Raw genomic sequence first — 72,089 nt, forward strand, 5'->3', positions numbered from 1 at the left:
GAAATACGGTACCAAATACAAACACCATGTGACTTGGTTGCTGGTCGCGTGTTGGTGACCTTGGCATGAGGATTATGCAACGCCTCTGTACAGGTAAGGTGCCTACTTCCTAGCCGTTCGTGTTTACATGAGAATGGGATCTAGAGTACCTTCGTACTGCAACGTTTTGTAGTAATAGGCCTACCACGATTTGTGGGTATGTCGTGTTTAATTTCAACAACAAAGTAAGAAACGCTTCAACCAGGAAAGTCAATCGGTAAATTCAAGGCACACGCCTTCTACAATAATGTCTCCGTAACGGATCTCGCAATCTTCGCTCTGTGATATGTTGTGTTCATCGTCCACGTCTGTAATGAACATTAATAGTCCGTGACTTGTTAACAACAAAAGTCATTGGTCCAAGACGTACCAGAGCATGTGACGATAACTGTTATGGCAAGCGACCTGACGTTGCTGACCACAATATCGTCCACGCATTCGGCTTCCCACGACGTACTGTGAAATTATCATGTGTATGCTAATATAGTTTGCAAAGTGACTACCTAATTTAGGAGACGTTATCCCTGTTACTATACAGAACATGAATGTTCACGATTTCCGTGCGCATATGAGTCAAACGTCAGTGAACTATCAATGGTCCACATGGTCAGTTTAACGTGGGTGTTTGGCGATAGCGCATTCTATATTTTTTTCGCCCCTGTATTCTAGGAGTTGACGTATAACTTCCGATATGCGGGTATTGGTGGGGTGGGAGATATGCAATAATTTACTCAGAACGCACGTATGTCTTGAAGTAATCACGTGGTAAGTTATCGGCGCGATATACTCCGTTTAAGGTAATATGCCGCGGATGTTCGGTTTGTCACTACCGCAATGTGTCTATCACCGTATGATCATTAAATGGCCCTACCCACACATATACCTGCCCTAAATCACGTGCGTTGACAGGTCACTCGACTAATTTGATTTGATGCGCACTGATTCACCTAAATGTCGATCACACACTACTAAGGACTACTTGAAAATCCAAAATGCATTCACGGGCCGCGCGCTTGATACTGTAACAGTTACTTTAGACGATTGGAGTCGATTGTAGACTGCTACATTATTGTAAGGCTGCTCAGCGGTCTTGATGCTAACACGTCCCTCTTGGCATCTTTGTATCAGTCATTAAACGGTTTATGATATTTATTGGAAACGGTTAACAATAATTTAACTCGCTCTAAACGAAAAGAATATAAACAAATTAAAACACGATCCTTCGGGAACCACAAATTTCCTGGGCCCGACACCGAAAACATGTGCGGGGAAAACCCCGGCACGTGACTGCAGTTATTCACCCGTTACATTCTCCCCCTCAGATGTGCATATCGCAGAACATCGGGTCTAAACAATAGTATGGGTGAATACAATTTCAAACACTTGACTTTTTACTAAACAAAACTTGGCAATGGGACGGCTCAATAGTCCATGGGAAGTCCTTCAAGTTCTTAGCCATCTGCACATATCCTTGCAGGAACAATGTTCAGATATACACCACGGGAACGATTTCGTTTCTCATTAAAATTTGTACTTGCAATCTTGGCATTTGAAACTGGATTTGTTTCCTCCCTTTTTCTTTCAGTTTTGTTCTTCTGATTGATGTAGATGCAGAAGGGTATGATGTCTTTTACCACAATCGGCTTCTTCACACCTAGATTGACTTTTACATACTTTTGCAATATGTCCTCGTATTAAGCAATTACAGCATAACCCTGCGTTCTTCACAATCGCAACACGTTCTGCAGTCGGTTTGTCGATGAATATCTTGCATCTAGCTATTATATGATCACCTGAGCATGATGGACATGTACTGTAGTTTCTTGTTCTTAGCACATTCCTATAAGGAGAGGTTTCTTGTTCTTTGTCGGTAATGACCGCATGGGTAGCATGTGAGTATACTTTCTTGTGGATATGTTGTTTACCCGTGTCATCATTCTTTTTAGATTGCATTGCCTGATGCATTGACGAATTGGCAATCTTGGCTATTTTTGTCACAAATCTTAGCAAATCAAGAAATGTAACATCTTTCTGATTAGCTTCACATTCAGCTGCCACATCTTCCCAATTGCTGTGATATTTTGTTGGCAGTCGACATGATAACTTCACAATATTATCAAAGGTATTCAAATCTTGAACCCGACATAAGTGTAGTGAAACGAGATAACACTCTTTCATCTTGTTCGCAAGGTCATTTAATGCACCAGCATCATCATATTTAATAGGAGGTGCTCTGATTAATTCATCAAGAAATTTTCGTGAAATAATAATCGGGTTACCATATTGTTCGTCCAAAATTTCCATCGCTTTAGCGTAGCCTTCAGTTGGTGGGTACATGGAACAATGCTGAATCAATTCTTTTGGTTTTCCGTCACAGTATTGTTGCAACAATGCTAGACGTTTTCCATTGTCAAATATCTTCTCTACAACATTTACTTGAAATGACTCTCTGAACTGCGCATATTGGGTGATGGAACCACTGAATTTCATAATTTCAATTTTTGGAACATTCATAGCAGAGGCTATTGCATTTGCCAAGTCAGTAGCAAAACTTGTATTATTTACTGACATTGAAACTTGTGGTGGTACTGCAGGAGCAGATAGAATAGGGATATCGTATTCTTTCGAGGCACATGCTTTGGACGGTGAACTGTTCATGATATAATTTCCAACTTCATGGTCCTCCTTTTGAGGAATTAAGCTCATAGGATCGATTGGTGGAATGTCACTACTCATTGGAATGAAGGAATGTTTGATGTTACCTTCAGCTGTACTCTTGGATTTCGCAGTGGTATTCATCGGCATCGGCACTCCCTTAGTTTCTCTACTAATATATTCTTCATCAGCGTTTTCCCATATCTCTGCCTGCAAACATGCTGCTTCATATTTGTGCTGTAATTCCATAGCCCTTTGTTCGGCTTCTAATTCTCTTTGCTTGGTTTCTAATTCTCTTCGCCTGGTTTCTAGTTCAACCTTTTTTCGTAATTGGGATAATTCCAATTTTGCAAGTTCTCTCAAGGCAATAGCTTCTATCCGTCTTGTTGCAGTAGATGAATAACATAGTGATGAAAGACTAGATCCGTGTGATCTGTCAGATCTTTTGATATTAGTTGATCTCTTACACCATTCCTGAACGTCATCCTTCATATCTTCATACATCCAATCATTGATATGTAATTTGGCTTCTTGAAATGCCTTGACTTCATTTTCATACTCAAGTTTGATCTTCACTGTCTGATCTCCATCTTCATGGAGAAGACTTACACAAATGTTCTTTGTACATGAATACTCATCAAAGACTTTGTCAATTATTCTTGATTTCGATATCACCAAGCTTCTATTTTCTTTGTTAAGCATGAGATTCTCCACTTCTAAATATAGCTGCTGTAGGTTCTTGACCATCATTTGCAGCTTCATGATATTTGCATTGACATCTTGAGTCATCATGTGTTCTTGTTGCAAATTCATTGCACTTGTATTGGCAGCATGTGCCATCATGGTTTCTTGTTGCAAATTCACTGCACTTGTATTGGCAGCATGTGCCATCATGAGTTCTTGTTGCAAATTCATTGCACTTGCATTGACATCATGTGCCATCATGGGTTGTTGTTGCAAATTCATTGCACTTGCATTGACATCATGTGCCATCATGGGTTCTTGTTGCAAATTCATTGCACTTGTATTGGCAGCATGTGCCATCATGAGTTCTTGTTGCAAATTCATTGCACTTGCATTGACATCATGTGCCATCATGGGTTGTTGTTGCAAATTCATTGCACTTATATTGGCAGCATGTGTCATCATGTATTCTTTTTGGTCGAAAGTTGTTATTGTTAACTTTAATGTAACAGTTACTTTAGACCAGTGGTTCTTAACCTTTTTTCCTCCAGCGCCCCCTTTCAAAAATTATCGTGCTCCAGCGCCCCCCAACCTCATATTGTAAGGAATGTAATAAATACAATGAGTAAGAGGGAGGGCCGTAACAGCACTTCGTCAACCCCCCCCCCTAAAACGATTGCCTTGCGCCCCCAAGAACCCCATAGCGTGATTTCGATGGTCAGCAGAGTTTGTGTGGCCTGGTCGCCCTAGGTACCAAAATTTTCTATAATGCATGAATGAATAGGTGGTATATTTACATATATAAGTCGCTATAAACTCTTTATCCTCTCAGCCCACGTAATCAGATTTACCAGTAGCGCTTAGTGAGCTTTTGTATGGGAAAATAAAGGGCACGTAATTAATAATTAAACATATTCGGGCGTGCCCGTAGGTACAATTAATTCGTTTCCAGGGCGGTAACAGCACTTCGTCAGCCCCCCCCAAAAACGTTGGTCTTGGGCCCCCCATCGGGTGATAAACCAAACTTCCGAGGCGCTTTGCCCCCAGACCCCATTCGGCTATCCGCTATTTGCTGATACTAGTCATCTACATTAGGTGTCCATTTACTGAGGCAGCTATTCTCGCCTAGACGCGCGAAAAATTTCAGTAATTAATCATTGAATTAGTCAATATGATCGGTAATTGCATGTATATTGAGATCAATTTTTATCCTCTCTCTGCTCACGTAAACAGATTTACCGGTAAAGCTGAGCGATGTGTGATTGAAAAGGTAGGACCCCTCAATAATAATTATACATCTTGGCGTATACCCGTTGGCAGGAACGAAACGGCACTTCGTCAGGCCCCGTAAAAAACCTGGGTCTTGGACTCCCATTGGGTGATAAACCGACCGCCCCCCATCACGTTGTTCGCTTTTGCACGGAATCAGCTGTACGTTTTGGGAGCCAGTGCGAAGCGCGAAAACTTTCGATAATTCATGATAAAATTGGTCAGTAGGATCGGGAATTGCATATATATTGCCATCAATTTCTTGTCCTCTCTGCTCACGTTACCAGATTTACCGGTAGAGCTGAGTGAGGTGCAATGTTTCCTCTAAGCTGTGCACGTACGCAGTGCTGACACGGTCTCTGCGCACAGAAAATCTACGTTGCGCACAACAAATCCGAAGTTATGGCCTTTTTTTAGTCGTTACGCACTGTTGTCCAAGGGTCAGCGCAGTGAGCTGTATAAAGCGAACATTGTGAGGTGTCTTGGTAACTGCAGGGCCCGTAACTAATAAATAAACATATTTGGGCGGGCGAACCCGTTGGTATGACTTCGTTGCATGATGTTATTTCCAGAGGTGGTCACAGTAGTCAACAAAGCTACTCAAGTAGAAGTAGAAGTAGCGACGGAAAAATCTACTCAAGTACAAGTAGAAGTACTTCTTCCATAAGCTACCTGAAACTACTTGAAGTAGAAGTAGAATTGACTGACTTTAAATCTACTCAAGTAAGTAAGTAGTTGTGAAAACGATCGTAATTCGTTCGCATTGATTGTCAAAAACTGCAAATTGAGCTATGCGAAAGGTGCAGAGCTTGATTCATATTGATGCATACCAGGAGGCATCCAATTTTTGACAGCCCAAGCGTGTTCGTCCGCATAATGGGATGAAAATTATAGCATAGATATGGGAATCCGATACTAATCCTCTGTTCACTCGAACAGCACGTTTTAGAAAATATCATGGTATGGCACCCTCCCCCATATTATAAGGCCCGTAGCTTAGTTGAAGAGCGATTCGGCGAAGTTGTATCGGATACGGTGTAAGTAAACACTTTGCGCGGTTAGTAAACGTTAATAAAAAATATGGTTGATTAGAAAAATGCGATATTGTGTAGCTTTATTTCGGGAAATTAAAGGCATTGCCCCACTTGCGTTTATATTTAATCGTGTACGTTCTTCAGACAAAAAACTGATACTAATTAGAACTCAAAATATGATACTGGGAATTGAAAGTGAAATATATACTACTTCTGAAAGTGGAAAATCTACTTCATGTCTTTAGTCCAGAAAGTTTCAAAGGCTGTATGCAAAAGCAGGTATAAAGCTAAAAAAAAGTCAGAGCCCACTGTTCCAGATCAGGACACTTCATGGAGTGCTAGACTACGATATAATAAATGCTAGATTGCGAAACATCAGTTTCAAACGCTATGATGGACCAATGGACCATATATACCGTGATGAAATATTTCATATGGGCGACAATGTGGTGTCAACGGAACCACGCAACCCGCTACCTAAATTATATTCACCGATATACTTTCGTGAAATCATATTGGTCGCTCCATATCCACCGTGCGCGAAGCGCGACAAAAATTCTGGGCTTACTCAACTTTTCTAAAAATTAAATTTTGATACTCCATGAAAACAGCCCAGAAATTCCTCAGGCTATCTTCCTGATTGGAATATTAAACTACTTCTACTTTACAAACTGAAAAGTAATAGGTAACAAAATATTATGAAGTAGAAGTAGAAGTAGCGAAAATTAGTTCTACTTGAGTAAGTACCAGAAGTAGAGGAAAACTACTTGAGTACTTCAAAAAAGTAAAAGTACTTCGTTACTGACCACCTCTGGTTATTTCGTGACCTCCTGTCTGCTATATCAAAAAATATAGAATCGTCCAACAGGAATATCTAGTTTTAGATATCCCTGTCGCCCAATCGTACTAAACTAAAAGACGCACACGGTTTCAAATTGGTATTTCTTCACTGGCATATAATTTTTCCCTGCCAGATGGAATTCGTCTTCTGGGGTTCAGATTGCCAAGACAGGAACATTCGATGCCAGTCATTTAGGCGCCCATGGACAATTAATCCGATATGTATTTTGTAGGCTATACCTAACGAAGGTTTCGGTGTTAATTTGCTCTGAATACTCGTTAAGGATATGTCCTACCACCACATCATCTACTCTTTCTACTGCGAAGCCATTTTTATCCAGCGCCCCCCATACCGCCCCCCTGAGCCCAACGCCCCCCATATCGCCCCCTGAGCGTTTCCGCCCCCTTCAAAATCGTCAGCGCCCCCTGGGGGGCGCTTGGGGCAAGGTTAAGAACCACTGCTTTAGACGATTGGAGTCGATTGTAGACTGCTACATTATTGTAAGGCTGCTCAGCGGTCTTGATGCTAACACGTCCCTCTTGGCATCTTTGTATCAGTCATTAAACGGTTTATGATATTTATTGGAAACGGTTAACAATAATTTAACTCGCTCTAAACCAGGGGTGGGCAACATACGGCCCGCGAAGGGATTTTCTCCGGCCCGCGGACAGTTTTCCGTCTTATATGATGGTGTGGCCCGCGGCCCAAGTCATCATCCGAGATTCCCCACTACTTGCTTACATACGTCAAATGTTAGTGACTGTATGTCATTATATATATGTATGCGCATTGCGCACTTGCGCAGCGAGCGAGGGTGGAGCTTATGCGTAAATCCGTCGAAGCGAGAGGACTTGTTGCATTATCAGCATTTACGATGTACTCAGCCCTAATGTAATTTGTGGTAATTATGATGGTGTTTGTCGACTAAAATGCTCATTTACACGAGGCCGATATTTCTTATTTTTGATTCCATAACCGTCGACTTGTAGCACGGCACACTTCTAGGCTGTTGTAAGACACCGCTTATGCCAAGAGTAGCCAACTCAAAACGGGTCTGGGGCCACTTCTAAATTTCGTGGAAGCCGCGGGCCGCAAGAATTCAATATCGAGATAAAATAGGCCACATAGCTGAACAGTGAACAACCACGCTATGTAATGACTAAGGACTTGATATCTTGGTAAACTTGGGGAATACCGGGCTTATCGAACGCCTTGAAATCTTAATTAAGAATTGCACCGTGTGTTGATTGATCAGGGAGAAGCAGTTATTATAGTGGTGCCTGTATGACAATGCTGTTCTCAAATCCATATTTTCTTCGACATTACTGGCGAGAAATGGCTTTGAAGTTACATTGCTGTCGTTAAAATACATTCATTAAATACGATTTATTCCTTGTATATGTGGATAAATGGGCGAATAATGTATCGATTCAGCAATCCGGCCCGCCAAGTTCTTAATTTTCCTATATCCGGCCCGCCGACTGGAGAAGTTGCCCACCCCTGCTCTAAACGAAAAGAATATAAACAAATTAAAACACGATCCTTCGGGAACCACACATTTCCTGGGCCCGACACCGAAAACATGTGCGGGGAAAACCCCGGCACGTGACTGCAGTTATTCACCCGTTACAGATGCATCTGAGCTACACATGTGCAATGTGCATGTGTTGTGCATACAGTATCTATACATGGTCGCGACCCACCATTTTATGAATCGCGTGTGACGATTGCCGAGTATCTGCGCAATTACACCGTCACCCGCGGGTCGCGCGCCCATAAACGCCGTGCGACCAGACCTGTCTTGGTAGGGCTGAAATTCGTGTCCGTTCTGAACGCCGTGTACTTTTTTCAAGATGCCCTTATGTATACCCCGTTCCGCAGCCTGGAAGACTTGTTCCACGACGCGTACGCCACCTTGCCGTCGGAACTGCGTATGTTTTCGTTTGCTATATGCAACAGGTCAGAGTTCTGGTCACAGGTCAGAGTTCTGGTCCAACAGGGCTAACATTCTTGAAGTGTGCAGCGTTCGCGGGGATAGGGCCCACTTTGCGGAGACTTTCGTTTCTTGCTTTGCCAGTTATTTCCAGGTGTGGAACGGCTACGTCAATGGAACTTTCACGAACGCCGAACTCGAGAATCCACCGGAGGACGCGTCAAGTCGTATTCCTTTGTCGCCGATGCAATCGGTATTCGTTGAGCAGGTTGTGGCGGCCGTGCGCCGTAGGACATCTGACGACGTCGAGACTGTGCCCCCTGCAAACGCGGAACGGAGACCGTACCACTTGTTGTGTGGCCCGCACGGTACGGGAAAGTCGTTGTGCCTTACCCGCTTTGTGGTCCTTTCTCAGGAGGAAGGTGCTCGTGTGCTAGTCGTTGCGCCGACCGGACTACTCGTTTCTACCTACAAGGCAAAACTGGGACGCGACGTTACGTGCGAGACCGTACACGCCGCGTTTCTCATAAACGTCGGAGAAGAGGGTTCGCGTGTCACAAAGGTCAACTGGAGGTTGCGTGAGTACGACCTCATCGTAATCGATGAAATCTCTATGATTTCGGTGCGTAACTCCAATCATGTTGACTTGTGTCTGCGCAACGCTGCTCCCGAAGCCGTAGTCGCCTTCTTTGGGGACCAGCGTCAACTTCAGCCTGTCGAAGACGATGGCGCTACGGGAAGCATGTTCAGCAACAGGTCCCTGATGTCACAGTGTGAGCGAATAACTCTGTTGCATCAGTACAGGACGTCTGACGCGGCCTTGGAACGGTTTCTCGGTCTTTGCCGTCACGGTCGACCGTCCGAGATGCAGCTAGCGGCCTTTGCTGAAGGTAAGGTACTCCTCGATACCGACTACGCGACCGACGAGGGCCTTTCGTCGGTTCGCACGTCTCGCCCGGACCATCTCGTGATCGCGTTCACCAACGCTTCTGTGCGCAGATATAACGTCCTGGCCAGGGATGAACTGTTTGCAGACGAGTTGCCCGAACTAAATGGACGTTATCCGACGTGCGACGGTGTGCCTGAGCCGATTTACGTGGGTATGCAGGTCTTCCTGACGGAAAACAGGCAGAAGGCACGGTCGTACGTTAACGGTGTCGTCAAGGCTACTGTCGGCAAGACCGTTTTTGTTCAAATCCCTTCTGGAACGATGATTCGCGTATACCCCGTGCGATCCCCCAAGGGTGTGTACTATCCGTTTGCTTTAGCGTACGCCTCGACTATCCACAAGGTTCAAGGACAGACTCTGGACAAAGTCGAGGTGTGGTTCGATCGGATACGTGTTCCGCCGGGCTGCGCGTACGTGGCTCTGTCTCGGGTGAGGCGTTCCGGGGACATCCTTTTTATGGTTACTCCGCTCACCTGCCACTTCGACAACGTCCGTTTCGACACTTAATTGGCGTCGCCTGTTCCGTGCTCATTCCATGTTTATGTTATCTTTCCTTAGTTAGGTGATTCTCAATGCGTTTATGGTACGTGCACGAGCCTCCCCGTGGCAGAATCGGTAACGCGTACTTGCGGCTAATACGTGCTGAAACCTATTCCGTTGTTGCTCTGTCGCTTACGTGAACCTTTGCTTTTCAGACGGAGATGGATTAACGACGGTGCGTCGATCCGTTCGTTACTTACTGTCATATCTCTCTCTCGTTTCTCGTGCGGTATCTTTGATTCAAATATAAACTCGTAATACCGTTTCATACGTTTGTCTTTGGCCTCGTTGTCGACAGAGTTGTCATGAAAGGTAGTCAGGTCGTGCCGGGTCTCGGATGCAATCGTCATCGTTTAGAACATGTCAAAGTTTCCAACAGAACTTGGTAAAAAAATAGCCCCGGCGAGCCGCCGAAGTGACCCCCCCCCCCCCCGAGACCTCAAACGAACCCGCACATGTCCGACCGTCACGGTCTTGTTGCAGTTCGAAAAATTTTATAAAAAAAAAATGGGCGAGCCGCCGAAGCGACTCGCCTTGAACAAATGGAACAATAAGAAAAAACCAACATAAACAATCACCCGCGTTTGCGTCACACTGTGTCAGTATGAGTCATTTATCGGTTGGCCCGTCGAAGTTGTCAGCCTCCGACTTTCCGCTTGTGGAACCGATTTCACTGCCGGAGCTTTCGGTTGATTCGCTGTCGACCGTGCTGACTATCAGCATCTTTCTCGGTTTGTTAGACCCCGGCTTAACCGAAACGATTGCGATATCGCTGTCGCTACTCATGTTGTAGCCCGGTTCATCGGCATTGAGCAGCATGATCAATTGATCATTCTTTCTCGTTTTGCTTTTTCTTGCAGTTTTATTCTTTCCATTTTCTTCGCCATTTGGCGATCTCGCCGTTCCGCGGACTCTTTGTCAAAGCCGCACATGGTGCAGAACCATCTATGATCATAATTATCCATTATTTCTGCGAAAAACAAGATCTCATGTTATTCGTCAGGTTTTCGATCGCCTCTCAGACAGGGGCCGGGTCGACGCCCGCTCATGCGATCCCCTAGCATATTAGTAATTTTTCAGAAACCCTGGTGACTTTTTTCGGCTCGGCCGACTTCGAAAAAAAGCGACGGCACACCGCCTCGAGCGCATTACAGGCCCGGATGCGATATATCGTGCTTTGAGCGTCGCTCGGTCTGGCCGTGAGGCCGAGACGTCCAACTGAGTTTTTCGGACATTGATCGATTTCAAAAAAAAATTGCGAAAAAAAATGGCCCCGACGAGCCACCGAAGCGACCCGTCGAGACCCCAACTGAAACCGTCACCTTCACCTTCACCGTCACCGATATGTCAAATCCGAACTATTGCGCCGAACTATTGCGATAACGCAAAGTCGATATCTGTAATGTGGTCCCCCACGACTCGCCTGGCAAAATCTCGAATTCTCGCGAGGAGTTCTCGCATTGCAAGTCGTTTACGCATTTCGGAGTTATCCCTTCGCAGTCACAGTTCGTCGATGTGGAGCTGACTTCTCTCATAATCACAATCAGACGCCTCTTCCTCGGCCGGATCACGTGCGCTCGTGCGCGGCATCCCACACTGGGAGCATACCCATTCGTGCTTACATTTAGGATTAGCGCTCATTTTAATTCTGTAAACGCAAAGTCATAGCGTTATGCGAGGCTGAACGATATCATCGAGCCGGGGTGAAGGCCGGGTAATCAACCCGCTCATGCGGCCCCCCACCACTTTAGTCCTTCTTCAGAAACCCTGCTGACTTTTTTCAGCTCGAACAAGTTCGAAAAAAGCGACAACACGCCGTCTCGAACGCCTTAGACGCCCGCCTCCGACATATCGTGCTTGGGACTCGCTCGGTCTGCCCTTCAGGCCGAGGCGTCCGGGCGACTTGTCGGACTTGGTCCGATTTCGAAAAAAAACTTGGCGAAAAAAAGAGACCCGATCGGCCGCCGAAGCTCGACTTCGACCTCGAAGTCCGACTTTTCGAAAAAAAAAACTGGCCGAAGCGATCAGCCGAGACTCGATCAACATTTTTTGGTCAAAGTTCACGGACCACCTGCTCCCCGCAAATAGCCGTTCCGTGCCAAGAGAAGTCGGCCATCCCACTACTAAGGGTGCGGTGGGTGTGGTTTAACGGAAACGGCGGGAACAATCGAAAATTCTGGAAGCTTCGTAAATACTCATAAAATGTATGTAGTATGGTGTTTTAATCTGTTCGGAGGAGTTTTATGTTGCAACTTTTCTCTATACTTTTCATGCAGCTTTTTTTCTGCAACTTGCGCAAAATATGCTATAAAACTATGATAAAGAATAAATTGATGGATTTCAAGTGACAATGCGGCCCACCATAGGCGCCGGACGCAGGTATACTGGGTATGCCGTGTTTACCTAGCAATGTTTTCGGGTATGCGGCATACCAATTTTTCTGTTAGTCATGAAACTCCTGAAGTTACTGGTAAATTGTGCGATTCGGAAATAAGCCATAGCGTTGCCGTGCTATTGCTTACGTGAGCAAATTATTAACACATTGATGAAACGTGAGTATAATTAGAAGACACGACGCGGCACGACACGACAAGACCGGGAGCTTGATAAAGCTTGATAGAAAATATGTTGATTTCTACACGCGCGAAATGTTGTAATTGTGGAAATGACCCGACCAAACATCAGTAGGCTACAGAAAAGTGTATGCCAAATTGTTAAATTGCCAAGCAACTTCATGCCCTGTGGAGCGAAGTTTCAGCATACTACGCAAACTGTTGGCAAACGATCGTAATTTCTCCGCCGACAATGCCTGGAAATATTTATATATTTCTAGATACTATATGTAAATAGATCGCTTGATCGTTAAAATTTCAGGTGTTTTCCTATTTCTCGGACGCCCAATCGATGCGATCGAAAATGATATTTAAACTGGGTCACCTTTTCCAGGAAGCCTTGGATTATGTTTGCAGACCTAGGGAGGTGGTTTGGTGATGTGATTTCGGGGGAGTATCGCTTATTTCGATATCTTCTTGCTGCTTTCATGTAGGTTTCAAACCCCATGTAAATAAAAACGAGCAGATTTTAAACTACTGGAACCTTTCGAGTATCTCATACCCTCATGATTTCAAATAATTGTGTAAATGCAACTTCTGCAACTTTCGTTGAAATTAAAAAATAAATGCAGCTTTCTCGGGTTTTCAGTGCAACAAAAACTTGCCCTAGTGATAGCCTGGTGGCTTACGAACAATATCGCAGGCGAGCGAAGACACATTCGGCAAAAACCTATATCGAATTTATTGATATTTCGGGATGTAACCTCAGAAACCGATGCATTGAGAGACGTCATCGCAGTCGGGTATGTCCACCGGGTGTCCGGTAAAGATGTATGGATCATGGTCTTTTGGGATCCTGTTCCAATCCTGATCCTGTTTCTATCGCAGATTTCAGTATCCGAGTCCAAAAATAATCCTATTTACGGAAATTGCTTCATGATCCATGTTACTATGAGTAGCGGTAAAATTTATATTACCATAGGCCTAGGAGATCTGAAAAAAATAACATCAACAGAAGTTGAGGGCAGGATGAACTTCAAAATAATAGTTTACCTGACTACAAACGATGAACAGTTGATTACTGAAATTGTATTCAAGAACTGCAGCATGGTAATCGTTAAGATACATAGTACATACATACTGAAAAAATCCTGACACAATCAGACTGATCTCACTTGAAAATATCCTCACCCGCACTTTTCAATACAACTAAACCATCTAAACTATCAGCTGAGAGTAATGATCTTTTTTTGTCAATAGCATTCCCACACAAACTGAACGCCCTTTTACTGGATGCACTTGATGCAGGAATACTGATTAGCCCAACATCATGTCTACTGAGATTTGGATGTCTGGCAATTGTGCTTGAATTTGTCCAATACTTCAGTATGCCGATGCCATCCCCTATCTCTGAGTCACTCAAAGGACTCTTAATATAGTCTTCGAGCTCATCAGTTGAACTTTGAGATGATACTTCCTGCCAATGGAGAAATTCGTCATCAAAACTGTGTAGTTTTTTCTTGAAAGGTGGCTGTTCATACGCATGGTCTTCATGAACAGTATTTGATGAGCTGCCTGATGCACAAGCTTGATCATGATCATAATCGATAGACGATTCTAGTTCCTTTAGGAGTCTACGCGCCAAACTGTGTATCTGATCCTGCTTATAGAAGCTGAAAAGGGTATCAGTGACTTGTAAATGTGATTAAGAAAGAGGGCAAGCAAATGTATATTACAGATCTCAAATTTTGCTTCAAGACATCGTAGCCCACGTTCTTTTAGAAACTTCAAAATTTGGCTGTCAGTGATTGAAGGAGCCATTGACACCTGAAGAGCATGGGAGCATTGGTATTCTCGGTGTATGGTGGGGGTTATAGTCACCCTCCAGACGCTTTGTTGCATCATAGAATGGTTGTAAAAAGACAATTAGTGTCCCCAACAACACCCAATCAATAGACAACAGCTTAGATTCATAAGGTGAACTCGGCAGCACAGTGGTCAAATCGTTCTGAGTACCACTGAATGATTGTAACATAGTGAATGTAGAATTCCATCTGGTTTCAACACTTCGTTTCAGGCTGCTAGGTAGACTGTTGTTCAACCCAGTACGCTTGATGTAACCAGTTATTGAGTTCACTGATGATACTAGCTCTTGAATGCGATTTACATGACTCATCTCAGTACTCTCTGGTGTTACGACATCAACAGTCTTGCTCAAATGATGCAATGCAATGCAATGGGTAATGCAATGCAATGGGTGACTCAATACAGTTGCAAGCATGTGGCACGCACACGGTATACGATTGAAATCAGCCAACGCAACCTTTGTATTGCTGCGATTGTCTGACACGAAAAATATCTTTGAGATGACACTATGCAGTGAAAGAGACAACAGGTGGCATGTGTTAATTATACTTCGCTTGATATTCCCACCACTCTTTTTGCCTTCGAATTCATACACTGTCAAAGTTCTACTTTTTTCAGTTTACCACCTGCCACATAATGGACCGTGAGAGACACAAAATGACGGCATTTGATGTCAGTCCACATATCTGTAGTTATTCCAATAAAACCATTTCTGCAAATTGCATTTCTCACTTCTGACACCACTCTTTTCCTAACTTCGCCAGCCGTTTGAACTACTTTCCTCTTCGGAGTATTCCTATCAGGAATAACAGTTTTGGCATCAACTTTACCATGCTTTGCTCCCACTTCAATTAATGCATATGCCAACATCATAAAACCTTTCCCCTCAACTGCTTTTAGAGGTCGGATGTCTATAGCAGTTAATGCCACTGCCGCATCAGTGACCTTTTCTTTGACAGCTTTGGGGACATCAAGTTTTTTTTAAATATCCTGTCAATTTTGTGCTAGCTCGCATTTTGGAATTTCCACTGCATGCCAGCAAATGGTTGCGGAGATGTGTCGTCCCACTGAGGGATTTATCGTACTTAACTGGCTCGTTACATTGGCAGCACAAAACATATCCAGCATATTTCCTATCTTGCTTGTGTACCTAGTGCCGGAATCGTCTCCAAACATCACTTTTCGTTTTTGTGACGGTATTTTCATCAGCTGCAACAACGTCATTGCTAGCTATCAATTCTTAAATCTCTGACATTCTGAATTAGACAATAACCCCAAATGATATCAAGATCTGACATCTGACGAAAGAGCAGCCCAAGACACTTCTGCCGTAACGACTTGAAATTTCCTAAGCGGAAAATATATGATAATAATCGACTTTTACATGTAAGAAATAGACTTTATAAACTCCGAGAATATAAGTTATACCTCTGAATCAAATATACTTGTCATGATTCTGATCAGGTTTTCGTCAAAATAAAAATAAATAAAAATAATGTCCTGATCCGGATCCGGCAAAGCGGGGAAATTTGGAATCCGGATCCAATCCTGTTGCCAAAACATCACCCGGAATCCTGACCAGTTAGAATCCAAAATCCCGATCCTGTACATCTCTAGTGTCTGGTACATCTGAAACCTGTCGAATATAACATAGTTGTTTCCGCGTCTACGAGTCGTGTTGAGTGTTACGGTCACAACTGATAGATATGTGCCGGTATTATTGATTACACACTAAGTCATATCATACCATATAGTAATACACCATATATCAATAAACATAACATAATCATAATGTGATAGCATATACACAGAAGCCGAATCGTTAATGGCTTGAGCTTATCAAGGCAGGACGTAAATATAATATAATACACAGGTATTGAGGGTGGCATTACGTAGTGGCCAATAGGGTGTTGGTTTTACGTATTTTCTCATATGAACAAAGGTGTCTCCCATCGCTTCTCTAATCAATGATACGTACAGGTCGTCGGGCGCGAACATTTGAAGTCGGACCGATGTCAGGTCTTGTTACACGGGAACACTGTGTAATATAATTTTCGAACTTATAACATCCGTGGTCATGTCGAACGACTAGAACACACGAACACGGATGTTATAATTTTCGAACTTATAACATCCGTGGTCATGTCGAACGACTAGAACACACGAACACTTACTAAATTATTTCTTAGATCTGTAACAGTAATTAGAAATTATAACACGCGCTCGCGCTTGGTTGTGCCTAATACGCACCAGTTGTGTAAACCACATATATTCGCCCTAATTGATTTCCAACTCATTGTGGGGATAAATATTTCGCGTATTAGTGTTATGATAAGAATTCAACGATTTGTACCTGCATCAATATGAAACATTATGCAACCATGTAGGCTACCATAAACCACGTATATTCGCATCATTTGATTTCCAAACTCATTGTGCGGTGTAATATCTCGCGTATTAGTGTTATGATGATAATCCAACGATTTGTTCCTGCATCAATATGAAACATTACGCAACCAACCATCGATTTGAGTAATGCAATTGATACTCACGTCCGGTACCGGTTCGGTACGAGACGTGCTCGCAGTCGGATGCGACACCCGTGCTCGCAGTCGCATTTGAAACATGTGAAACGTAACATTCTCGAGTTCGCGTAGCTACGCTTGTTCGGTATTGATGTTGCAACTTATACTGATGTAGCGGGATCATTGATCACATTACAGCATGAATATAAGCAACCGTTTATAGCATCTGTAAAGAGGCGGGCGCTTCGATGTTTTGTGCTAATCCTATCCGAAGTACAAGTGCGCACAAGTACGAACAGTCGCATCTACCTGGTTTTACGTAATTTTGCAAACGTGCACGGCATTCTTCCTCGCTCTCCGAATCAATGATAGGCACTGGTCGTCTATCGCGAACATTTGTATACGTACCGATGTTAGTTGGTGTGATGCGGGAAGGATAGGGAAAATTATAAAATACGTTTCTAATGTAGAGAGAAAACACGAATAAACCGTTACCCGAATAGTAAGGATATTATACATCGCACGGTCGTGACTGTGTGTACCGACTACGCACCGAGTCCCAAAACATTTTACATATGCATGATATTCCCAACTCGTTGTGCGCATGAACTGTCACGTTGTGCGCATGAACTGTCACATATACTAGTTATATGCATATAATACGGGTGAATATTTGATGGCACATGTGGTGATCTAACCTCGGTTAACCATCAGTCGCTCACAATTCGCAAAGTCTCTTCAGTCTTCATCTATCATGTTGGTGAGGCAGGCATGGAAATTGTCGGCGCATAAGTCTTATTCTCGACCCGCACTGCCGACGCGGACGAGGTCGGCTACGAGTATGTCTAGTATTAACTCGCACGTTGTGCTAGAAGTCGGCCTCAGATTGTAACGCAGGACAAACTCTCCAACACTAGAAAACGCCTTTCCCAAGCCTCGCGATGTTCTCCACACTCTACCAGTAATGCGAATGGATGAAGCAGGCTCATTGGTGGTGACTACGACCAAGGTTGCACCGTTGGCTTGTTTCGATCCGTGGGGTTTGGTCGACCATGACGCATGGAACGTTTGCTAAACGGCTGACATCATGCCGGAATGGCCACAAAAAGATAGAACTGCGATCGTGTGAGTCGATATGTAGAACTGCAACCGTGTGAGTCGATATGTAATTGACCCACACCCGAGGCGTGGTGTGGAACTAGACTAGAAATACGCGGCAGGAATAAAATATCGCATAACAAGGTCTTTCCCGCTTCCGGCGTCCCCTTGAAAATGATATGTGGCGCGGAAGTTGAGCCGTTTCCGCGAGCCTCTATAACCGCGCACAAAAGACACGCCATTGTCTGTTCCCTAGTTCAGTATACGTAGCGCTCACAACCCGATATAATATCGTTTGCCATTTGGACGCCTTCGTCAACCGTTGTAGTGGCCGCACGAAGGCGCTTGCGCCAATCCAACAGAGCGCGATGGTGACGAACGCCAACAGTCTGCGGCCACTGATTGAAACTCCAACTCATGAGACTGGGCGAAACCGTGTAGGCCATGTTGTCCGTGAGATAGAACTCCCATTCGCCAAACGGTGGCTTCTCTTCAAATTCCATATAACCTTGAATGACGGCATGGAGTTGTGCGGTCCACGGTGCCGCGATTGGCTCCTACTACACGCGCCAGTCTAGATGGTTGCGCGTCAGTTCGACAGAACCTGTAAATATAGTACCTCGTTGATAGTGACGCAGCAATAACCACCATACAATTAATACTCACATAAGGTTAATGTGCGCCACAACGTCCATGGTCTGCGCTATTTCATTATTTATGAAGTATGCACCGGCGCGGGTCACTATGCTTCATTCATCCAGATCAGCAAATCAAAAGTTTTTTGCACAACTTTTTCCATTTTAGAAGAAAGTGTTTTCATTTTCCGGCATTCCGACCGCAGAGGTTTATATTAGATGACATCATTTATGCGGAAATTTCGTTTCATTTCGAGAAAAGCAGCTATCTTACGCCTTAAAGCTTTATCGCAAGACGCATTTCACCATGGCACAGGTTTTCAGTTCAACAAATGAAACTTCTGAATTGATGAATTGTTTAATTCGGGTATCTTCCGATAAACTCCCAGGCAGTTCCACTGGTAAAAATGGATGGCTTTAGCGTCCATGTGGACTAGGTACTGAAGCCAACACTTTAACATGCGTTTCATATCATACTATTTCGAGGGCGATACTTTCACCAGTCAGACTTGGACTACTAGATAATTCTAGTTGTCAAATTCCACTAAATTAGAGCAAAGTTCCAGTAATCTAATTCTAATCTAATCTGGAAAAGCTGCAAATTTTCTAGTTGTCCAAGTATATATGCTTGGATAACTAGATAATTCTAGTTGTCCCATTTCATTAAATTAGAGCGAAATACCAGTTATCTAATTCTAATCTAATTTGTAACAGCTGAAAATTTTCTAGTTGTCCAAGTCTGACCATTTAATGCTTCCATAGTGAATTGTTCAATCTGCACGAGCAGACTCAATAACTGCGGAGTGTCCGAATGACTTGTGTTAGTTAGATTGGAGAAAAGATGAGGACACAATATTATTAGAAGGAAGTTCCTTTCCATCGATTGGGTCAAGTGCTGAAAATCACAATAGTTTTGAGCTGGAGCAGAGATGTGATTTTTAGCATGGAGCTTGGATTGAGACTTTCGATGGGTTATGTTCCGGAGTTTTAGCAGACTCCGGAGAAGGTTTGCCAATTGATTCACGAAGCACTTGACTAACATCCTGCTTGGCTATTCGGGGATCAAGGTGTTGTTGTTTGTGAAACTATAGCTAAGAATTTGTATCGCGTCTGTATAGCTTTAACTTTGTTGCGCTCCTTGATTATCCGAAGTTTTGCTTCGGTTTTGTACACTTTGCAGCTACCGTAGGCAGCACTATGTGGCATTTTACAGTTGACACAAAATTTGTCTTTCAAAATTTGTCTTTGGTGCAGGAAGAATACTCATGCTTAGAACTACCACATAAACTGCAACATGCTTTACCTCTACAGGAATCTTCATGCTGGTCATACTGTTCCAGTGATGGCATCTTAGCGGCGGTTGATTATGTAGTCTTGCCCGGAACCGGAGGTAAGAGGAAGTGACACTGTCAATGACCTTATCGCAGCGGAAGCACACGATAACTGATGAACACAATTCGTAGCCCGCAACAGCTTTTTCCTTTGGGGAGTTTGACGCAAAAGTTGTCGGAGTTCCGCGTCAGGAATGTCAATTAGGACCCCGGAAAAAACCGCTCTGCAGTGTCAGACTTAGGATGGTATAGAAAGGTTTTGTCTTGAATTGTCTTGCATAAGACTTTATCTGTCAGGCATTCGAGTCGGACTGTTGAGGAACCTGGATATTAGGGTTGTTCAAAATTTGGAAAATGTTTGGAATTCTGCGTGTCCATCGCTTATTCTGTAGATTATTGTTAAAAAACAATAATGGGCTTGAAAGAAGCTCGCAGGAAAGCCGGTAATATTTGTCTAAATGCGTTTGAAAGTAGCCGTCGGCGAGTGGGCGGGGAATGGAGGAAGTGGGCGGGCAAAGAGAAGCCATTAATCCTGATTGGTTGAAGTCGGTAATAATAAGCTAATGATTGGCCGAAAGACCGACTTTGTGAACACTGCTGGTAACGATTTTTGCGTGCTGTTGTGCAGTCGTTTCTGTTGGTGGCATTACAGACATGATATATTGCCTTGGTTAATGTTGTCATCAAGAGTCCATAGTACAACATAGCAACCGCCTAAGTTAATATCTACCTGCAGAAAGTGCTATGTATTGCACAGGTGCTCTCGCTAGTTGAGATACGAATAAACTAGATGCATGCATATTGCTACCTTCAACCTTTCCAAAAGTTACTGACAGTGAGTGAAACTCAAAAATTTACCACCAGGAGTCAACATCTCAGTAGTACTTGTTATGACTGGTCGACGTCTCACCCATAAACAAACGCATATTACACTTTTTATTCACAATTGAATGAAGGCGAAAAGCACTATTTACAAAAGACATTAAAAAAGTACGTTGCAGATCAGTGTTGCATTGTCAAGTTGCAGATTACAGGCTTTTGATTAGAGTTGACTTCCTGCTGTCTCCAACTGTCTTCCTATGCTGTTCAACAGCTTGAAGCAGACTGTCTCTTTGTTGTTCATTGTCAGTCAAGATTGCAGCATAGTCTGTGCTTAGCTTTACACCTCGTTCTGCGGCATCATTAACGACTTTGACAGAGCTGATGTAGGAGCTCATTCTGGTGTAGGAATCTGATAAGCGCCAAACATCAACCGGTTGAGCTAGCCACGCCCCAGAGCATTCAAAAACATCAAATATGTACCACGACTGTGGCCCAATAAAATCAGACAAAGTAGTGTCCTTGTTGATGTGTACAGTTGCATTCAACGAGGGCGGGCCTCTCCTGAAACTTGAAGTTCGCTCTACCTGCAGGAGCGTCTTTGCCATATTTTTTCGGGTTTCATTGCTTTCACTCGGCGAAAACAAGGCATATACAGCGGTTTCCTCCAAGATATACCAGTCATGCTTTAAAAGCTTTTGTGAAGCAGCTTTGGAAACTTGTTCATCATGTTCCTTGTAACTCAACATGTCCTGGATGAATCTCAAGTCATTACCGGCTGCATCACGACCGATGCTGGAAGCAACCCAGGCAGGGACGTAAAAGAGAACTAAAAATAAATTGAAGCGATGCAGCAGTTCCACTTCTTCAGATTTGTAATGTAACTGATCAGCCCACATGAACATCTTCTGAGCATACAGAATTGTGCCCATCTACATTGTATGGTGTTTTGCACCAGGTTTGTGATGATGTATCTCCATCTGCCCCGGGAAGATCAAGAGCATTAGTCACACATTGTTTGTAGTCATCCCGTGAGAAGAAATCTTTTCTGGCGAGTAGTAGCTTGAAGTTCTGAACTGTCATTGCTGCTCGTTCTTTAAAGCATATAGGAATAGTCAGAGTCTTGAATTGCTGTTTTCTGTCAAGACTGCTCCAGCTCTTCTTAAGGTGGGCAAACCATGTGTTCTCTGGTCCGGTTGTTGCTTTTCCAAATAAACATTTCCAGACGTCTTTGACTACTAGCTCATACACATGGTGCCGACACGCATGGTAAAAAACCTTCTTTCCTAGAAGGTCCTCAAGGATCTTCGCTGCACCCTTCTTCCAGCCGCTGTTGCTTGCTGTGGTGTCAAAAACCAAAGCTGTTACAGCATCTTGTATATCTCACTTTTTAATTATGTCGAAAGTAGTTTCAGCTTAATTATGTCGAAAGTAGTTTCAGCTTGTGTCTGACCTGCCGCATTTTGTATCTTCTGAATTCCAAGTAGTTTTCCTTCCGAGTATTGAGGTTGACAAGATAGAACAATCGACAAAGCTTCATATCGATTTCCTAATCTATCTATCCTCTGTGAGCTTTCCATCCCAATGAATGGCAACATGCTGTGGTCTATTTTCGGCAAATTTTTCCAAAATGTCCTGAGATATTTCCAGGCGATTTGTTTCCCTGGCTCTCTTCGTTGAAGATCTTGACAGGGAGAACATGGCTATATCTCCTCCACAAGCCTTAATAAATGCTCCCATCAGCATCGTTGCATCGTTGTCAGTTACTTGCAATCGATCCAGAGCTTGGGAAACATGCGTATTTTTCATAATATTTTTAGGTGCCATCAGTTTAATGGATTGGGTCGAGGTGCCAAGTCCAACATCGGCATCAAACTGTCACCCTCTTTTGAAGAGGACGATGATGCTAAAACAACATAGTCACAACTTGAGTCGTGTGAAACGTTTTCAACAGTTTGATCTGCAATGGCTGCTGTTTTCTTTTTGAGGTCTTTAGCCAGAATTTTGTCTCTTCCCAACATTATTGACTGGCGAGATTGCCGTTGATCTTCATAAAATGCAATGTCTTCAAGCTTTCTTTCATGTGATAGATAAATGTCATTTTGTATTGTTGTTATGGCATCTCTACTTCCAATATCCCACAGCTTGTCCAAATCATCAGTGAATTTTCTCCTCTTACCCTTGGGATCACTTTCCTGTTTCGGATTCTTCTTCAGATCACGCCATCTTTCGTGCAGGTTTTGAAGTGATCGCACCACATGTGATTTCTGCATTGTCGCAATTCTCGCCATTGTCCACACTGTCATTACATCATCCACCACCACAGTACATAGTTCATGAGTAGGGGTTGACTGAGGACAATGCTCTTTCAGATGCAGCAAGTAACTCATTACTTCTCGTATAGTAGGTAATCTCAGCCACAGATGTAATCGCAAGTATATCCGACCAGGTACTGCTCAGATTTGGATCTTGTTCTTCGCTGCGGCATGTGTGCAATCTTTCGCCGTTTTGCCTCTGCCATGACTGCGCTATTGTTGCTCCAAAGCATAAACTACTGCTATCGACTCTGAAGCATTCAAAGAACACGTGTTACAGTACTACTAATGACTCATCAACCCACAACGCGCTTGTACAGAACCACAGCCGCTACTAACAGATTCTACCTCAGCAAAACAGACTTTCAATTTAGTAAAGCGAAGCTCCCGAATCCGAGTCAGCTGTTGCAGTAATCAGTGAAGCTTAGCCGATTACCCAATCAAGAACCGTTGTTTCGTGATTGCCCGCCTCTGCTGTCGGTTGCCCGCCCACTCTAACGACTTTCAAACGCATTTAGACAAATGTTAGCGGCTTTGCTGGGAGCTTCTTTCAAGCCCATTATTGTTTTTTAACAATAATCTACAGAATAAGCGATGGACACGCAGAATTCCAAACATTTTCCAAATTTTGAACAACCCTACTGGATATGCTTATGATTCCGCAAGTTACTAGGAGGTTTCCCGGCCTTGAAGGACGAGGCCCTCCATATTTGCCAAGTAACGCAAAGAGTGGACTACAGTCGGGCGAAGACGTACCATTGAAACATTATCACTCGATACAAAGACTTTCATTCCACTGCTGTGTTCGGCCTTTCCATTATTGGATAACTTCGCTGACGTGGATTGCTGAGTAGAAGGATGCGTCGACGGCTGAATAGTAAAGAAGTATTTGCCGACACTCTAGCCTGAGCTCCCGTCCATCGCTATCGCCATCACTGCCTAGAGAATATATAGGAATGAGTGCCAGTTACGCTTTCTGGACGTCGATGTTCCCATCAAACCCTAGCCCTCGATCAATAGAGTCTGGTAATTTACCAATTGAGCAGGTGAAAAACACGTACGTGACGAGAGCAGCTGAAAAACAAGTACGTGGCGACGTCTCGAACCGAAAAAATGATGTCCATCGGTGATGCTGCGAGCAATGCACCAGGCGGTCAGTAATGAATCACATAGTTTTCCAGGGAGCTCGCATAGACTTGCCTAATAGCGTTATTTACTCAAGTGGTTATAATCTAATACTCACACTTCTGCTTGGGGTTTTCAGTTTGTTTGTCAAACCTAGGCCTAGAATATTAATCTTTTACTTTAGGGTTACCATACGTCGTCCTTTAGGAGGGACTGTCCCACTTTTTCGGGTTTTTGAAAATGTCGTTCGAGGACGCCTAAATAATGTCCCCCTTTTTGAGATTTTGGGTTAAACAAGAGCAACATTCGACCGAGATACCATAAAATAGCACTGAACCGACGCTCAGGCGGGAATGACGAGTATTTAGGGGCTATGCGGACGTTGACCTTATTTTTCAGTCAAGTGACTGCGAAGTGAGAAAAATTGACTAATTTTTCAGGATTTTCCACCGGTATTCTAAGTTTGAAAATTTTGACGAAGTGTTGATTCTAAACATGGTAACCCTAGGTTACTTGAAATTCGCTACTTTACCGATTCCGAAACTTGGTAACCCTGGGTTACTTGAAATTCGCTAGTTGTACTTTGGGAGTATATATTTGAAGCAGAAATATACGACGGGCATTCGAACACAAACAAGTTTATGATACCCATTGTATAAAATTTCATTCGACATTTTACGTCCAGCGAAAGTTAGGCCTATAAGCAGGGTTGCCATCGACATGGACCCAAAAATAAGGACAGTCGGAAAACTAGATTAGCATTAAAAGGGTTTTTGTACATAGGCTATACGTTGTATTTATACGAGCCGTGGCATATCACATTCCAGAAACAACCTGCTCCAGCAACTACTTGTTTAGTAGGCCTATATATAAAGTGCATTATGGACCTCACGACAGCTCAGGTTTAGGTTTACCTTTACTCAGGGCCGAAACAGCACTTCGTCAGCCCCCCTCCAAAAAAAAACACGTTGGTCTTGCCACCCATGTGGTGATAAACCCAACCTCTTCACGTCGTTGTGATTAGAGGTGTCAACCAAGATGGAATAAGGCTGTACATCAGGTTTAGAAAAAAATAATTTTTGATCGTGGAGCAAGAACTCCAGTAACAATGCTTGTAGTCTAGGTTCTGGCCGAAGTAAACTTCTTTGCGATGTTGGAATGGGGGTAGATTGCTTTGAATAATTTCGATGTGCAATCGTTGGTGCGGGAAGATTGCTGGTGTTTGCAGTACAGAATACCCAGATACCCTCAGAAACAGCAGCCTTGTAGTATGTAGTCGTCGGTACTGATCGACCGGTGAAAATATTATTCATCGACTGACTCAAATTAATCAACATGACACTTCTTGTGTTTCGGGGTATCAATATGAGTTGGAATGCCGGTCTTTACTATGGTCTTCAGCTCGAGCGAGATAGTGTAATGGTTATGCGTCCGGCTTCTCGAGCGGTAGGTCGTGGGTTCGATCCCCGGCCGGGTCATACCCAAGACTCGAAAAATGGTATCCGCAGCTATCCTGCTAGGCGCTCAGCAATCACGGATAGCATGGAGGAGAAAAAAACGGGGGCGCAGACTAGATGACCTCATGGGGCCGTATCGCAACTCCGTCGCCAAAGCATCTCGATGGTGCAGGCGAGAAAGAATATCATATCTCTCTCTCTCTCCAGGTTAATGTCGCAATTGCAGATATTGCAATGTGCGAAGCAATCGCCCTTCAAGCTTCGTTTGATACCTTTAAATTGTATGTAACTTATCAATGATCAATGTGCTTTACTTTTTAACCCAAGTGTCGACGCCTTTTTTCAGTACTAAACATCAGAAACCTGGTAGGTCTACTGCTAAAATGACGTTTGCTGCGATAGGTTGGTACATCCGAAACTGTCACACCACTCATTGCCCTAGCTAAGCTATTGCACCACTTCGAAGTCAAATCAAGTGGTGCGTACGCCACGGGAGTTCCTTTCATTCATAATGTCATAAAATCTCAACGCAAAAGCATAATTCTAGAATATTATGCAACACAGATACCAGTGGGAAATGATCGAAGTTCTGTAGTTGTTGAAAATAGTACAAAATAAGGACGCAAGTCGAAAATAAGGATATTTCTTAGAAATAAGGACAGTTGAGTTTTCTAAGACGTGGCCCTTCAAAATAAGGACAAATCTTAGAAATAAGGACGGTATGGCAACCCTGCCTATAAGTTAAATAAAGTTGATGCAAAATAAAATACAGTTTCTCCTGGTTACGCCAATGCGTCGGAACTGGTGTTTTTAGTCATCATCAAATTCGCAGTCAGCTCAATCAATTTGGTTGGCCTGGCAATTTTCACTGACGGTATAGGCTAACTAATTATCTCGCGGGCCACACAACTCCACGGGACACGGGATTGCCGCCCCTGGTGCAACGGGACCCTACCTTAGTGATTTACGGTGTGGTCAAATGTGTAGGCAGGCAAGTGTGTGGTCGTTGTGTAACCAATTGATAGTGTGGTGACATCATGCGGCACCACCACTTTGGTCATCGAAGCGTACAGCACTTTCTCATTATCATGTCGCTTTATATACAAAGTCGTTTGATTGTGCTTAGCTCAGTCTGCTCGAGTGATTCTTACAGCGAGCTTGTTACCCGCTCAACTTGGTGACCCCACGAGCCGGAGATTTATGGATAGTGCACGCAGCAAGATGAATACAGATAATCAGTCTGGTTCAGATAGTCTACACCAGCGTTAGGGACGCAGTGGCTACCAAGCTTCCTTTTTTGCCGCCCATCCGCGCACCTGTTTTTTTTCAGGTCGAGGCCCAATTCCAGATTCGAGGAATCACAATAGACAGTACAAAGTTCGCGCACCTGTTTTTTTTTTCAGGTCGAGGCACAATTCCAGATTCGAGGAATCACAATAGAGAGTACAAAGTTATACTACGCGATCTCCGCATTAGACCGAGAAACAGCATGTCGACTTGTGGCCATTTTAGAGCAGCCTGTACACGAGAACAAAGATAATGCAATAAAACAACGCCTTCTTGACACTTTCGACATTCCACGACCGGAGCTCGCAGCGCGACTAATCAGCAGGCCGCGTTCGAGCAATCGGAAACCTTCCGCATTCACGGACTGGATGCTCTCTTTACTAGGTGATCATCAACCATGTTTACCATGTCTTTACCATTCGAACACCTCTTCTTGCAGCATCCGCAAGTCCCGGTAACACCCGCTGACACTCCCAAAACCACGTTTATTACACCTTTTGTACTATTTTCGAGTTCTGCGCCTGCCATTTCGGTCTGGAGAACGCAGCAACCCAGACGTTTCAATGACTAATGGACACATTGGACACACACCGTCTGTCAATATTTCCCAATCTTGTACGTTTATCTTGATGACATCTGTCAATATTTCCCAATCGTGTACGTTTATCTTCATGTGATATCACAATGTCAACAAATCATGTGTGTGCACAATGCATCAATCATGTTGAACATCAAATCATGTACCTCGTCAGGGGATACCATTCGCAAGTCCCGGTAGCACCCGCTGACACTCCCGAAACCGCGTTTATCACACCTTTACAAACCGCGCTTATCACACCTTTTGTACTATTTTCGAGTTCTTCGCCTGCAATTTCGGTCCGCAGAACGTAGCCCAGACGTTTCAACGACTAATGGACACACACCGTCTGTCAATACCCAATCGTGTACGTTTATCTCCATGACATCTTGGTCTTGGTAGGTAGCCAAAACTTCGAGATGATAGCTCAAACTTCGAGACGCATCTCGAGCATCTTCACACTCTTTCGGCTATGAACAAAAAGAAATGGGAAGGACAAGCTTATGTTCTCTTGAGTAACATAATGGACCACCGAGGAATCGAGCCCTTGCCCACAGACGTGGACGCAATCACGCAATTTCTGCCGCCGAAAACCTTCGAGGCTCCGCACGAATTTATTGGGATGATCAATAGTTTGGGATGATCAATTTCTATTACGAATTCGTCCCTGCAATTTGCAGATATCATGAGACCGCGTTATCGCGCGCTGGCCGGCAAGACACGAAAATTAGTGTGGGGCCCTGAGCTAGAAAATCTTTCAATGCAGCGAAGGAAGCGTTAGTCAGCGCAACAATGTTGCACCATGAAGCGTTAGTCAGCGCAACAATGTTGCACCATCCAAGATGCGCTGTTGAAACCGCGCTCACTGTCGACGCCTCACAAACGGCAGGTGGGGAGTCCTCGAACAACTGGTCGAGGGGAAATGGTGTGTACTGGCCTTGTTCAGTCGGCAGTTACATAAGCCGGAGACAAAATACAGACCGAGAACTTTTGAGGCGCTACATTTGTGCATCAGGCATTTCCGATATTTCGTAGAGAGACGCCTTTTAACAGCTTTCACCGACCACAAGCCACTCACCTATGCATTCAGCAAACCTTCAGAGCACTGGTCAGAATGACAACATCGTCACCTTTTCGATTTCCGAATATACCACTGTCAAATATAAGGAAAAAGCAACACGGTCGCGCCCAACGATCTCTACTGCCCTCCGGCAGCCGACGCTTTTAGACCTAAACCTTGAAAACTTTGTTAAAGCCCAAGAAACCGAAACCGACGTAAAAAAACGACCAAGTGCGGGCTTATCGCACTGGGGTTTGCAAACCTACAGCTCAGACATTCCTATCGGAAACCCTGCAGTGCCGCTGCTATGCGATATTACTGGCGGACAACCCCGTCCTGTGGTTCCAAAACCTTGAAGGGAAAAACCTTGAAGGGAAGTTTTCGAAACAATTTACGGTTCGTCACAACCGCCCATTCGCATAATAGAAAAACTAGACCGTCCATTGGCATAACGGAAAAATTAGCGAGCTCGAAATTCGTTTGAGATGGTATGTTCGTGGGCCAAAAGCAATGCCTGGCATGTCAGAGTTGCAGCATGTCTCGTCGCCGGTTCAAGATTACCCAACACCCACAGCGCGCTTAGGCCTTATCCACATTGATATGATGGGCCCCCTGCCTCAATGCCAAAGCAAAACCTACTCCATTAGAATAATTTGAACTCTTATTGGATTAAAAACGTGTAAAACTAATGTCTAATGTAACTTTTATTGGATTGAAAACGTGTAAAACTAATTCGCATTCATTGTAAGAGCAAGGTAACGACTTACTGCCTACAGAGAAGGGCAAAAGGGATAAACTTGAATATATAGAACAAAACATCCGTCAGTATTCGTGAATCAACGGATGGTTAATGATTTCTTTGAATAACATTCATGGTATAAGGTCCATATATGAATCGGACATATCGTACCCACGACTATGGCGATGGTCGCATCTGATAATGTCTTCCGGACTTTGAAACGGGACCGTACCTTTTCCATGATGCGCAACAACACTCGTAGGCACCATAGATCGAGGCGAGGTCCGTTGTAGGTCCGTGTCTGAGATAGCGAATCAATTGATTATTATACGATTATTATACGATTCAATGTCATTGAAGTTTTTAATTGAAGGCATTGAAGTTTTTAATTGAAGGCTGCGATAAAATATTACTAACGTTGGCGCGTGGCGTCTTCACAAAATATGGAGGACATGATAACAAATGGATTCCTGGGTTGTGTGATGTATCAAATTAGCTTTTTTTGACGTATTAAAATTTAACATAGTCCACTGTTTATATCAGTGTGGCTTGGTGATAAATCGTCGGCGACGTGCCTGAAACCTCGTACCGCGAATCCTTTTCTGGCTTGATATCACGAAAGTCGACCCCGGCTTCGTGACAGTGTGAAACTGCCAGAGCGACCTGATGGAAGACGCATCGCGCGGTATCCTCTGAGAACGCGCCGTAGTTGCGCTGCGACTGCCGAATATCAACAGCATGGTTCGGTCTTTCCAATCGCGAGCACCAATTCGGCTTTTTCCTCGAACCACTAATCATACCGATGATTCCTGCAAAATTAAACGATATGATTCGATCTGTAAGCAGCAAGTGAAGTTATTGCTAGGATCTCTGGGTAGAATCGAGTACCTCTATTGTAATTTGAGTCGAGAGCATTGAAAAGAGACAATACGCAGGAGTTGGTCAGTAGACAGAATGGAGAACCGTTATTCTATAAAGTACTCGTACTCAAGTAGGTTATTTATTACGACTAAGTAGGTTATTTGTTACGACTAAACTCGAGCTGTACTTCTGCGTCACAGTTGAGTTTTTCAGTAAATCTAGGCCGATAAAAACTACCCTTTCTCATTACTTGCAAATCGCTTCTTTTACCTTTTTAATTTAGTAGCAATTTCATAAATTACTTCTACTTGAGTAACAACAACGTTGCTTTGACCACCTTCCTACAAGACGGCGATAAAGATATTAGTTGCAAAAATGCACAATCTCGTTTAGGTCGGTAGCAAAACATTCGGCACGGATCCAAGCGATAAAAATATAGTATAGCAACATACATTTAATACGCTGTCTAGCGATAAAAATATAGTAACATACATTTAATACGCTGTCTAGTAGAGATCATAAATTTTATATTGCACCATACGTTCACAAATCTAGCGGCAAGTCATCACAATCATCACATGGCACGCGATCAAATTAAAATCCGCAAGATACCTATTACTGCCCACTGAAGGCGATCACATCTCCCGGATCATGGTGGCTTGGAAGCCGCTTCCTCGCCTATTATGTGCAAATACTTTGTTTGCGAAAATCTAAGCGGCAGAGATGGCTGGTAGCATAGCATTTCTATTTTCTCAGAGGACTGTTGTATCTTCCTTAACATCTATTATTTGCAAATACATTACACATAAACGTGTGAAACGACTAAAATGCACAGCAGTTAACTGAGTATCACCGTACTTTTTCACACTTTCTTTCCATACGCTTCGCAACTAAACGTATACGTGGTTGCGAAGCGCCTGCAGCACTGGTAACGGAATTTAATTTAGATCACTTGATACATTTTGGCGTTAATACACATGGCGTTCATACACATTCATTTTAAGTCGCGAAAGACATTGTTGAATTTTCGTTTTCTGCTCCCACTTGAAGTAGGTTTGAACGTGTCTCTGAAATCGATTGGTCTAATCGTGATTGAGTAAAAGTTACAGCCGTACTTCTATTAGAGCGTACTGTAACATTACTGCAAAGTTCTGACAAGGGCTACATTATTCTGAATGGGACTATATGACATAACATCATGATCCATTCCATCACTGTTGTCTTTGTCAACATCGCACCGGCACGATTCTGCCTAATGATATTTCATCGAGTGCATTAAAGTACTCAGTATTAGTAGATAGTGGAACATGGCACCTGGAATATCACATTGCTTTGCTTGTTAGTTGAGGAACCGAAGCAAACAGCTTAGCGAAAATGTGTAGACCAGGCTATGATGTAATGTTACGTGCCAACAAGTCAAATATACTTACGTCCAGTGGTGTTAAGTTGACCGGCTTTGTCGTATCTTGTGATACATTGGTGTTCGCCTGTGATTATCAATAAGCTTGATAATGTTATATCTCAACAAAGTGCCAATCACAACTAGCAATAAACCTCACATACATTGTGTATGTAGCTGGAGTTTATGGACTTGATAGTGATAGCTGTTTATCCCAAAATGTTGGGGCTTGCAACATGCTCTGTTTGAATTTAGTTGGATGTACCTGGTATGTTATACATAATGAATGTACATAACAATTGTACATACTTTTTTATCTGTTCCGCGGTCAACCCTCTTTGTTTGGCTCGTTTCAGCCGGCTGTAATTAACAAGATAAATTATCATACTGGTCATGCACAGCTTTTAATATGCACGGTTGCTAACCTGTTCCAGTATCCTCTTGATTGACCCATGTGCGTTGACAGTAGGTAACTGTAATGTTGAAGGTTATCGTCATATGTTGGAGTATGCATGACATAAAAATCAAACCTGATCGGAAGCATTGTTCACTGTGTCGCCATATGCAACACGCTCTCCTGCAGGTGTATCAGGTGGGATGATCGCCGTTGCACTTAGACATTCATAATAGTCACGAACGACATTCAGCATTGGCTGACGGCATGCAGCCTCAATATTTGATGAATGGTCTGACTGGAAGAAGTCCACGACTAATTTGTCAAGTAGATTCTCACACGGACTATAATTAGTACTGCTTTGCTTGCTTTGCGTCCAGTATTTGAGTTGAATTGTTCGCTGAACTCCATAACCAGAAAGCGTCGTTCCCACGCGTTGATATTTTGTCTCTGGCATCCTTCAGTATTTCAAACGTGTGGTCCAAATTGGTCGTGATTACCGCAATTGTAGCTGCATTTTTTTGTTTAGATCCGCGTGATTTGGCTGACCACGGGCCGTGAAACATCTGTTTCATTGCAGCCATAATTCCAATGTTTTCCAAAACGAAAGGCCGGCGTCGTCAACTTGTAAGATTCGACTATTTGTCGACATGACTAGCTGTCCAACACCACATGCATCCTGTGGCATACTTGTTGATATGCGTTCCGGAAAAAAAAGACTAGTAAGCAGCGTTTTGCCCGCTCCAGCCTCACCATTAATCAGGATATGTGGTGATTCCGCCACGTCTTTGCCTCGAGCCTCAATCGCAGCACAGATCAGACAAAGCAGCGTCTCGCTATCGTTCAATACATGCCCCTGCAACGTTGCCTTCGTGACAGATGTAGTCAATATTCTGTTGACTATCTCGAGCGCATGGGACAGCTTCATGCTGTTACGTGCCCGCTGCTTCGACCACAACTCAATTGCACGGATGCGATTAATTGATACCATTTGTGGCCATTGTTGGTAACTGCGACTGATCAACGTCGCAGGGGCCATGAATCCAAGTTTGTCAGTGACATAATACTCCCATTCCGAGAACGGAGGTTTCTCCACGAATATACAATAGCCAATGCAAGCAACGTCCATGAATTGATAGTGTCGAGATCCTCGGAGGTCTTCCGTGTTCTTATTAAACCTTGAAGAAAATATTTATGCAGTCTTGTACACAGCAATATGTGTCATTAATAACATTAAGTTAATGTGCGCGACTACGTCCGTCGTCTGCACTAGGCTGTTCTCCCGTATGACAACTTGCCCCCTTGCTAGGATGTCTGAGATCGCATCTCGCGAATAGTTCTTTATGTCGCTATCAACCTGGAAATATACGACTTGTATCAATTATGACGGTTTACAGTTACAATTTGCTGTAATTTCTTGATCCATTCGCGTGACGGCGAACTAATAACATCAACTGTTATGTTTACAATTATCGCTTGGTTACACACCATTAACTCACATAACCACCGAGTGTGGAGATGCTACTGATTTTGTATCTCAGCCTTATAAGCGGTTAGTTTACACATTTATCTGTTCACCACGGTGCACATTTATCTGTTCACCACAATACTGTATGTGATATAAAAAATGTACTTGGATCAGGCACCCGCCTCGTAATAGCCGATATGAATAGGATGCATGCATGCACAATTGCTGAATATTAATCGAAACAACATAGCAACGGCATAGTATCAAGTACTGGAGGAGTGCGTCATGAAACGCATCTTGGATAGGTCACTCGTGGACCTGTAATGTTAATGACAGCCATTGTTTTAAAGGGGCACTGCGCTCTAAAAATGATGTGGTCTTAAATTGAAGAAAAAAAATAAAGAAACATTTTGGCCGCAACCATTTTCTTTAGAACGCCAACGTAAAGGAGCTTCAATTTACTGAAATTTCCACAGGACCAGAACGCTCCAGCGGTCGCGGCTGCGCGTCATTTCTTAACCCGTTACATGGCACTAGCGAATGTAAACATTACATTACATTCGATAAGGGCACGATGATTCACCGAGGCACTTGCTCTACGCGATTAGTCAGTCTCGCAGAGAACGAACTTTAGATAGTTGTCAGCCAATGTTATGAAGTAAATATGTTTACACGCCAAGGCGGTTTAGATACGGCTTTGAACAAACGATGTTGCGATGTTGTTATGAAAAGTTGTGCGTGACGTTGGCCAGCCATTCCACTCTGGCGATATATACCGGTATGCTTTTTGGGTAGGCTGAGGAGTTGTGGGTTCAGGTTGGGTTTGCGTACCGTTGGATTACGGTTAGGGATGATGAATTTTACTACAGTACCCGAACCCTGAACACAATTTTGAATGTCATAAATTTTGTCATGTTCATGGGGAACACTGATTGGTGGTATTCGTGTTGTGGATAATAAATTTCTGTTATCCTGAAAAAACGTTTACGGTATTGTCTTGCTCCACCCAGAATCTTCATAATAAGTTTGTTCCACTTTGTATTGAGGATATACCAATGCATTGACATTATTGCAAGCTGCAATGATGTGTGGCATGTCTGCAAAGGTAACTGAATCCTGTTATTATTTGAATCTTCCTTTGCCTTGATAACCATTTCTCAGGACTGAAAAAAAGTTATTCTCTCTGGGTAAGAAGAAAGGTATGGAAGACTTTGCTACTATGGAAAAGAAGCATCACTAATCACTTGTGGTGGTGCTGTCAGCATTGTGGACAAGATAGCAGTGTAAGTCCACATATTAATAACTTTTTATATAACGGTATGCAATTGCAGGTGCTAAAAAGAAGATGGATGTCTCTTCTGCATCACATCACCGGCGAACATGAGTGGACAGTTGAGGGGGAGACATATTCCTGCAGCCATGGTACTTTGACTGAAGACCAGTGCCTAAGAACTAGATGTTTGCAATGCGGATCTCCTAGTTTCAAAGCATAAAATCTTTGATAGAAAACAAATTTTTGATCCGTGATTTGGAGCAGATGACTCAGTTCAAACACACTGGTAATTTTTATGACTAATCACATCTGCATGCCTCATCTTTACATTGCTTAGGCCATTAGGCCAAGGTGGGTGTCTGACAGGGTTGTAACCAAGTCACAAAGTTCTGAGTTACTAGTCATTCTCACTTATAGTTTTGACTCGAGTCATTTTCAATTCACCACGGAGTCCAAGTCATCGATCAGAGGTTGAGTCTAAGTCATTGTGTTGACTGCTCGGTTTCCAGTTAAAGTCCTGTTAAACCCACTTTTTATAACTCTGTTTGGTGATATCGAATGGTTCGCAGTTATAATATACTCATTTCCCTCACTTTTAAGTTTCTGATCGCATTTTCGAGTACCAGTACCAATAGACGAAATCGCAACAGGGTGGTTATTGTACTGCTCTTCAAATTACAATGCAATGTCGGTCTTGGCTGTCTGAGTCTCGAGTCATATGACTTGGTTCAAGTTTTGCGCAATGACTCGAGTCCAAGTCGAGTCAATACACAGATTGACTCGATTCGAGTCATCAGAAAATCGTGACTTGAGTCGAATCATTACAATCCTGGTGTCTGTTTCCATATACCCTAAGTCGCTTCGACACTTTCCTATCCTTTTATTTTCATTGTAGGGGAGATGTGGTACCGATGGATCAAAAATTGGAAAATGATCGCTGGCCCCAAAATGTTCAGCCGAAAACAGCAGATCTTTTGCAGGCTCAGCACTTTGATACAAGCTCTACCTATCGCGCACATATACATTAATATTCGTCTTTTCGAAAAATATTTATGGACGTTCGAAATTTGTTGCTCGAACGTGTCATCGGTCCCCACCCGGTGGGTCCAATGGCACACGACCCGGGGACCTATGACACATATACGCTAAAAAACTCAGATGTGACAACTGTTCTTGCTCAGTATTATAATCTAAGCTACAGCAAGCCAAAGAAGAATGTTCGATCGCAACCGTCAAAAAATAGAATAAATATTAACTCAAATGTTGCCATGAAATCACGTTTCGATTTAGGCTCAGACTTATAAATTTGAGGATACATACATATTGCCCGAAAATAAACAGTGTGACTTCCAAATACCTCGTTATAGCGATAAAACATCATATGCAAATTTTACATAAAGATTTTCTGTACGTAGGCATGTTTCATTTGTTTCATGATTAGTATGCTTGATTATTTTGCTTCATTTGGCTATTGTATCATCGGTCCCCACCCTACGAATTTTATACATGAATCGAAAAATATGCCACTCAAGGAAGGTACTGAAAAAAATATTAGGTGCCATTATAGCCTGATACAAGCCCTACACATCACAATACAAATGATTGCTGGTTTGTTCGTGCTGAAGGTTACAGAGAAAAATGTATATGTCGATCTAAATTTAGTTTACACCCCCCAAAACAACAAACATCTGTGAGAGACCACATAGCTCGCGCACTTCAATTTTTTTTGTATGTGAGGAAAGATATTGCCAGCGTGCAATTGTAGGCAGGTTCACGAAGTGTAATCATTAAATGATCATAGAGAATTTTCAAAGTATTTTCGGTCCCAGTGATCCATCGGTACCACATCTCCCCTATTGCATTTTTGTGGTGGATTGAACTCATAAAATTGCTTATAGACCTATGATGATGACACTAGTTATCGGAGCGTGGTCAGATCACTAAATTTCACACCTTCCGTTTTTAGGATCATTGGAAGTTTATCACAACGTCGTACTGAAATTTGCACCTAAACGTCTTCATTTTACTTATGACACGAAGCTTGCACGAACCGAACTGGCAGTCCTGGATCACAATGAGAATGTTGGGAGGTTTCAAGCAGTGACACGAGGTTTGCTGTGTCCATGACATGTCTGCAAGTCAAGGTACTTGGTTAGTTACTTACCATATATTTGTTTAAGCAGTTGTTTTGTTTAAGCAGGTGTTCTACAATTCAAAAAAAATTACTCTCGGACAGCAAAAGAGTGGATCTTGAAAAGCATGTATGAAAAGAAGACGAACCACTATGCGAGAGAGCTTTTGAGACGAACTGTTGAGAATCGCACTGACATCAACTTCCGCATCCAGTCAGCATAGCACCAGAACCAGCTCCCTTTACAGAGGAATTACTTTCGGAACGGCGTTCCCTAACATGACTGAGATATAATAATCTTTGTTGTTCTTTGCCAATGACTTTGTATTGCAGTGCTACTTAGGCAGCTTCCTAGCTCAATTAATTTCTTCCACATGTTTCCAACGTTGTAATACCCCAGCTATGTTCCAATTGTCTGGTATTTATTAATAATCAAAGTAGCAATGTATGAAACACAGCAGCCACTGTTGGAATATAGAATGCGAACAGTTCGCTGAAGTACACCATACGGAACTGATTTCGACTTATAGTGCAGAGCCGCAGTGTTTTTAATCACAGTTCGTTTTCTGTCGGCCATTTGAAACCGACATACAGTCCATCGTCACTAGGGTACTTCTGTCTTATAGCAGTGACGATGCAGGCTGGCAAGGGCATCCGGTTTTTGCTACCCAACACTTCGCCATCCATAATCCATTCCAGTATGGGACGATAAGACACCAAGCGATATTGTCTGCAATTGGAAAATCTGAAAGTATACTGCAGCGATAAAAAAAATGCTGAAATCTAATAGCAGCATAGAGATGACCGAGAATATGATGCTCTCAAATTAAAAAGTGTAGGCATTTTATGGAAAGTATTCGATAATAGGTTAAGAATGCGGGAAACTGTAGTTCATCTCCAACAACCATGTCACGTCACATATATATAGGTCCAATACTAAACACAATGCAAAATGTACTAGGACAGAGGCCTCAACCCAGCGAGATAGTGTAATGGTTATGCGTCCGGCTTCTCGAGCGGAAGGTTGTGGGTTCGATCCCCGGCCGGGTCATACCAAAGACTCGAAACTTGGTATCCGCAGCTATCCTGCGAGACGCTCAGCAATCTCGGATAGCTTGGAGGAGAAAAAAACGGGGGCGCAGACTAGATGACCTCACGAGGCCGTATCGCAACTCCGTCGCAAAGCATCTTGATGGTGCAGGCGAAAAAGAATATCACATCTCTCTCTCTCTCTTAAACACGCGGCCTGCGGGCCGCATTCTGCCCTTGAGACCATTTTGTACGGCCCGCGACAGCATTTTGGATTTCGAAGTATTCGTCAATATTTAACTACCAGCAAAAAGTAGGAAATTGGCCCGCGTGCACATTTGAGTTTGAGACATCTGTTCTAGGACCTACTTGTTAGAAAGTCTGCTGCCAGGACCGTGCGGTTGATTGTTATTATTTCAGTTTTTTTCTGTTCACTTTGAAAAATGTTTCAAGAATGGAGGGTTGTATATGTAGGATAAAATCGTCACGTTCTTTTATGCAAGGCGACCCTCCATTCCCCAGCAGCTCCATCATTTGTTGTATTTCCCTGCAGCAAACACACTCATTCTCGTTTGGCATGCGTGGACAGTTCAAGCAGCTGCACCATTCATTGTCAAGTGTCCGAAGTTGACTCTGGTTTTCTGACGATTCCTTTGACCAATACAATAACATTGATAAATTGCATTCAAGAAACACAGTGCAATACTTACAGCGACATGAGTTTGTGCTTCTTGAGTTGCAACGAGACGGGCGAATTCCTCCTGTGAATATTGCGGTTCGAATTGATACGGCAGGCTCTCACCAAATATCGTGATATCTTCTACATCTGTGTCTTCATCAGAAGTTAATTCATCACACAGATCTTCTTCCATACCAGTAATAATTTTAACAAATTATATATTATCTACGTATCAAAGGAATTGCATAAATGAACTGATGGAAAAAAAATTCATTTGTGAAAGTGATAACAATATGATACGATAAAAGTATCACACAACAATATTTGTACAAGCCTGTCTGCATTCGTTCCCGACTTGCAACTCAACGGCGCTTCTTTGAAGTACGATCCAAAACAAGCAAATGTCAATCGTGCAACCAATGCTTTCCATGAACACGATAGACAGGTTGTGTAGAGCAAAACGGAGATGAATATGGCCGTTATAGGACTGCATTCAAGTACAATTTTGTAAACAGAGCTATTTTATTACAATATCCCATCACTACATGGCCGGTTTCAACTGATAACGCCACAAAAGCTATAAACCGGTGACATGGTCGACATTGCAGATCCAGTAGTAAGGAGAATTGCCCGTGGACCTTTAGGGGCTTTGAGGGAAAGGAAGGCACACTACACTATCATTTGAAATTAGCCGAACGAAGTTTCCAGACAATTTTTCAAATATGAACAACCCTTCTGTGCAGTCAGTAATACGCTGTAAAATCACTGCTTAAAATTTACAGCTGTATGAATAGCTTTGCATCAATATATAACTGCAATGGCATCTCAATTGTCAGCATCAGTCATCTGGCAAGTATTAGAGAGTCATAACAAGTTTCAGACACAAATCCTCCTGACTTAACATTGTACGCTGGTTGAGCGCCGGTACCGTACGCTTATACTTAACGTAACTAAACCGCCCTGGCGTGAGACATAATTCCTCCATAATATCGGCTGACAACTGTCTGAAGTTCGTTCTCTTATCGGGTCGAGCAAGCGCGACTATCATGATAACGAGCAATAAATTTTGTCAACGGGTTAAGAAACGATGACGCACAGCCGCGACCGCTGGAGCGTTCTGTTCCTGTGGAAATTTCATTAAATTGAAGCTCCTTTACGTTGGCGTTCTAAAGAAAGTGGTTGCGGCCAAAATGTTTCTTTATTTTTTTTCTTTCTTCAATTTAAGACCACATCATTTTTAGAGCGCAGTGCCCCTTTAACATAACACCAACGCGCTATACTTTGAAATATATATTAAGGCGTCGGTAATGGTGGAGTATCAGTGATATCGTATAACCAACCCAACTCTACGCGATGCAAATTAGTTGTGTACACACCGAGTAACGATTGGCTGAGATAATATGATACGCGATAAACAATGTACGGGCGACATGTCGCGAAGATGAATTGGTGACACTTAAGACTACTCATAAATGTTCTTTGTGCGTGTATCACCAATGTAGCATAATTTAATGCTTCACTCAACTATACCCACCTTAGTTGTAACGACGATCCCCAACACTCCTATGCGACGCGATGTAATTTTCGGAGCAGTAAAGATGGTTGACGAACATCCCTCGGTATCTTGAACGGATACTTACACTCCGGGGGTGTCGCACGAAAACGCCCAAAACGCCGACTCCTTCAGGTTGCTTGGTCCAGCAAACATTGATGATATATTCCTCTGATACCTCGTCATTTTATAGAACTCCAATGCCATATTGATCGTCTGACAACTACATGTACAGAAATGACTATGACCGAATACACTCAACGGTCAAGTTGCACTTTTTATACGCATGTACTTGGTTGATTATACCGACGCAGTAGCGATTCCAAAGTCCGTATTTGGCTCTGCAAACAAAAGATAGCGAAGAATGTCTTAACGTCTCTCGTCAGCGGAAAGAATAATATCTTGACTATGATCAAGGCAAGGGTTGTATGTAATGAGAATTCCATTAATCAAGTCTTCCTAGAAAAATGGGATATTTATTTGCGTTTTTCGCAGGGCCACCGTAGTCAACAATTATGAATGGTTCAGTCACATCCAAAATCTCATTCGACACCAGAGTAGAGCTGAATAGGCATCCAAAATTTTCGGTTATCAGGATCACTACGATGTGCCTCACAATGCACTCACCTGTTTTTTTCTTCCTTCCTTACGCAGTTGCGAGATTTCCTTCACTCGCTGCGTGTCCTGCTGTTTGTCTTTTTCCGTTGTTCTCGCATTTCTATCATCAGACGAACCTGCGCAGTACAAGTTCACAAATGTGATTAGTATAGTTGGTATCGTTTGGTACGCACCAATCACAGAAGGCCACGTCGCCTTAATTGCCACGCCTATATGACGCCCATTGTCACGCCTACAGGATGCCCATTGCCCCGTCACCTGCCACTACCACATCGTGTGTATTTATGAGCAAATTTCATTGTTTTGTGAATTTCAATACCGGTTTTCCATGTATATTTAGCAATATGTATTGAATAACTTGAAATGTATCACCACTAATTAATTAATATAAAATGCGATTTTAAGCGCTGCGACTTGAAAATATTAATATAATAACTTACTTTTTTGGATATAAATAACATTCAGATTACACATAAATTTCGAAAACTATGATGTCAATAGAATACTATATTTGCCAGATATTCACAGAAAACACTCATCAACGTTGAACTAGGCGCGGGGTTCTATGATGATATATCAAAATTCTACACATCATCACTAATTAATTAATTCATATAAAATGCGATTTTGAGCGCAGACAGATCGCGGTTTCGATTGCCGAGGTCTCCGCATTTCATGACCTAATATGAACGCACACTACAACTGAATTCATTCCAATACCTGCAAATTTACTTTGCATGTCGAGTATAAGGATAATTTAATCAGCGCTAAACGCCAACGGACTAGCCGTAGGCGCTCAATTCTCGGCGTTACAATTAAACAAACTTTTCGCGGCAGGTACGCGATTCCTAACGGTTTCTACAGTTTCCACATTTCACTACTTATTTTCTTTGGACGCATACAAGCGATTCCCAAGGTCGAGGCTATGGAAACAAATCAAGCATGAGTACGTAAATCTTGAGCTTAGATCTCCGAGATTCTTGTATGCAACTAACATTATAGACAACCATTCGATAATATTCAACCAGCAATAATGCTTTCGATATAGTGCATCATGTACAGCGACACGCTGATCAATTCAAATTCAACAATGGGATCCCCCGCACAATTATGAAGCCCGATTTGCGTTGAATATTAACGATACCAACAAATCGGAAGGTCTCTTTTCCCTCTACATCTATGATAGAGGTACCATTCCATTGACTACGAATAACTTGAGATTCTGTGGGATCGAAATCGCAATCAAATAATATGAGAGTATCTTTTCCAGCTTTCAGAACTTGGACAATCGTGTCAGGACTATATCGCAACACCGCAGTATGTGTGCATACAAAACGATACACAGTTATTTTTAGTGCCATCCGTACGACTTATGTTAAACTTGCAGTGCAACTGATGATTTAAAGACGGTAATATCTTTTTCGAGTGTGACAATGGCACTCGTAAAGGTTATACAAACATTACCTTAAACTACTATTTACTTCATTGCAGAATTGATCGAAGTTACGATTGCAGCTGAAAAGAGTAAAGAGGTGGAAGCTAGTGATGATGACCTAACAATTACTGCTTGGGGCTGTCTATCCTTATTAAGGTACTTGGTAAGAACGTGGTAAAGCCATTGAACAGCAATTTTACATTCGCGGTTTTATTGTTATATATAAAAATTATACGTACATTTCGCGCGATCAACTACGCATGATTTTATGTGAATTTCACCGATAGTGTCCGAGTTCTATGTGACATAAGTACAATTTCAGCATCGGTATTTGCAATAAAGCCTAAAAATTAGAGTTGCACCTTTTCGCGATTTATGCAGCTATTCGCGCAGATTTGCTGCATTTGCTATATCTGAAGTAGAATTTCAGCGTCGTTATTCACTATAAGCCGAGAAACGCACCTTCACGCAATTTATATAGACAGACGCATTAACTTTGCTGCATCTGAAGTAGAATTTCAGCGTCGTTATTTGTTATAAGCCGAGAAATGTAAATTCCCGCAATTTTTTCAGGCTCACACACTTTGCTGCGTCTGAAGTAGAATTTTAGCGTCGTTGTTTGCTATAAGCCGGGAAATTAGAGTCGCTGCTTCGCGCAATTTTTACAGGCAGTCTCATACACTTTGCTGCATCTGAGCTTCATACTAATACATGCATAATTTTTGCATGACGAGAACACGGGTAATTAAATCATCAATAAACGCCGGAGGCGAGTCATTTAAACCTTGTTGCTAGATAATACCGCTTTCGGCTACAACAAAGTTGCCCTGCAACAAAAAAAAAATAGAAGCCCTAATGATCATGCAGAGAGTTCAAAAATGCTCCACAATTCTTGATATATAATATACTGAGCATATAATAAGCTGACAAAACCTATACTTGAGTACTCCGAAATGTACAAGTACTTTACCTTCACACGACGTTTTTGTAAAATGAATACTAATTTTAATGAAAAAAGTAAAAATTATGTACTCAAGTAGGTTGTTGTCTACACGCACCAACTACTCAAGTGTTTATGACACAGGAATGATTCATTAAGTATAGCGCAAGCAGGCCAAACCTATACTTGAGTACTCCAAAATGTACAAGTACTTCGCTATGTACTCCACGTAAAAAGTGACTAGATTTTAGACTACTTTATCGATTTTTGAAGTTGCGCAAATACCATAAACTTTGCTTGCTTTCAGAGCCGGCAACTAAATGCAACACGGAATTTACGCAAAAGTCTCTATTCTGAAAATTTTATCAAGGTAATAGTATAAAAACTTATACTTGAGCACTACGAAATGTACAAGTACTTTACCTTTACACGACGTTTTTGTAAAATGAATACTAATTTTATTGAAAAAATAAAAAAAAAATATTATAACAGACAAAATTACTTCTTTCCGATGAAACAACCCAATTAAGAGCCAAGTGACAGCGTCGCAATGTATTTAATCGTTCAGGTAGACTTGAATCGTGATCCGGATCTCGTAACATAGTAAAATCGAGGTATGTAGTTTAATTACTCACTCACTACTCTATATGTTGGTGGTGGTCATACCCTGCAAACTTTTTTGCTGCGAACGTAGTGTTTCACCTTACATCAGTTGGTTCAATGTATGTACCGGGTTGTGAAAACTGTCGCTGTTTTGACTATGTGTCACAATCAATACTAAATACGAGAATTCGTTACTCGTCGAAACGCCGCAGTCAGACATCGTTAACAGCGATTCCGTGTATGGCAATCTTGAGTTCAATTGTGGTTTTGTGATGTTAACCAAGCGGCTGTGTTTCTGCGGTGTGAAGACTGAATCCGTGTTGTTTCCCCGCAAGAGTGCGATGTCTATTTCACACCTAGAGCAATTATAAAACGCATCTTCGAAACTTTTGGTCTAGTTCATCCGCTTGCATTTCGAAACGGACCATCACCACGACAAGACTCTAACCCACCACATCCGTGGTTTCAGTTGATCATATCGAAGAATATCATGTCCATCCGTGTTACCACCCACAGATTTCGCCATCCTCACACGGTAGTGCTAAGACACAGACAAGATGCGGTGGTGGAAATATTGAAAATGAGAAAGCAGACCTTGGTGTCATTTGATTTGGGTTTTACACCCGATGAACCCACCATTCGTACTGCGCATTGGGATGAGGATTCTATCATTGATGTCGAGGGAAAGAAGATGTACAGATTTGTTGGTGTCGTGAATATTCAACGAAAGTCGGGGTATATGCTTGTGCATGGTTCGCGTATTTGACTGTGAAGATATCGCTATACATAACGTGCTGTTCACCGTATCGATAGCACCAACGAATATCCGTGAAAGGGTTGTAATCTCGGTGAAATAGTGTGCGACACATTTTTCCACAATTCGAATGCATGTCGGTTCATACTAAGACCATGTTACGGTCAAATATGTGTGTTTTTCTGTCTCCAAGTCAGCTACCCCCACATTGAATGTACAAAGTCGGTGCATGTATGAGACTTCAGAACATGAGTTTGTAATCCATGATGCTTGTAATGCCGGCCATGATGTTATCCATGATGTATGTAATGTCACACACCTCGTTTACGCGAATACTTGGTATCTATGAACAATCGTGAAGTATACTGGATGTGTAATGTCTTGTTATTTTCATGGAAACACGGGGGGTGTAACATGTTTGAATATTGTTCATTGGTTTGTCGATTCAGAGTTGATATCCGGATCCGGTTAATACTTTTTCGGGTTTCCGATTTCAAACTGAACGGTGGGATATGTATTGACCAATAAAGAGTGACACAATATAGTAAACATGTGTGAGAAAACTCACAAGTAACCCGGATTTGTTAGCGCGACGGGGACATAAATTCAACCATTATCCGTGTACCAAGCAGTTACCAAAGTCATGGAGGTTGCTAATTTCAACATATTGACTCTGTGGGAGGCTAGAGCACGAACCGGGACACACACAGACACACACACACACCAGGACACACAATATCCGTCGATTTCCAAAGCATACATTTCGATATACAAGAGCATATTGTTATTTCATGTGGTTAACCGTTGATATAGATGCGATGCGACCGACGCGGGTAAATAAAAAATAAGAAAAAATAGCGAAAAATTACATTTTATCCCGGAACGCAACAAGAAAAATCGTATGAATTTGTAAACTACTTATTCATGACATAATATTAATTCTACTTGTACACTTTTTCACATTTTATAACACTTTTAGTAGTACTTAACAGTTTCAGTTTTAAATAAAATTCAGAATATAAACTAATCGAAAAATTCGGTAATCACTTTCGCGTAGGCTATGCATACAAATGAGGAACGTTACATCAACGCGTGTTAACTAGTTGTATTATGTAGCTTGTAATTCATGCAAGTAAGTCGGACAAATTCGTCGCATGAACACGACTCTAATGGACATAAATAAATGAAAATTTTGTAAAGTAGATATTTTTCGGTATGCTAAATTCGGCTACGCGGTGCTAGTCTTCTTGCTCGCATGAAATAGGATGTTTTAGCTTCAACCTCAACGAATTACCACATCGAATTTAAATAGAGGCGATAAATAATATACAGTAGCTCCAATTTTAATGAAAAAATAAAAATAAAAAATCGCGAAAAATTGCATTTATCCAGGAACGCATCAAGAAAAACCGTATGAATTTGTAAAGTAGTTAGTAAACTACACTATTCCGCTACACTAAAGACTTTGACAATCCGGATTTTGTATGGTGTATACTAATTTTACATTGCGGAGTATTCATTATTATGTAGCTTGTAACTCATGCAAGTAAGTCGGACAAATTCGTCGCATGAACACGACTCCAATGGACATAACGAAATGAAAATTTTGTCAAGCAGATCTTTTTCAGTATGCTAATTTTGATGTTGTTCCATACCGAATAGCACTCGTCAAGGTTATACAAGCATACCCCTGGTTTCAACACTTTTACAACGATTCTTCTTGCTTCCTATAACATCCCACTTGAAGCCCTCGTTATTAGGCTATGATCTCAGCCTGAGCCATGTCTTGAAACCTACGGGACTCTGCAAATTGTTTCGATTTATTCTGTTCGTTTTAATTTAAGGAAGCCCATTTCACTCAATGTATCGATGCCTACGGTAGTCTACAAAATTTTCTGATTAATTCCCCCTATGTTAATTTACCATAAGAAAGACAATTTGACTCCTAAAGTCCGAGATACTTGTTCGCTTGAGCTAGGCCGCAGCGCCTGGAGTGGAATTTTATAGTTCTTGTGCATACAAATGAGGAAAGTTACATCAACGCGTGTTAACTCGTTGTGTCGAGTTATCGAATGATTTTTTCCTTGCATCAAAACAACTAGAATGTGTAACTACATTAAAAACGTATCTAAATGAGCTCCAGGGCATTGTGATTATGCAGCATACCAAATTGCATCACACATTTACATTTCATGATGGAATAACTTTAAAACTAACGCAGTTCTATAGCAACTTTTGCCTACATCTGTTTTCGGTAGCGTGTACATGTACAGTACATATACATAGTCAGCTTTAATAACAGAATCACCATGCTAATATGTGACTCCTCACCTTGAAACGTGGTACGTAGTTGTAGGACATTGTGATTATGCAGCATACGAAATTTCCTCACGCATTTCATAATGGAACAGCTTTAAAACTAACGCGGCTCTACATCAACATTTTGCGTACATCTGTTTTGTAGGGGCGTATAGTACGTACCCATACATAGCCAACTTTAATAACGGAATTACCATGCTTACCATTGAATCCCAACTCTAAACTTGATACGTAGTTGTAGGACATTATGGCAATGCACCATGCTAGATTTCATCATCACACATCTAATGATGGAACACCTTTGAAACTATCGCAGTCGAATACCGACTTTTACGCATATCTGCTTTTCGTGAACACAGCATATACCCATACATAGTCAATTTTAATAACAGAATTAGTATGCTAAACATTAAATTCTCACCTTGAACGTTGGTACGCAGTTGTAGGACATAATAAGAATGCACCATACAAAATTTCGTCAGACATTTCATGATGTAACACCTTTAAAACCAACGCAGTTCAATAGAAACTTTTGGCTAAGTCTGTTTTTCCGTAGCGTAGCACGTACCTATGCATAGTCAACTTTAATAACGGAATTAGCATGTTAATAATCGACTCCCAACCTTGAAACTCGCTATACCGTTGTAAGACATTATGACAATGCACCATGTCAAATTTTGTTACGCATTTCATGATTGAACAACTTTAAAACTAATCCAGTTCCATGCCGACTTTTGCAGGGGGCGTAGCACGTACCTATGCATACTCAACTTTAATAACGGAATTACCGAGCTTAACATTGAATGCGTAACTTGAAGATTGGTTCACAGGTGTAGGACATTATGACAATGGAACATACCACTGCGCTAACTTTCAGAATTGTTAAGTATAGTACTCGCACTTTGTGAGAATACCCAAGTAGGTTTTTTGCCTACATGCACCAAATACTCTCAAGTCCTTATGATATTGGAGTACATCAACTTCATGATAGCTAGAGTATTGAACAGAAATGGACCTAGAGTACTAACGTTTGACTTACTCGGAAATGACTACTTCTACCTTATTTTAACGGATACATCGTTCGAAGCGAAATTTATGTGGTTTTGGATAATATCCAAGATGTAGGCTCACTTTGAAGGGTACTTCGTAAAACTCAAATATTGCGCAAAAGTACAATTAGGGATCTAAAAGTAACTAATATAGATGGTTATTTTCGTAGATTACTTACCCTCTACTCAAGAGGTTTTTCAGGTGGAACTACCTACTTTTAGGACTGTGTATGTCAAAGTAGTTTGAGCTTACGTTTATATCACCTTGACAAGTGACATTATCAGACATGAAAATGATATTATCACGTAATACCAGAAGTTAACCAACGTCAATGTGTTTCGGAATTCACGAGAAATTGGTTACTAAGAGAAGTATATTCTTGTGTACACAATAGCGGAGAGAATATTTAAAATGTAGTAAGCGGGCCGATGGGTATTCATTGAGTTGTATAAGCATAAAAAACATTCCCGCGCGCGTCTTAGGATTAGGTGGTAGGGTTAGGCAGGGTGGGTTTAGGAGCGCGCGGGAATGTTTTTTATGCTTATACAACTCAATGAATACCCATCGGCCTGCTTACTATGTCTAAAATTCATGACTCAACGCGCATATGAAGTCAAATAGTATGCATAATAATTATTCCAATCTAAATATCATAGTAACGAATGATATTCGACCGCCGTCGCGTTACAACTTGCATTTCGCTTATCGTAACTTCCAATACGTAAGCTACCAATTTAGGGATATTTAAAATCGTAGAATATTTTTAGCAATTCCTTGAACTTGGAAATAATTTTTTACGCTTTGGTTGGATGATCATCACGTACTATCTCTATCTGACATACCATCATTGTAATTCAAAAATATGTAGCTTGTTTTAGGTCGACGTTACTATATGCCGGCCTCCAACACGAGTTTAACATGATGAAATCTGGTTATTCCTGATAAAAGAATGGATGGACACCAATGTTCCCTCTAATTTTTGACGAGTCTGCGCCAACTTACCAACTCACTGCGCAGACCCTTGGAAAACAGTGCGTAACGACTAAAAAAAGGTCATCACTTCGAATTTTTTGTGCGCAAGTTAGATTTTCTGTGCGCAGAGACCGTACCAGCACTGCGCACGTGCGCAGCTTAGAGGGAACATTGATGGACACCCTGATGTTGGCTAATGTAGCTAATGTGTGACCCACTTATTGGCGGAGATAATGGACTTTGATCCGCTGTCCCAAAATGATTGCAGTGATGAAAATTTATATTCTAATCTAAGATATATTCTAATGCAGTGGTTTCTAACCGACGGGGAACTTGAGGGTTCCTAGCAGGGCTGTGGAGTCGGTGGAGTCGGAGTCGGAGTCGGGGTGATTTTCGCTTGATGGAGTCGGAGTCGTGAAAACTATAATAGCTGGAGTCGGAGTCGGTGGGAAAATACTGACAGGAGTCGGAGTTTGTGAGAATGACTATGAATTCGACTCCGACTCCAACTTCTCTATCATGAAAACATTTGCTTTCAAAGAATTTTCAATATAATTTTTATGTACCACCAATCACTGTTATTAATAACCAATTAACCATACATATCAGGTGCGGCCAGCCGGTGGCACGCAGGCCAAATTTGGCACACGAGAAGGTTAGGCGTTGGCCTGCGAGGGAATTCTCGAAATTATTTATGACATCAGGTAGCCTACAATTGCAAAGCCAACCAAAATTTGATTAGCATGGCCGCGAAATTTGATGATGACTAAAACAACAGTTCTGACGCATTGACGTATCCAGGGGTCGGCCACATTTATCCCAGATCTTCGTATATGACCATGAAGTAGAATATTTCATAGCATATTTATTTGACTTGAAATTTTTCTCGGTACTTCGCATGATTAATTGTCACTAGATTTCTTGCATTCAGTATTTGAGCCCCCTTCCGAAAATTATAAATACATATTATTCACAGGATTGAGTCTAACTATATTCGCATTTAGGAGATACGGCTTCGCTTGTGCACTCGCAGCGAGATCGCCGACAAAACATTTGCACAATATGATAGAGGCATGTTCAGTTGTTCACTGATACCGTCGATTTTGCTATGTCTAAATGTCGAATAATCCTGTCCTTGCCAAATGAGCCCAGTGGTATATAGATGCGACCCCCAATGTATGTTAGCGACATATTTATTGATATAGCTATAGCCTAATTCAGTCGTTATCTTGCAAAAAAATGGCCTAATTGCGCACTGCACAGTTGCATGACATATTGTTATCAATTTTAGAGCGTATTAATATAAGTCTTGTTTGCAATGTTACCTAATTCGGTTCGCTCCTATATCGACGACTACAAAAAGGTTATCAACATTCCAGTTGCCCGTGTAATGGTTCGTAAAACTCAGGTGTCCCTTTCGCAAAAAAGTTGCCCACCCCTGATATAGATAAAATTAAACTCAGTTGCAGAGGGGAAGAAAATCGCAAGATGCGTTTTCGCGATGCAGTCAAAATTGATGCAATTTTTGGAATTATACCATGATACTGTGACAGAGAAAATGCATCGGCTGGTTTTGTAAAATTGTAAAAATGATGTAAATATGACCAAACGATGCTTCCCACATGACAAAATTAAAAATATTTGTAGTGTAGCTTAGCTGTTTGGGTCGAACAAATGATTAAGAAAGACTGCAAGTCCCAATCCTTGAATACTTGATTAAGTATATGTAGACTAGACATAGGCATGGCCTTTGACTACTTAACTAAATTCCATTTACGACCAATGTCTATTATTAGTAGTAAGAGTGTTTGTGCTTGCAATCAGGATAGTGTGCAATGACAAAATTAGAAAGTTCAATTTCTTTATTAGTTGCTGAGTCATGCACAAGAGCTACACTTGGATTTTTTTATCTACATTTTTATTATACAGGATTGGATATCTGCCATATTTGAATGATTCATACATTTCAGGATATTAGAGAGTCCATGTTATATAAACTTGAATAAGGAAGAATATTTAGCAAATCTTTATTTCATGTTAATTGCATAGTGGATAATTCGAGCTGTGCCACAATGAAACAATTTAGCATGCCACAGTTAATCATATGTTTGCATGTGTTTAATGGTTGTATGATAGTCATTCAACCGACAATGTGGCATATAATTTTCGAAGTAAATTGGTAATAATGCTGGAGTCGGAGTCGGGAGTCGGAGTCGGTACGTTTAAAGACCCAGGAGTCGGAGTCAGAGTCGGTATTTTGAAAATGTGTGGAGTCGGAGCCGGAGTCGGTGGTAAAATTTACCGACTCCACAGCCCTGGTTCCTAGACTCACTCGTAAAAAATATCGTTATATTATTAGCCTCGTTTATTAAACGGCTTTATGAAATACCGAAATACCCTCTCTATTAGCTCATTTGCAATTTAGCAATTCGTATTATCAGTGCCAATTAGCGAGAATCGACTGGACACGGACAGCGGTCGCCGAGCTCCCGCATATGGGTTTGTTATTCAGTCGTATGCGAAATCGTGTGATTGAAATCACTTGATTTGCTATAATAGGAGTTTTGTAGCACCATGTGGCACCACCACTGTGGTCATCGAACCGTAAGTAGCTTTGTCTCATTTTCATGTCGCTTTATATATAAATGCGTTTGATTGTGCATTGGTCAGTTCGCTCAAGTGCTGCTTACCATAAACTTGTAAGACATAGAACAGTGAATTTCGAATTTAGATAGGACACAGTAAGCCAGTAGTCAGCGAACAGAGCAGCAAATTAAGAATTGAAACGAAGATATATGTTGATGGCGTACGTGAGATAAAGATCTTACCTCTGTAGCCTCCCATACGAAGACTGCCGTAAGATTGAGATACAACTACACGCGGCCTGTACCGGCGCACGTATAGTATACAAAACTTACCTTTGCAGCTTCCCATACGGAGACTGCTGTAAGATTGAACTACAACTGCACGCGGCCTATACCGGCGCACGTAGTATTCATAACTCACCTTTGCAGCTTCCCATACGGATACTGCCGTAAGATTGAACTACACGTGGCCTGTACCGGCGCACGTGGTATACAAAACTTACCTTTACAGCTTCCCATACGGATACTGCCGTAAGATTGAACTACACGCGGCCTGTACCGGCGCACGTAGTATACAAAACTTACCTTTGCAGCTTCCCATACGGATACTGCCATAAGATTGAACTACACGCGGCCTAAACCGGCGCACGTAGTATACAAAACTTACTTCTGCAGCCTCCTACAAGGAGACTGCCGTAAGATTGAATTACAACTACACGCGGCCTATACAGGCGCACGTAGTATTCAGAACTTACTTTTGCAGCCTCCCATAAGGAGACTGCCGTAAGATTGGACTACAACTACACGCGGCCTATACCGGCGCACGTAGTATTCATAACTTACCTTTGCAGCTTCCCATACGGATACTGCCGTAAGATTGAACTACACGCGGCCTAAACCGGCGCACATAGTATACAAAACTTACTTCTGCAGCCTCCTATAAGGAGACTGCCGTAAGATTGAATTACAACTACACGCGGCCTATACAGGCGCACATAGTATTCATAACTTACCTTTGCAGCTTCCCATACGGAAACTACCGTAAGATCGAACTACAACTACACGCGGCCTATACCGGCGAACGTCACTATACGCAGTATACACAATTACCACTTACCAGAGTGAAGTTATCACTAGGGCAATTTTTTTTTGACATGTCAAAAAAAGTCAAAATTAGGTCAAAATTGTAGCGTTAGGTCAAAATTTGTCAAAATTCTTTACAAAATCAAACATTTTTTGACCTCTACATTTCGTTAGTATCGTAGATTTTGCGCTGTCTGTGAACTTATCATTTGATAATTTACAGCTTGTAGCCTACTTGATAGGCCTACCGTTGTAAACGGCCCATCGTCTGCTCATTGTAAATCATAAACGGTCAAATGAAACAAATAGTGACATGGTTTTATGGTCAACGTACCGCAATATCCTAACTGAAGCGAGACTGCTTGGGTATTGCATGGTTCTTAAATCCAGAAGCGCAAGCTGAAAAATTGTGATATAGACAACATTGTCGGAATGAAGCAACACGGTGCATCACCAGCAAGCAGTGTGCACACAACTTCAGTGTTGTCAGCTAACAACTGCTGCTGTTGAACGTTCTTTCTCCATTCTTGGCAAGCTACTTAGTGAGAACAGACACTTTCTACCCGACATAGCGCAGTGGTATAATCCGCGGCTGCAATACCAATGGGTGTGGGTTCGATTCCGACCGAGGTCTACTTCATAATTCCGATAGCTAAGTGTTGGAGGTTTACCTAGGCTCCTCCTCGCCACCTCATCCGCGTAAGCGGTATCTTACAAAAAGCCTAGAGGTGGACCGTGCTATATGCTGGCAGTTACGGAAAATAATGAAGAATATCGGCCTGGTGTAAATGACCACAGTAGTCGACAAACACCATGAATACCACAAAACAAACACTTTCTGCCCGAGAATATAGGAAAGTATCTTTCGTTGTACTACAACAAATTTTAATTATTCCACCAGAATACGTAATGTAACTACTGCAATTCTTGATAGAGCCAGATTTCGTTAAGATACTAGTTTTTTCATGTAAAAATTTGTCAGTTTTTGAGCCAGAAACTTTCTTTCAGACCAATCTACTTTGTAAGGACAGACAGTTCCAAGCAGAAATGAAGATAAATAGTACAATTTTAACATTATGTGCGAAAACACCTAATTTGCATACGTGAGGTCAAAATTTGGTCAAATTTCAGTTTTTTTAGGTCAAAAAAAGTCAAAATCTAGATTTTTTAGGTCAAAATCTTCCGTTTTTTAGGTCAAAAAAAAATTGCCCTAGTTATCACACAAAATCTATCGCACAAATCGAAGGGTACATACTAAATCTGACATGTGACAACATGGACGGTCGTATCATCACAATGATGTAACAATGGCGTATCCGGATAGCATATCCGAATTTGGACACTGACATATGATAAAACGTAGATATAACTTCGTCCACACCAAATGTTATGTAGATCAGTCGCCAAAAACGTGTCCAAAATAGATAACTATGAATTAGCGCTTGTAATATTTCAAACCAAATACGCGAGAAGCTGTCGTGTTTCGATGAGCGCAGTTCCGGAAACCAACATTTGTAGTAAATGTCCACGATATCCCTAGACCAGGGGTCACCAACCTTTTTGCAACCGAGGGCTACTTTTGCGTAATAATTGAAGCGGCGGGCTACTATCTACTCCCGCAGTTTACCCGTACCACACCGAATTTCCGCTTTGATATTCATAGCACTGGACAGGACTGGACATCATGTTATCTGTTTCTATAGTAGTCAGTGGGATACCTGTACTCTGGTACTTGACACTGCAATTCTGAGTGAGTGTTCCGGATGTGAATTAATTAAGCGTGTTTTGTGTTTGATTTTGAGGAAGTTCATGTCTGAAAAGGCTGCTAAGTTGAACCCATAGACGCTTGCAAGTTGCAGCCTTCATAGCTGCTGCGCATACACCACTGTACTTTTCCGTATCAGCAATGCACCAAACGTTTGCTGCAGACTGAGGTGGGGGTCATTTTGCAGTGTTACAGTTTCAATCTCCAACTGTTCAGCATCCAGAAATGACAAGATTTCATTATACCGGACAGCAGCAACGATTACAGAAAGTTAGAAACATGGTATATTAAACTGCGTTGAGTGTTAAACTGCGTTGAGTGTAACAGTAACAAGCTGTGCCAAAAGAGGCAATACGTAATGGGTGTACAGATATTGAAAATCTGCTAGTACTTCACGGCTATCTGACTCCGAATAGTAATATTATGTACTACTTTGGTATTGTCCTGGACGTCGAGCTATCATAACGGAACCCCCCGCCATTTCAAGAAGACCGTGAACGGCATTCCGGCAGTGCGCCGTATCTTGAATTTCTGGTGATTCTATCACCCACATCTATATATTACTACTAATTGTAATGAAGATATTTTTAAGTGATTATATATGTAAGTTACATGTTAGAGTGTTTTAAACAAGAATAGCTGAATCAATCAATCTATATATTTGAAAGCTCACTGTTAATAATCTGACGAATATTGATAAATGCTGCTATTGCACCTATTTTTAGAATGGGCTCGCGGGCTACTCATCTAGTCCTCGCGGGCACCGGGTTGGTGACCCTTGCCCTAGACAGGGCTTCAGAGATGATAAAAGGGCAATGGGAGAATGGCAAAGAAAATAGGGAGCTCTTCAAAAGGAACGAGCTAACAAATGGCATCCATATTCGCGAAGAACGGGTACCTAAGAAAACAGTATTTCCAGTGTGTCTCGATGTGTAAAAGACATGGAACGATTAGACGTCACGCATGTAAACTACTACATATAGCTGACGCATATATATGGACCCTGGAAAATAGATTATTAAGTCACAGGGACAGAGTGGTCAGGGATATGCCTCGGCTGGATGTAATGCGTGCCAACTACTATATCTACGTGCAAAATTGAATAAATTGCTGCGCCTAGATGTAATGCGTGCAAACTATCACACATAGCGCAGAATATATATGATATTGCTGTACTGAACAGAATATATATGAAATTGCTGTACTCAACAAAGAAAATCGTATCATAAGAATGAGTGATTAAGGATGTGCTCAGATTAGACGTCATGAGGGCAAATTACTACGTCTAATTGCAAATTGATGAAAATGTTGCGATTGGACGTATTGCGTGCAAACTATCACATATAGCGCAGTAGCAATAAATTTCACAAGCCCCTGTAGTTGCATAATGCAGGTTCTTCTACTGGGGAGTCTGTTCAAAGATCAATTCACAAAAAGAACCACCTACAGATAGATATGCAGAGACATGACCCAATTTGTCATTCGAAGCCAAGTCGCTATAAATTTCACTAGCGCAGAAAATGAAATCTTGCATCTCGCGCTTTCAAATACTAGCAAGGTTACATTGCCCAGTGTTCCCTATAGTGACATGCAGAGACATGACCCGGCAGGAGAGAGGAAAAGGTCTAGGCTCTGGCAACGTTATATGATATCATAATTACCCAGTAAGGGTTAATTATTACAACTTCCAGTTCCGCATCAGAAACTAAGTAAAGTGTCAGACATGCTACGACTGGATTCCAGGCGTGCAAATTACTATACATAGCTGCAGCGCTTGCTCAATGTAACAATGTTTGGAACTTCAAGCTGCTTTACTTGGTACTTCGCTCCCTTTCGGCATTCTTATTGTTTCTTCCAGTTCAGTTTTACTCAATGAAATGACCACACTCTTGACACATGAGAAACCTGAAAGCACAATCGAGACTGATACATACACTACCAAAAAGTAGAAAAACTTGGTTCTGGTGTAAGTCCTCAGGATGATTTGGTCCCATAATTCACACTGATTCAGCATGACCTTAAAAATAGGACAAATAAACGTGCTTATCAGGGTAGTTTTGTCTGCATTAGTGTTTCAGTATCAGTTGTTTTCAAGGCAGATATTGGCAGAGGTGGTCAGTAACGAAGTACTTCTACTTTTTCGAAGTACTCAAGTAGTTTTCCTCTACTTCTGGTACTTATTCAAGTAGATCTGATTTTCGCTACTTCTACTTCTACTTCTTAATATTTTGTGATCTACTTACTTACTTTTCGCTATTTTCAGTTTGTCAAGTAGAAGTAGTTCAATCCTCCAATCAGGAAGATAGCCTGAGGAATTTCGGAGCTGTTTTCACGGAGTAGTAACATTTAATTTTCATAAAAGTTTAGTAAAGCACAGAATTTTCGTCGCACTTCGCGCGCAGTGGATACGGAGTGACCAATATGATTTCACGAAAGTATCGGTGAATATAATTTAGGTGGAAGGTTGGCGTGGCTCCGTTCACACCACATTGTCGCCCTTCGCCCATATGAAATAATTAATCAAAGTATATATGGCTGAAACTGATGTTTAGCAATCTAGCATTTTCTTGTCATATTGTAATCTAGCATATATGTCCATGGTGTGTCCTAATCTGGAAGAGTGGACTTTTACTTTCTTTTTTAGTTTTAGAGCTGTTTTAGCATACCACCTTTGAAACTCTCTGGATTAAAACATGAAATACATATTCTGCTTTTAGAAGTAGTATTTATATATTTCACTTTCAATTCCCAGTATCATATACTTTGAGTTATAATTAATATCAGTTTTTTTTCCGGATAGCATACATGTTGATGTATAAAAGCAAGTGCAGTAATGCCTTTAATTTCTGGAAACAAAGCTACACAATATGGCATTTTTACGGTCCACCATATTATTTATTAACGTTTACTAATAGCGCAAAGTGTTTACACCGTATCCTGTACAACTTCTCCGTATTTCTCTTCGACTAACTACGGGCCTTATAATATGGGGGATGGCGCCATACCATGCTATGTTCCAAAACGTGCTGTTAGAGCAAATAGAGGATTAGCATCGCATTTCCTTATCAATACTATCATTTTCATCCCATGATGTGGACGAATGCTTATGCTATCGAAAATTGGATACCTGCGGGTATGCATCAATATGAATCAAGCTCGTCACCTATCACATAGCTCAATTTGCACCTTTTTATAATCCATCCAATCAGAATCGTTTTCACAACTACTTACTTACTTGAGTACTTTTAAAGTCAGTCAATTCTACTTCTACTTCAAGTAGTTTTAGGTTGCTTATGAAAGAAGTACTTGTACTTGAGTAGATTTTTTCGTCGCTACTTCTACTTCTACTTGAGTAGCTTTCTTGACTACTTTGACCACCTCTGGATATTGGTAATTGTGAAACACGATGGTTGGTTAATGAAGTTGTCGTGAGAGCACACTATGGAATCGGTGTCTTGTGCAAACCAAAGATTTTACCGACTACAGACGGTTGTAATGCCGAGAACATTTGTCAGAGCGGTTATATATGCTGACCTACTGTACTTGCGAGTTGTCAGGGAGGCAAATATCTTTAGCGTGGTCATATATACGTACGTTAGGCAGTGTTCACCGCAGCGCTGTCTCCAGGTTACGAGAGTCCTTCAGGAATCAAGAATACGGTGAACTGGAACCAAAATGCATTATAGGTACACAGTTGAACCTTAACTAACAAATAAAACTTACGACTTTCCCCGTCACTGCTCTTCACGACCTAATTATAGGTAATTTGAACACGATCTCATAAAACAGGTGAATGACTCCACCAGGAGCTGAATCGCGCTGTACAATTGTGGTCATCTGACTGCAATCTTCGAGTCAGGATATGACGTGGTGTCCACGTCAGTGACTTCTCTTACCCCTTCTTCAGTAATACCGTGATACCCCACGTGGTTTCAACGATATCGGTCGAAGAGGAAAAGCGAGGATCTACACTAGCAAGGAGCTGAGGCTTTTATTTACGTGAGGCGTGCAAACTAGTGCCCATAGCGCGGCTGTACATTTCAAAGCACTTAGAAGAGGTTCCTCAAGGTACACAACTTCAATACACAATTGACTAATGGATATATTCTATAGTACTTATGTTGAAATGAGATCGAATATTTTCGGGTGACACTCATCATTGGTAATCGTCAGCAACTAGTAGATAATTTGAATGAACACTGTATGCATATTTACAATATATATTTCAGATTGTACAACGAAAATCGATGGTTAGGAAAGTCGACTCTCAAGCTGTGGGGACGTAGACTGACTGAAAAAGACATGCTACGATGGATGGAAATGAACTCCAAATGACTGGTCGCCGCGTCCACACCTTTCATTGAAATTTCGTTCTTAGTTGATTGAAAGTCGAGCATTAAAGCTTGTTTAGCATTGATGATATATATATATATAGGCAGATTGGGGATTGTATTCAGAGGGTGTTGGGGATTGTATTCACAGGGTGTTGACCAAGTCACCGAGTACTGCGTGACAAGTCAATCCTATGTTGACAGCCGAGAAATACCCGGGTTTATTTCAATATGAATATACTGGAATGGCCTCATTTTGAAAACAATAGCACCGATAGACCAACGACCTCATTCATCCTAATGCAATGTATGGCTTAATGCAATGTATGGATTACTGGAACAATGGCAACTTCCGTATTGTGTGGTAACTTCACTATGACTTGAAATAGCCTCCGATACAATGGTAATTACCGGCCCCGATTGGCATCACATACATTGCAATTGAAATTATAATTTTATTGAATGAAATGAAACAGCGCGTCAGATGAACAAGTCGGATCATGTCATTTCATCGGTCTGCGTCACTGCGTGGCCACGTTTATCGTTTGCCCAGGCGCAACTGAAATGTAACATAACATAAATTCAATATATTTTATAGAAATGGTCTATTGGGCGATCTTGAATCTAATCGACTCTTTGAATGACACTTCCAAGAAACCCAAATTCAAGAACTGTAGCATAGAATGTTTACAACACTTGTTGTTGCATTGTTACGGACGATAAGAAGTCCAAATCAGACCATGAGCTCCTGTCTTACAACAAGATCCGGAACAACACGTTTAAAATCACATGAAATTTGACATTTCAATTCAATAATGGAGCAGAGCAGCCTCTAAATTTTTCCGATTCACAACTGAGACATAAAATTTTGGTATATTCGGCATACCAGCACGAAATTTGACATGAATAGGCACTTGAGAACCACTACTATACCATACGGTACAGAAATCGGCCTTAGTCGTTCAAGCGAATTATCAACCTACTGCCATACCCAATCCCGAATTCTATTGGCTCGTACCCACCGGTTGTGATGAAGTCAGTAGCATTTGCTTTAAGCACGCTACACGATCGTCCTTCTCGAGCTCTTCACACTCGGCGTTCGACTCCCGTTGCAAAGTTCAATCGAAGATCAGACCACGATCCAGCAAACGCCTCGTGACAACACAGCGTCCGCAGATGGTCAGTAATGAAGTACTACTTTTCGGAGTACTCAAGACTACATAACTGCTAACTGAAATACTTTCTCTTTAAGGTAAGATTTTGAAAAGTATCCATGGCATAAATTCAATATTTCTTATAGAAGTGGGTTCTATTGGGCGATCTGAAATCTAATCGACTCTTTGAATGACACTTCCAAGAAACCTAAATTCAAGAACTGTAGCATAGAAAGTCTAGTGTAATGTTCACCCCGTCGGGAATCTCGGTACGTTTCGCCTAATATAACACATGAGCAGCGATAATTCTCCAAGTTAGAGTTAATTAAATGAAAACAAAGGATTGTGCGAGCACAGGACACAGATTCCACAGCTAAATGATCATACACATCAAATTGTGAGCTCCACAGTATAGTTTGGGAAACGCAGCAATCCGATAAATGTAACGAAAGTGTCTTGGCGTCCTCTTATATTGACCAGCTCATTTGACATCTTCTGCGCTCGTTAAAATTATTTCGACTTGGCTTAGAATGGCCGAGTATTCAAGAAGACACGAACGGCTCACATCAATGGAGGCAATAGCTCCTAGCCCTCAGTCTTCGACTGACATCGTTGAAATGAAACCAAGTGGCGAATCTGGAGATGTGAAAAAAGAAGTCGCTTGCGCTTGAGTGATTCCACGATTTGGCGTTGTTCCGAACTGACGCTCCATGCACAATGCACTGAACATTGGGTTTCAGGTAGGATACGATAGGAAACGACGAAAATGAATGCTACGTGTGTCGGTAGCTGAGTTTTCTACCTCTTAAAACCTGTTAACCCACGTTTGACGATTACGTGTAAGGGACATTGAATGCCTCGTAATCATAATACAGCAGTTTTCCCCACTTACAACTAGCTTGGTCCTATTTTGCAAACAACAGCACTGATAGACCAAATATAACTTATGAATCTTATTGCCAAACAAAGCTACCAAATGGTACTCGTAAATGCAATCTTTTGTTTTTATTAAATCGATTCATTAGATATTAAAGACAAGAAAGATATGCAGTCATGACCGGGGCATAACGGGAAGTATCGGAAATCGGCGAGCGGGATGTACCATGGAGACCAAAGTTTTAACCCGGTTAAAGTGAAAGATATCCTGGTTCGCCATGACCCTTTCTTATCCAGTGAAATCGGTTGCCACAAGCAGTTTTTTTTACAATCGAGCCCTTCCATCCGTAATCGCGTCATCTCGTTCTTGCTTTTAATCGCCTTGTTTCTCGTTAGCTTTCTTGCTTTTCCGTCTTTAGACCGCCTCGAAACTACGATCCGCAGTTGCTCTGCAAAATAAATTAAACGAGGCGGCAGAATTTGTACGCGAAAAGTTATTGAATAAACAAAATTACGTGATGTAGCATCGCTCGCTGGTGCTCATATTAGTTGTCTTGCTTTTCCTTACGTCCATCGCCTCGAAGCTACGGGCCGCAGTTGCTCTGCAAAATAAATTAAACGAGGCGGCAGAATTTGTACGCGAAAGGTTATTGATTATAAACAAACTTACGTAGCATTGTGATTGCGGTCTACCGAGCTATTGTTGTTTCGCCGAAAAATGTTATTACATCGATTTATTAGCTATTGATGACTAAGTTATCAAGTCGATCAGCACATCAACGATTTTGACATTCAGAACAAAACCCTAGAAAAGACGGTTCGCTCCAAACACCGTCCGGAATTAGAAGAGGATAGCAATTAGCATGGTGCCATTTGTCGCATTGGTCACATTTCACCATTTGAGGTTGGGAATCAGAATAAGGCAGCTTGCACACACAAAATAGTGGCAGGTTTAACATTGCGAAATGGGCTGGTATTGGATCCGCGACAAGAGAAATCCAGTAAATAGACATTTCCTACTTCAATGATGGTGAGGCACATTTGCCGAAGTTGTTGCGTATAAACCAACGTTTCTGGATTTAACCCAAAACACACGGTTATCGCATTAGCTTTGGCGAAGACGCCGGAATCACTACCATTACCTTGCTGTTGAACGCGGGGAAAAAGTACTTCAAGAGTGCTTGAACACGGCCTACTCAGCATGCCGATTGAACATAAGGTTTCGTCGTTATACGCCGAAGAATTATAGGCGGAATCATACACACTTATTTGACCATCTGCACAGAACATGTTCGAAGCGGTGACCCAATGATTGTTATAACAAATAAAATGTATTTCTTGCGCTGCAGCGTAAACTGGACCCGCACGATCTCGACTATAATAGCCGCAGGACGTCAGTCCATCTACTGGAGGAAATTGTGATTTCATCATTTACATAAAATGATCTATACCAGTGGTTCCCAACCTTTTTCGACTCATCGCCCCCTTTTCAAACTCCACACCTATCATCGCCCCCCAAATATTGGGAACACAAAAATGGGGATACAGACTGAAATCACGGGCGAGTTGACTAAGAAAAAAGGTCAACTTTACGGCTCGACCTAGAAATTACGCTTTTCCGACTAAATTTTGGTGAGTTGACTTAACAAAAAAGTGATTTCTCCGACTTGATTCCCAAAGGACCGTAACAGCACTTCGCTAGCCCCCCCCCCCCCCCCTATACGTTGGTCTTGACCTTCTCCATAGGGCGATAAAGCAAACTTCTGCACTCCCCTGATACCTCTTTACCGCTACTTCTCGGCACAAATTGTTGGACTCGTAAGTTAGTCGGTTTATTTCGCGAAGCGCGAAAAATTTCTATTATTCATGATTGAATCGGTCAATATGATCGGGAATTGCATAAATATTGCTGTCAATTTGTTATCCTCTCTCTGCTCATGTATTCAGATTTACCGGTAAAGCTGAGTGAGGTGTCTTGGAAAATGTAGGGCTCGTAAATAATAATTGAACATATTCGGGCGGACCCGTGGGTATAATGACTTCGTTACGTAATGACATTTCGTGGCCTGTCTGCTATGTCAAAAGATATTCAAATCGCCCATACGTACTAAACTAAAAGACGCACACGATTTCAAATTGGTATTTCTGCACTGGCAACTAATTTTTCCCTGCAAGATGGCATTTATTTGTGGGGTTCTGATTGGACAGAACAGGAACATTTGGCGCCAGCCATTTAGGCGCCTATGGACAATTAAATATATATGTATATCGCATATATATCGAAGTCGGTCAGCATAAAGGCAGGCCTTTTCCGCCAAGGTTTTTTCGTTCTGGCACACTTCTCGGAGTCGCATGTGACATGTCCTGAAACTTCATATGTCTTGGTGCGTCATGGTGTGATAATGGCTGACGCCGAGATGCCCATGTCTATACCTCATGCGTATTATTTCTTGAAGGAAGAGTATCCAATAAGCAAGAAATATATGACCACGAAATGGCGAAAATTTTTTGAAAAAGTTGCCTAAATTTCCAAACTAATACTCTATAATTAATGTTAATTCACGAACAAATTGTGCGCCCCATTCGAGCTCGGGCCCCCCATCTCAATTGGTGGCTTGGGTGTGGCAGTTACGGTCATGGACGCCAATATAGCCATTTCAACGCGTCATCGCCCCCCTATCGCCCCCTTCGTCCGTTTTCGCCCCCCTATCGCCCCCTTGGCTATTTTCGCCCCCCTGGACCGACAAATCGCCCCCTGGGGGGCGATATCGCCCACGTTGGGAACCACTGATCTATACGCTATTTAGCCACGCAGTGGAAGAAAGCAGAATATTACGACATTGATCAATTTGGCCTAATCTAGGCGCAGGGGTCCGGAACAATTCGAAACGCCGAGCAAGGGGTTGAGTAGCCACGTCAATCACCTCAATTTCTGTCCTTTCGATTCCGCCATGTTTATTTTTGGCGTTCCGTATATGTTATTATTAGTTTCTTCGCTTTACTTATTTTTCTCCAAATTTCAATTTTGGGCTCGGCACTATTATCTATCGGTAATCCCTTTTCTCTTTTCGTACCTCCTTCCTTTTTCATCACGGAATGTGGAAATGCCATCATAGTATTCGCGAATTAAAGCCGTGTTTAGGTCGTCATAAACTTTTGCAGGTTCAGCTAAATTAGAAAATTTTCGTCCAGGCATTCCATAGTGGTTTTCAATTCCTGATTTGACTTCTCCATAATTCCGGAGGTTCGGCAAATCTCAGTTAGATTTTGGAATTCGCTTGATTGAAGGTCGCGGTAGAAATTCCCATTATCAGCGTATTCGGGACACTGCCCAAAGCGCGACAAGTCACCCGATACCAACCCCGAAAATAGCGGGATTCTGTGAATGCGCTTAAACAACTCGAACAGATCTGGAGAATAAAAATCATTTCGAAGTTATCGGTTGCTTGGCGTACTTTGAGCATCGCGGAGGAAATCATTTCGTCGAAATGGTTAGCAAAGGGATCATTTCCGATCTCATTCAAATTCTCAGTTTCCAGTTCTGTGGATTCTTCATCCACCAGCAGGTCCCTCACATCGTCTGATGATAGTCGATGATAGTGTAGCAAAACGAGAACACAGCATTGTGTAGCGTTAAATCTATAATGGTATTCTTCTGTTTGTAAATTAAAATAAATTGTACACACTAAAATTTCGTTTTTTTTTTCAACTTATTCAGGAGTTTCACGTCATGTCCTTAATTATTATTATAATTATTTATTATTAATAAAAGCATGTTATGGTGCTTATAACAGCGTGGTCTTTTGCACCACGTGGCAACAAATTCCATCACTAACACAAGCTAACTTACAAATTCAGTACATGATACTCTCAGTCGTAAGTCAAATGTCAATATTTATATACGGCGTCCCGATGATGCTACAAAGTCGATTACGTGTTGTAATGTATTGGTGTCTGTCAATAACTTTTCCAGGTCGAATGGTATTCTCTTTCGATGTGCACTATTTCTAAGTATCTGTCTGCGTTGTTCTAGTGTCGGACACTCCATCAAAAAATGGCGCACGTCTTCGATGACTCCACAATGGGCACAAAAAGGTGTCGCTGACACCCCTATTCTGTGCAGATGTCCATTCAATCCGCAGTGTTCCATTCGTAAACGAAATAACGTGGATTCGTTTCTTCGCGATGCTTGTCTTGGAATTGTAGTATCGATGTTAGGCTGGTATTGTCGATACGTTGCTCCCTGGTCAGTACTTTGGTATTGTCCATTCCAGATCGACTTGCAATGGCGGAACATTATCGTTGTCGCGTCTGTTAGCGGTAAATCGTAGGTCGTGGCTTCATGTTCGATGTTTGCGGCTTCTCTTGCAAGTCGATCTGCAATTGCGTTTCCTCTGACGCCTGAATGTCCGGGTATCCACGCAATTGTAGTCGACATGCTTCTAATCTTCAGGCGGTGTCCTATTTCCACGATTTCATTGATTATGAAGTGTCGAGCTGAACGGAAATTGTGGATGGATTGTAGAGCACTAAGGCATTCTGTTAAAATGATGGAGTCGTTAATGTTGTTTCGGTCGATCCAATTCAAGGCATTTAATGGCACATAATTCTGCTGTGAATGACGAGAAATTGCGGTGTGGCACATATACCGAGTATCCGGATCCATTCGCGGTCTTCGACCCATCTGTGAATATAGTCGTTGAGTTAGTGTAGTAAGCGTCTAGAAATTACTAACTTTGATGGCTATCATGTAGCTAGGTTGCTCGCGGGATAAAGATCTCGACAGGGTTGAATCAATTATGGGAGGATGAATAGTCCACGGGGCAATTAATAAAGTCTCGTTTCCTCGGATGTTCGCATTTTGGTCGAGTGCCGAGCTTCTAGTAAATGAATTGAATGTTCTGAATCGGTTATATTTTTTTAACAGTGAGGTGATTTAAAAAGAGGCATGTACACTAGGTCTGTTCAAAAATAACTTTTTGTTCTGGATTCCAATCAATCAATCAGACACCCACCTTGGCCTAGGCGAAGTAAATAAGAGGCATGCACACTGATTGAAAAGTAATGCAGAGAATATAAGACGCAAGCAACAAAATGAGGTGGCAAATTTTTCTGTCAACCCCATGCAAAACAAATTTAACTAAATTTCAACTAGTAGAGGCAGAGTTATTGGAGTTTTTCGTTGATAATCCTCGGATTATCCACCAATCAAGGTCTATATGATAGAAAATGGTCTGGTAATGTTAAGGATTGACTAGTATTAAGTTAGGTTTATTAGCAATTATATCAGTTCAATACTCCACAAAATTTGGGTTACAATGAAAAGATAGGTAGGTATGGTAGTAGAGCAGCGGCTCCCAAATTTTTTGAAGTCGGTCCCTTAGATGCTTGTGATATTTTTCGTGCCCCTTAGCCTACCGTTATGTAGTCGAAATGACTAAGCCTACCGTTATGTAGTCGAAATGACTAGAGTCAACATTTTCACAGACACTCGGTATTGGCTATTATCTGCTATGGCCGGAATTCGAGCAAGACTTCAACATAATTGTGGTCACCCCCATCAAAAGTTGGATTGACTGGTCCCTGCGAATGGCAATCGGGAATCTACGAATATTTGGTGTTTTACTGGGTTCGTACATGTATTGGAAGAGTCTCGTACAATCACTCAGCCCACCACTATCCACGGTATCTGGTCCGTTTCTCCACCGTAGCTACACTCTGCCAGTTAGGGTTCTGCTGATACTCTTCGACACTCTATTCCACCGGGATATTTCGGAAAAACCCAGACGTGGAGGCCAAATAAACAGAAAAACCCATACCCTATATTGCACTCATATTTTGTTGAAGTGATATATACATCTCGGTCTAGCACTGTCTGCGTGCAGATTATCAGAGCACCATGACCGAGGTGATGGTAGTGAAAGTGCTGATTTCGAGAATGTCCCGATGTATTATTCAGTTAAAGCACCTTGCTTTTCAACAATGCATACAAAACGTATTAGTCAAAAACATGGTATATTTTGTTCATGTGCATTTTCAACGTAGCCTAAATGCTAACCACGTACTAGATGAAGATATTTAAATCTGGCGGCCCGCAGCGTGGTGCGGTGGGTAAGCCAGTCATTCAAGTCATAAATCGTTTTAATTGCAACACAACGTTTCCATTGACTTCCCTAAAGTTCTGATAAAAACCCAGGAGTGTCATGTCTGTTCCGGACCCCAATTGTGGAACAGCATCTCAACGGCTATCCGACAGTCGTCGAGCATGTCCGCATTCAAGTCGAATCACAAGCAATGTAAGCTGCGCACATGCACAGTGCTGAGACGGTCTCTGCGCACAAAAAATCGGAACTGATGATCTGCGAACTGTTCTCCAAGGGTCTGTGCAGTGAGTTGGTGAGTGTGCGCAGGCCATAGGCGCTGAACTCAGGTATGCTAGGTATGCCGCGCATACCTAGGAATTTTTTTGGGCATGCGGCATACCCAGAATTCGGTTTGGTCTGTTACTGACTGGCTGGTGAATTGATCGATTTAGAAATAAGCGTTTCGTAGTGCTGCTGAACGCGTAAGTAAACCGGCAGCAATACGTTCAGGCGCTTAACAAAACTCCGTCCTTCAGTTACAATTCAGTTGTCCGTATTTTATCAGTGTTGCGCGCGGCCACGGCCAATTAGCCGGAAGCGCGTTTCCAATTTTCGAGAATCGTTTGTGCACAATGTAATGCAACGCGATCTCGACGCTGAGATGATTGCGAAATTAGGTCATTGATTACCGCGCGCAATCGTCGCAGGCCTGATTTATCGCGTCTCCGTCAAGTCTAGTTCCGCTGGATTGATGAATCGCATCTGCAATAAGCCCGGTGCGCACTATACCATCACTAGCCTGCGCACGATAACATCGTTGGCCTACACAATTGCGTCTGCGTGGTTCGAAGTATATCATTGCCGGCCTAACTATCGCGTCTCCGGCCTAGCATGCTTTGGCTCCTATCTATCGGTTGTGATTAAAGATTGATATCACGAAGCTTACTGACATCGAATGTCCGCAAAAATGTGTGACTTGTGCGTACATGCGTACATGCGTACTTGATTTCCGCTAATACTTAAACATAACCAATAACCATCAGAAGATGCGAGTCAAGGCTTGAGTTTTGACAAAGGTTTGAACCACCTGAAATCGATGCGGATTCCATTATAGAACACCCTCCATAACAACTCGGCTATGCGCCTGAATATTTGATCAAACGCGAGTGGTCAGAAGACGCAACGCGAGGCAACAAGACCGAGAACTCGATACTAAAGATGTCAATTTCTATATGCGCGAAATGTTGCGATTGTCATCTCCTGCTGTGAAGGAACATGATATCTTATGCGCCGGCCGGAACTATCGCTTCTTCTGTGATTGTGATGTCAGACTGGCCCAGACGTTGAACAATGAACATTGAACATGGACGGAATTGATTGAAATACATACTGGTCGTGAACAGACAGCGGCGTAATTGATTTTGACTAACGCTAATACTAAAACAGAACGATCAGAAAATGTCTTGCAGGCTCTTGATATTGAAACTTCTAACTCCTATGAAATCAAAGTCACTAATGAATAGAGTCCAGAACAGACTTTCTATTTGGGAAAATAATTCCTGCAACCTTATTAGCCGTCGCCGAAGATGCGTATTCGTTTGTTCTCGAGGCGGAGTGATTGAAATCTCCCGATTGTCGGCGCGTGTGTTGGCGAATATGTTGCGGAGATTGCGAGCTCGCTAATTGACTACACAGTCGCACGCGTTGGTAATCTTATTGTAGCGTGATGTGTCGAGTATATTACACAAGGATGCCGATCCGATCGATGTATTATCGGCATTGGTGCATGTTCTTAACCATAATAAACTGATGCCACCTTGGTAAATTTGAAATGGATTCAATCAATTCAGCAAGCGGCCGGCTGGCTACGCGGGCTGCTTAATCATATCGTAATTATGTCACCATATACAAGTGCCAGGTGATATTGAACGCTTGCGAGTCGGCTAATTTGCCAATTATGGCGCACTATGACGTCATCCCTTTGTGACGTCATCGATCTCGCATACCTAGAGAAAATTAGAGTTCAGCGCCTATGGCGCAGGCTGATTACAATCAATTTCTTTTAAATGAATACTAGTCAGCCTTCAGGATTACCGGACCCATGCCACATCCATTTTGTCGCTTACGTCTTATACTCACTGCATTACCTAAATATAATTTAAACTGACATTACAGCCTACGTCCATCAATGCTAATTATGCTCTAGCCATCTTCCTTCATACATTTTATTAAATGAAGAGTTTCAGAAATAAAACGAAATTGTAACGAAAATGAAAATATTCTTGCTGTACAGTGTACATCCACCGTACCATGTCTTTGAGAACTTTGGATCCCCATGATTTTGTACATGGAAAACAAGACGCAGAGTTTAGGCGCCTTCTTCCCAGGGTTGCATTGGCTCGAGTCAATCTGACTCGGGAGTCACACAGCCAAGACCGACATTTCATTGTACTTTGGAAAAATGATAAGTAATCACACTATTGGGATTTCGTCCATTGCTACTAGTACTTGAAAATGCGATCAGAAGTTGCCAAAAGTGATGAGGATAGTTAGTATATTGTACACGAGAACCATTCAATATCAACAAACAGGGTTATCATCTTATCGAAAGTGGCTTCACCAAGACTTCAATTGTAAACTGAGCACAGTGAGCAGTCAACACAATGACTTGGACTCAGTCATAATACCATGAATTGGACTGGACCCTCTGCTTGGACATGACTCAGTGGTGAATTGAAAATGACTCGACTTGACTCACCAGCCGACGCAATTGCGACAATCAAATTGTCCCATAGTTATGCGTCCCGTCCCCACTTGCAGCACCCTTTTTAGCCATAGTCTTGATCTGTTATCATCTGAGGCCCCTCCCGGTCTTCCTTTCGCATTGGCTGTCGCAAATAAAAAGAATAGATTGTTGGTACAAATTTTCTGCTAGTTACTGTAGTTGTGTACCTTCATGAGCCTCCTTCCATGTGCATTGCTGCGCTATGGGCCCTAGTTTGCACGTCTCACACCAGTAACAGCCACAGCCAAAGCTTCATGCTTTACATCACCGACACACTGACATCGTCGAGCCACGTGGGGAATCACGACATCGCTGAAGATGAAAGGAAAAAAGGAGTCACTCATGCTTGAATGACTCGCAGATTCGTGATTGTTCGGAACTACCCGGCTGGCTGTTCTTTTTCTGATCAATGTAGAATACCGAGTTCTGAGAGAAATTTTGGGGTAATTGCAGTGATGGGACCATACTTCAATTTATATTTTCACCAATAGGGAGATAATAGCTTTTTATTATTCCCAATAAACTGAACTGATTACGACAATGGAGTTGACACGTGACATTACGTCATATCCAGTCTTGAACCTAGCAGTGAGATGAACACGATTCTACAACGCGCTTGAGCTGCTGTTGGAGATATTCACCTGTTCTGTGAGATCGTATTCAAATTATCTATAATTAGTCGTGGAGAGTAGTGTCGGGGAAAGCGGGTAAGTTTTATTTGTTAGTTAAGGTTCGACTGTGTATCTATCTTACATTTGGGTTGCAGCTCACCGTATTCTCAATTCCTGATGCATTCTCGTCAACTATCGAGAACTGAAGAAATCTAATTGAACTTGCTACTTGCCTTCCTGGCAACAGAATTGTAAGGTAGGTCAGTATATATAACTTGTTGCCAATTTGAGTCTGTACTGATGACATTTATTATACTTGTCGGTTGTGCTATTCCAATCCATTAATATCAAATGGTGATAATTATTGAAGAACGTCAATTTGACGTCATTTATGCTGCAACCGTAACTCACACGTGCTTTCTATCACATAGTTCCAAAACCACAGATATCAGCGATATGTGTTCAAAGCGTCAGCGTCACCCACTCATCTGTCTGTAGTCGAGAGAATCTTTGGTTAGCACCAGATGCTGATTCCGTATTGGTTGTTGTGTATTGTGCTCTGTTTGCGATTGCGCATGTTATTTTTTCTCTGCGATTGCGCATGTTATTTTTTCTCTATTTGATGTTTTTTAAGGTGGAATCAGTTTTCAATTCAACTGTCCTTTTTCTAGTTCGCTTTATCATTCTAATGGTCTCATTTAATCCTGATTATTTGATTACTGTTCTATCATTCTAATTGTCTGATTTGAATCCTGAGTATTTGATTACTGTTCTATAATTGTCTGATTTGAATCCTGAGTATTTGATTACTGTTCTATCATTCTAATTGTCTGATTTTAATCCGGATTATTTGATTACTGTTGTAATTTCCTACTCGCTTGCCTATATATTTTCCGTGTTCCTGTTGCATCATGCTCCTTTCCATCGAGCAACGGACGAGCAAGCACTATTGCGAATCTCGCTTGCATTAGCATTTTTGTATTTCTAACAACGGAATCTCAAGTCTACATTATTCTTTGACTGGGGTAATTTGGTTGGATTAAATAGAATACAAGACTGATGCGCAAGGTTTGCCTAGTCCAGGGTAGCAGATTTTGGTGCACCAGACAGGATTCGACGCCTGGTAATCGACACTCTTTGAAAACGGAGTGTCGCGTCGAAACAATTCGCAATAATGCTGGTCTGGAATCAATTCGCCATAGTGAGTCTGGAAGCAATTCGCATTAAAGCTCATTCAAGACTCTCTTCGAATCGGGCGCAGGCATTTAGTCTATATTCAGGACTCTGCTGCTCTACTAGTGATGACAACCAATCACTTTAAAATTGTATAGAGAGGCGTTAAGCAAACTCGGTCGATCTTTCGCCTTCAGCTCAGTCGCATTCCGCAGGGTTGACTGGACGTTCTTGCTGGATATCCGTGCGGCCATGGATATACTTTTCGTCTGTATAACATCGCACATAAATTATATGCCAATTACCCCTTGACGGTGGCTGCTAACCTAGACACGCGACTACTCACCATCAAGAACCCGTCGCACTGGGCGTCAGCCCGTCTCCTTTTTTTGCCACCCGAGTACATGTACAATAGGGTTGTCCAAAATTTGAAAAATTTCGAAAATGCTGCGTTGTAATGTCTTATTCTATAGATTATTGATTAAAAACATCAACAAGCCTGAAAGAAGCTCTCAGGAACGTCGTTAAGATTTCTTACAAAGCGTTTGAAAGTAGCCGTCTGCATGTGGGCGGGGAATCGATGAAGTGGGCGGGCAATCACGAACCTAGAATTTTGATTGGTTGGAACCTGTAATAATAAGCTACTGATTGGCTGAAATACTGATTTTGTGATCATTGCTGGTCACGATTTCGTTCTACTCTGTTGTGTTGGTTTGCAGCCATTTCTGTTCGTGGCATTGGCGATATGGTAAATTGACGTTGTTAATGCTGCCATCGACAACAGCATAACGATCCAGTAATATATTTTCTACCTGAACACTGTGTATAACAGTTTT

The 72,089-nt window shown here is 42.0% G+C and overlaps 2 protein-coding genes and 1 long non-coding RNA gene across 4 annotated transcripts; 1 reads left to right on the forward strand and 2 right to left on the reverse strand.

The window, feature by feature from the left end:
• Nucleotides 1–31,734: 31,734 nt before the first annotated feature.
• LOC145435647 (uncharacterized) lies at nucleotides 31,735–32,441 on the reverse strand. The gene is made up of 4 exons (XM_080312944.1): nucleotides 32,121–32,441; nucleotides 32,016–32,063; nucleotides 31,900–31,950; nucleotides 31,735–31,855 (listed from the first exon to the last, which is right to left on the reverse strand). Exons 1-4 carry the CDS (start codon nucleotides 32,439–32,441, stop codon nucleotides 31,775–31,777), a joined length of 501 nt encoding a protein of 166 aa, XP_080169070.1. The 3' UTR covers nucleotides 31,735–31,774.
• A 2,155-nt stretch (nucleotides 32,442–34,596) lies between these two features.
• LOC145435649 (uncharacterized) lies at nucleotides 34,597–44,843 on the forward strand. Of its 2 annotated transcripts, XR_013913931.1 has the most exons (5): nucleotides 34,597–34,735; nucleotides 34,784–35,011; nucleotides 36,692–36,869; nucleotides 36,926–42,325; nucleotides 43,417–44,843. It is a non-coding gene; the product is annotated as an uncharacterized LOC145435649 (long non-coding RNA). The 2 variants fall into 2 exon arrangements; XR_013913930.1 differs by having other exon boundaries at nucleotides 36,926–44,843.
• On the reverse strand, nucleotides 37,258–38,757 carry LOC145435648 (uncharacterized). Its single transcript, XM_080312945.1, has 2 exons — nucleotides 38,596–38,757; nucleotides 37,258–38,536 (listed from the first exon to the last, which is right to left on the reverse strand). Exons 1-2 carry the CDS (start codon nucleotides 38,755–38,757, stop codon nucleotides 38,297–38,299), a joined length of 402 nt encoding a protein of 133 aa, XP_080169071.1. The 3' UTR covers nucleotides 37,258–38,296.
• Nucleotides 44,844–72,089: the final 27,246 nt, after the last annotated feature.

This window comes from Botryllus schlosseri, chromosome 3 (genome assembly GCF_051294905.1).
Source record: "Botryllus schlosseri isolate E-star chromosome 3, Bs_hap1, whole genome shotgun sequence".
NCBI classification, from domain to species: Eukaryota; Metazoa; Chordata; class Ascidiacea; order Stolidobranchia; family Styelidae; genus Botryllus; species Botryllus schlosseri.

Excerpts from the sequence above, each read along its gene's own strand:
- LOC145435648 (XM_080312945.1), bottom strand. The coding sequence starts at position 38,757 with ATGGAAGAAGATCTGTGTGATGAATTAACTTCTGATGAAGACACAGAT. Across the intron at positions 38,537-38,595 it reads AAGCACAAACTCATGTCGCT|GAATCGTCAGAAAACCAGAG; the intron begins GTAAGTATTGCA and ends TATTGGTCAAAG.
- LOC145435647 (XM_080312944.1), bottom strand. The coding sequence starts at position 32,441 with ATGCCAGAGACAAAATATCAACGCGTGGGAACGACGCTTTCTGGTTAT. Across the intron at positions 32,064-32,120 it reads TGAACAATGCTTCCGATCAG|TTACCTACTGTCAACGCACA; the intron begins GTTTGATTTTTA and ends TCAACATTACAG. Across the intron at positions 31,951-32,015 it reads TCAAGAGGATACTGGAACAG|CCGGCTGAAACGAGCCAAAC; the intron begins GTTAGCAACCGT and ends TGTTAATTACAG.